Source organism: Strix aluco, chromosome 9 (assembly GCF_031877795.1).
Source record: "Strix aluco isolate bStrAlu1 chromosome 9, bStrAlu1.hap1, whole genome shotgun sequence".
NCBI classification, from domain to species: Eukaryota; Metazoa; Chordata; class Aves; order Strigiformes; family Strigidae; genus Strix; species Strix aluco.
The window spans coordinates 13,976,469-14,030,712 of NC_133939.1; the positions used below are offsets into that span (position 1 = coordinate 13,976,469).

General features: G+C 38.5%; 1 protein-coding gene and 2 long non-coding RNA genes across 13 annotated transcripts; 2 read left to right on the forward strand and 1 right to left on the reverse strand.

Moving 5' to 3' along the window:
* The first annotated feature begins 11,243 nt into the window (after window positions 1-11,243).
* LOC141927367 (uncharacterized) lies at window positions 11,244-18,217 on the forward strand. The gene is made up of 3 exons (XR_012624370.1): window positions 11,244-11,347; window positions 14,428-14,529; window positions 17,964-18,217. It is a non-coding gene; the product is annotated as an uncharacterized LOC141927367 (long non-coding RNA).
* Window positions 18,218-26,561: 8,344 nt separating this feature from the next.
* LOC141927069 (uncharacterized) lies at window positions 26,562-40,709 on the reverse strand. Of its 2 annotated transcripts, XR_012624285.1 has the most exons (3): window positions 40,459-40,707; window positions 27,727-27,902; window positions 26,562-26,790 (listed from the first exon to the last, which is right to left on the reverse strand). It is a non-coding gene; the product is annotated as an uncharacterized LOC141927069 (long non-coding RNA). The 2 variants fall into 2 exon arrangements; XR_012624286.1 differs by lacking the exons at window positions 26,562-26,790; window positions 27,727-27,902 and adding an exon at window positions 40,193-40,327 and having other exon boundaries at window positions 40,459-40,709.
* ZBTB38 (zinc finger and BTB domain containing 38) lies at window positions 27,208-53,733 on the forward strand. 10 transcript variants are annotated; one of them, XM_074833779.1, is made up of 3 exons: window positions 27,208-27,273; window positions 32,591-32,701; window positions 47,769-53,733. In XM_074833779.1, the coding sequence occupies exon 3, from the start codon at window positions 47,769-47,771 to the stop codon at window positions 51,345-51,347; it is 3,579 nt and encodes a 1,192-aa protein (XP_074689880.1). In that variant the 5' UTR covers window positions 27,208-27,273; window positions 32,591-32,701; the 3' UTR covers window positions 51,348-53,733. The 10 variants fall into 10 exon arrangements, with proteins under 10 accessions (XP_074689880.1, XP_074689879.1, XP_074689882.1 ...); XM_074833778.1 differs by having other exon boundaries at window positions 32,591-32,697; XM_074833780.1 differs by lacking the exon at window positions 27,208-27,273 and adding an exon at window positions 27,897-28,172 and having other exon boundaries at window positions 32,591-32,697.
* Window positions 53,734-54,244: the final 511 nt, after the last annotated feature.

Genomic DNA, 54,244 nt, shown 5'->3' on the forward strand with positions numbered 1-54,244 from the left:
CGGCCCCCCCGTGCCCCGCGCCCCGCGCCCCGCACCCCGCGGGACACGACGAGGGCGGCTGCGGTGGCGGCCTCCGGCCCGCCCGCCCGCCAGGGGGCGCTGCCGGCGCAGGCAGCCCAGCCCGGCCCGCCTCGGGGCCCGAGCGCGTGCGCCGCGCCGCGCGGGCGGGCGGTGGCGCGAGGCGGGCGGGCGGCCCGGCAGGGGGTTGGCGCGAGGGGCCTCCGCCCTCGCGGGTGCTCGCGTGGCGTGGTGCGGGGCAGCGTCCGGCACATCCTCAACCTTGTTGTGTCACGGAGAGAAACAGCGGCTCGGAAAGGTACGTCGCATGCAGGTGTGACATACCAGACTCTCCGGTGGGGTGTGAATCCGGCATAATGCCAGTTAAATCAGTGGAGTGACAGCAGGTCACGCCAGGCTCAGACACATTATGGCTTCTGAAAATGTTTAATTACTTGGTAAGGATACACTATTAATATTTATTTCAACCAAAATCCGTCTGAAAATGTTGCTACTTCGGATGTAGCAAAATAGATCAAAAATATATTTTAATTCCTATATTAATTTATCTTACAGTGTTGCCAATTTATTGGCGTTTTGATAGGTGATTTAAGTAAGGCCAATATAGAAAAAGGGGGTTTACTATTCAACAAATAATTGGTCTATATCCTTGGAATTTTATAAATGTTTGCTGCACTAAGCAACAGCTGTTAATGCTTGTTGAGTATCTTTAGTATGCACAATTCATAGTGCTTTGCAAATCATTATAAACGTTATATTGTTTCACAAACAATGCCATTTACGTCACAGAGAAGCCAAGAGACACCCTTGGAGCAGACTGCTGAGAAGACTGGAAATAATGAGCTCGTCCTCTGACCCCATTTTGATGACTCTTTGACACAAAAAGCGGGTAGGGCTTGATAGGCTGGTAAGGCTGATAATCCTGGGCCTCTAAGGAGGTTACAAATTGTGTGCAGCAAACCTTAGAATCTCTGGTGTTCGCATCAGGCTCAGAAAACTATCCATGGTTTCAGTATTTGTTGAAATTCACCTGACACCTGTTAGAAAGGAGGGTTCCGTGCTGTCAGCTGCAGTATTCTGAGAAATAGAATATAGTACAGAAAGTATATGTCTGACCTCTGTGTCAAAGTTCAATTACCCTAGTCTTTCTCCCTGCAGTTCTTCTGGGCAGGTGGGGAAGCTTCTGGATCCCACCATTGGCCTTATCCTCACTTTTTGAGAAAAAATGCTGTGGACCAACTAATAAGACTACTAAATGACGACGTCTCCATTTTCCATAGTTGCAGCAGCTTTACAGAACCAAATCTAATCTTACTCTGTCAGTAGCCAACTGTAAACCTTCATTACCTTTTGTAGAGTTAGCATCAAGTCCCTGGGCCTGATTCCGCCAGAGAGCTCCAGGCAGTTTTAGATAACTGTTCTCACAATATCATTTGTCATACCAAGGTTTTGACTTACACAAGATCTGAAAGGAGAACAGTCATCAACCTACTGCCAAGTTATGGTTTCAGTGGGAGAGCACAGGGAAAGAAAACTGTTACAAAACCTTTCAGATGTTAAATTGTTTTAACTAATTTTACCCTCACTTTCATTCGCCACTTTATTAAAGTTCATTTATAAACAGAAGAAAAAAAGTTTCAGCCATTGAGAAAAAATGTTTTATGAAATACTTTATTTATAGCAAATAATGGAATAAATTGGAAAGAAGCCTGGATTCTGTAAATGTGTACACTGACTATGAAAATTGCCAGTAAGTCTTTATATAGAGAGTCTCATGAAAGACATAAGTTTCATTATTGCCTATTATGCAGGACCAAGTCCATAACAAGTTAACATGTATGACACTAATCCTGCAAAGCTCACATCTGGGGCCTAAATGATACAGAATATTTTTCCAGATTTTTTTTTTTCCTTATTTTTAGAGAGCTATATTTGCATTTCAAGTTGCTGCCTATTTTAAGTCTCTTGTTTTGGGGGATTATTAGTTTTTTAATATTTTAGAAGTCTTATGTCCATCTGCTGAGTTCCTTCTGAACTTCTGCCCTCTTTAAGATATTTCAAATTTGATGCCTAAAAATTGAGATGCTAATGACTTCTGATTCTTTGATAGCAGTACAGTGTGTTGGATTGTTAAATGTATCTTGATTTATGTGTTTCTTAGTGCAGTTAATAACTTCTTTGCTTAGTTAGCTGGAGTGGCCTGCAGCTGCTCCACTGAAGTCTCTGAGTGTTTTTTAGCTTTGACACCAGTGTGAGCCTGGCTGTGTTCTAACCTAGAGGCTGTGCATCTGGTTTTTACCATACTTAGCTGGCTATGATAGCATCATATTAGTCAGAACAATGAGGAGGCAAAAGCAAAGCTAAAACTGAAGCTTTAAGTATCTGACTCATTCAGTTTTTGGCTCAGGGAGGTGCAAATTGCGCTTCCTGAGTTTGCAGCACACCTAGCAAACCTCAGTTACAGCACATGCGCTATGCTATGAAAAGGTCTGCTCGCTGCCTCAGCACATACTCATCTAATTTGCATGTTGTTGCTTCTCATTGCTAATTTAATGCTGGTAGCGGCTTCTTGTAGGATGTTTGCTGAAAGAAGGCTTTGTTTTTGCAATTCTCCTTACCAGTTTTGCAGTCTTTGCTCACTGTCACCCAGAGAGGACAGTTTGTAGTAACAGTCAGTAGGGCAGTAACTCGACAGACATAGGGCCCACATCCTCTCTGCCCTTACCCTTTGATATTGATAAGTGGAATACTAGTAATTGCAGTACCACTCATGGTGGTAATAAGCGGCATATTGCCTAGTGATTCCATTTCTCAGAAATAGCAATAAACCTGCTTCTCAGATGTGTTCCATCTGTTCCATCCACCAGAATAATTTTATGACCCCAATTCCATATAATTATACCCAAAAAAAGTCCAAAGCTGGCAAGTGTGCTGGCATCTTGCTGAAAGCATGTTGCAGCTCCTTTCAAGTCACAAGCCCTGTCTGAGAAATACCAACAAAATGAGTGCGTTGTAGTAATGTAAATCAGATTCAGCATATACTGTGCATGGAGATAGCCACAAGGTATGCTGAGCATGAGGAACCAGCAAAAGGAAATTATGTCTGCAAATCTGTGGTGGCCAGAGCAAAGGAGGAGCTTTTGAGGGCAAGTCAGCAAAGATGGTAGACATGTTTTACCCAGTGCCCTTGTCATTACACAAAATACTCTGGTGCAGGTACTCCTGCTTGCTGCTGTTTTCTACACAGGATACCAGCTTGCAGCTGGTAGTGAACACAAAGCAAGCAAGGCATGCTCCAGCTAACTTTTTAGGACTTTCATAAACGTCTGCTTTGGGGGAAAGGCTGTTTTCATTCTAAGGCTTGGAACCAATATTTGGATCAAAAATATGGAGATTTTGTGGTTGCTTCACCCACATTTTCCAGGCCACTTAGGTTTTTTCTTCCACAGTTAAAATTCACTGCGTACATTTGAGATTCTCAGAAGTGATGAAGAGAGTCCCAGGAAGGAATTTTCATTAAAGGTGAGTTAATTTTTCGGTTATAATGTTATTTATATATATTTATTTCTACAGCACTTAGAAGATGCTCTCTTGAACCACCCTGGACAAATGGAAGGCCACAGTACTCCATAAAGGCACAATGATCCAGTCTCCGATGCAGAACTGAGTAATAAGCTGTAAGAATGGGTAGTGCTGATATAGAAGGAGGTGTGCTTGCTCAATCACACCTTTCATCTTGCTTATCTGTATTTACCTTACTGAGTGCCATGACCTTGTAAGAATCACTCAACCTATTTCCCGTGGGCTATTCTTTTCCCTATTCCTTCTCATATTACTTTTAATATTTTGTTATTTAAGAGATTTAGTTCTAAAATAATTTTATGCATTTCTTAGAATATTTTGAAACAGCTTTGAAGGCTTGTCTTTGAGCTCTTTAAGCTAAAGGGACAGGTGAGGTGAACTACATGCAATTAAATAGTTTATATCATTCATGCCATAAGAAAATACCAAAAGCTCTTTTTTTTTTCCTATTCTACCTGGGTGGAAGAAGGATTTCTGTAAAATTTTCAGAGAGGAATCCTAGAAAACATTTTGGGAACCCAAAGAATATTAACAGAGTGATAGAATGTCCTCCGCAAATAACAAAAAAAAATTGGACAGTGAGTGCATGTGTTCCCTCTTTTGTGAAAGAGAATCAGAAATTATGTGAAAATCAGTGTGACCTGTGCACAAGTGGTGCCTTCCTAGCAACTCACATTGTAATCCACATTTCTTTCTTGTTTGAAGTCTGTCCCACATTAGGATTACAATTAGGCCAGAATCAGAACTGTTCATATGGTGCTATTTGGGATGAAATTCAGTCTTCTAAATAGAGGCTTCCAGTGCCTTTTAAACACCCTGACTTGCCTAAGACATCCCTACAGGGCTGTCAGGTAAGATGGGGCTGTCAGGTATGATGGGGCTGTCAGGTATAATGGGGCTGTCAGAATAAGGAGACCTGTATTCTTCTGGAGCACAAAGTGGTTGGAAGGTGGGACACTCTACAGCTACCTGTTTTTAGGGAGGTGAAATCTCCTTTGTACTATCAGTAGACAGTGTAGAGTCAGTACTGTCACAGCTACCACCGCTGTTGAAAGGGGAGCTCCTTCCACACAGCAGCGTCACTGACTGCAGGAAGGACCACATAGACTCCTTAGATACAGACACTTCACCGTGATACTGGCTAAGCAGTTAGTGAATCCTAGGTCCTGAATATCAGATTGGCCTGCCTCTCTTGAGGGGGCGGAGTTTCCTTCTGCTGGGATATACTCTTTTTGATTTGCATTACCAGACCACTTCAGCAGTTAAATATATAAGTATTATAAATCTTTTTATTTCCACTGTAACCAAACATTGATTTCAGATTTTCAGTTATTCAGATTATGAAAAATTTTCAAACATGTTTAGTCAAAATTAGCATGGAGTTTTGAGAGTTGGTAGATGTAATGATTATAAAAGATAGTATAAAACAGGTTAGAATGGTGATTTGATTTTAATTTCCTTTAAATCTTTCCTAATTTATTTGTCAGTGTAATATCAGTGTAATGCCATTAGTAGTGCCCGAAATAATACAGCTAACATACATCATGGGTTTATTATTTTGCATAAGTCCCAAAATGGAAGAGTTTTACTCCTATAGATAGTCTAATTAAAACCTCCAAATGAAATCTTTGATGCTTTTAAAATGAAGCTTTAGCTTCATGTATAAACATTGCTGATGCACAAACAGCTTTAATTTCTTATCAAACTCAGTGTTAACATTTTTTAAGCTTTTTTAATATTGGAAAATCTGCAAGATGAAGACTTCTATTCTATACCAGGAAGCTCCTTCACTTATGGCAGAGGGCTACAGAAAATTTCCTAGAATAACAGAAATATTCCTAGAATATCCTAGAAAAGTATCAGTGTGGCATTGAATGATACACAATCTAGACCTTACAAGATGTCCTGGAATTGTTATGGTGAAGCCCATGAAATGTTAGAGAAACTGCTAAATTAGGGTTATCTGGCTCTCAGTGTCTGCCAGGATGATCCCAATGCTGCTCTTGGTTATTTTGACAGTTGAATAGTCTACCAAATAAGAACAGCTCAAAGGTGGCTTGAAACTTCGGTGTCTCAGAAATCCTCTTTCTTCAGCCAGACAAGTAAAACCTGTGGGGCTTTGTTTCAGTATTTCTTACCCACACATAATTACTATTACGCTAATATAGTCACACTAGTGTAAAGCCAGTCCAATCTAAATAAGAGCAATAGACAGTGATTTCTTTTGTGGCAGATGAAAACAAAATCCTGTTTCCATCCCAGTGCCTCAACTCTCAAGTTCCCAGTGAAAATCCTGGGGAAGCTCTGATAGGTCTAACAAGTCAAACAAGTCTCTGCCATCCTGTTACTGATTTGTTATTAATTTGAGCTGATTTTAATGATTTTGGTGATTCTGATTTAAATAAGGAATGGTTAGGCCTAATCAATTAAATGGAATTTTACACGAGTATGGGTTTTATAATAGTTTGAAAAAAAATAGTAGTGTAATGTTTTAAGAAGCCGTAGAAATACTGTATTTAGTTTAGAGTAACCATACAACTAGTCATGCTGCTACAAAGTTCTTTGTAAAGTCCTAGGCTAAGGCTGCGTGGGCTGGTAATAATCATTAACTAGATTTCTATTCAAAGAATAAGATTCATGACCAGGTACTATTGTTAGGCTGTTTGGTACAGACGATTTATTGCCCTGTTGACCAGGATGTTCTAAAGGATACATTGTGAAGGGACCTTGAAGCATGTTGAAATTGTAATCTGAGCCAAAGTCCTTGAGACAAGGACATTGGAGGGTCTTTCTTTTGAGTTGGTGGTCCGTGGTGGTCATAAAAGCAGCCCTTTGACTCAATTTAAAGACAAAATGTGCATGACTGGAAAGGGGTGGGATTAGGAAAATTATTCACAAGAACTGATATGACTATGTATGAGAATCTGTTTACTATGCATCATTCTATCCCATATAATCAGCATGCTACATGAGTTAGGTGTGCGTTGTTGATGAGACGACTCCCCTGCACACCCAGCCATTAATAAAGAAGTGTCTGCTTATCTACATCACATTGGTGTCAATAAGGTCTTTTATCCCGTTTGGTGACAATCCCAGACCATGCATTTAATCTTGCATTTTTTAAACAAAAGAATTTTTCACTTTTGCAAAGAGTGGCATAAATACGGTAGGTGAAAACACTCTAAGAATTTCTAACCATACAGGTAGTATAAGGATATGTAGTGTGTGAAAGTTTTGCTGTAGTGTGGTAATGCTGAGTGTCTGTATTGAATCAGTTTGTATTGTTCTCAGAAGATTCGGTGCGGTAAGACACATTGATATTAATCATTCCCTGTTAACGATCCTTCTGACTTTGCAGACTACATCCTAATAGCCATCTTACATCTAAGCACAGACCTGAGGTTCCTGTTAAATGCCAACTAGGCACACTGCAGGCAGCATGGAGCTGCTGCCCACACTGGGTGTGAAGCCATGCTTCACTGTGTTGTGGGTAAAGACTTGCATGAGCAGGCCTCATGACTCCATTACAAGAGCTGTGAAAATTCATAAATTGAAATTTTACAATATGCCTGCGTACTGATCTAAATCAGCATACAGATCTAAACTGCAGATAAGACCCTTAAGCTACTGTTTCCTTTTGCCCATACATAGATACACTGATAGATGAATGACTAAGCAAAGCGTTAGTTATTTATGCACATATAAAGCTGACTTTCTAGGGCCCCTGACAACACGGGAGATAGTGGTTTAATTTTACTATGTCTATTCTGCATATTCTAGCAAAAACAATAGCAGTTTTCTGCTTATTAAGTGAATACTTTCAGTGAGGTCATCCTTCTATACAATAAATGGAAGATAGAGTGCCTACCATGTGTGTATATATATATATACAGTAGGCACTCTATGTACATAAATATATATATTTTTTTTTATGGCTGAAGTAGCTAAATGCTCCACTTGCTAAACAGATTATTCTGGGAGACCAGAAGGCTGGTTTGTGGTAATGCAGAGCATTTTAAAAATAGCTCCAGATGCCAGTATTGACACTGTTGAACTGAAGCTGTACAATTGCACGGAGCCCCAGTAAAAGCAGAAGCTGGCCTGTCTGGAGCAGTTTGAAGCTTTGGAGCCATGACTCTGAAGTGAGGCATTAGTGTTAACAGGTTGACAGGAAGGGATGACTCTGCCTCCTGAGGGAAGCTGCAGTCACTGGCCACTGCTTTCCCTTTTGCTTAAATAAAATAAAAAATGTTAATGTTTCTCTTTTTGTGAAAAGCAAGTACACATACAATGTCTGTCCCCGATATATTCATAAAAATAAACTTCCTATACTCTGTGTTTTTCTCAAAACTTTTTGCAACGTGTAGATCATTTTAAAGCATGCTTCTCTCTTCTCCATGTGCTCAAAGGCCACATCTGTCTATGGAGACTAAATGTAATTTTCTTGAACCACGCAAACTCAGTAAGGAGATGCCAACCATGCCCCATCCATATACTGTCTGCATTCAGAAGTATTCTCGAAGAAGATAATTATAGGTAAACTATGTAAAATCTAGCTTTACTGTTTTGTCAAGTCAGAAACTCTATGTAGTACCTGTGTTATGGCTTACTGTTACCTAACAATCAACCACAGGCTGATCCTAGATGTAATAAAAATTAGGCTGCTGTGTCCTCAGAAGCAGCCATATTAGGTGGGAAACCTGCTTGTCTGTAGTAAGCCTCTGGCTAATGGCTGAGCGACAACAAGCCATGAGCAAAATGAAAGCTTGCATCAAAGTTATTATATGACTTTTGAAAACAGGACTTATGCTCTGAAATTACCTGCCTGCTTCCGAAATGCTTAAACTGTAGTATCTGCATACGTGCATACTTCCTTAACTGATCATCACACAGAAAAAATCTGAGACTCCTCAGATCATTTACAGTGTCCTTCTTGCCTCTGAAATACCTGTTTTTGAGTGCTTGTCTCTGTTCTCAGGTATCAAATTCAGTCTTCTCAGTGATGTATACTTTGGTTAAATGCAGGGAGCATCTATTAAAGATGCCTGAAAATCAAACACAAAATAAATTACAAGTTACCTCAAGGAAACCTAGCATTTAAGACTGCATTGCAAAGATTCTGCAGTTACATAAAATTAAGAAAATGTTAGAGGTTGGGGAGGCATTCATATATCAGAAATACAAGACCCTGAGACAGCTAGGTTTCAGTGGAGGACCAATGCTTACAACAGAATAGTTTCAAAGGCTCTGTACACGTAACATTTATATTTATGGATTTTTTGTATGTGAGGTTTTTGTTAAGTTGCTAGGTAAAGCCAATTGCTAGTGACAATTGGCAAAGCCAATTTGTCTTTAAATGAAAAATCATATCCTGCTGACTAAAACTTTATCTCAAATACTGTTCAGAACTGTCATCTGTTTGGATATTTGAAAGCAAACATTCAGAGCACATTATGTCATACTAAGTGCCAGATAGATACTACCATGAATGTACCTTATTTTTCTGGTAAATGTAGTACTTGTGAAATATTCTAGAGTCATGGTTTTGGATGCTGCAGTATTTTAGCCATTAGGGTTATTGCATTGCAGGTTTATTTCCCTGCACTACCCATCTGACAATTGAGGGACCATCAAGAAGGCTCATTGAGCAGCTTACTCTCTTTGTTTGTTCCTTGCTTTGCCCTATGAAATATATCAAATTAATCAATTTAGCTATCAAAAATGGTGCTTTTTATGATGAGGATACTTTTCATTTCCATGCTCTCTATATTTTTCTTTCTGCTAAATGGCCATCAAAAGGAGACAGTTAAGGATATGCTTTACAGGTTCTGGTATGATATTCTTTCAACCATGAAAACCAATATATCACACATAAAAGTTGCAGTAAAATCAGCTAACAAACGCATTCAGACAAAGCTGTCTTAGTGTGAATGGCTGCTAACGGCACTTGTGGTTGTGGGGAAAAATAGCATCAAGCTCACTGTACAAATTATTACCTTCAGGTGTTTTATTGTGTTTTTTTGTTACAGGACCTGGGAGCTGGCTTTCAAGATCATGAACATTCTCAGTGTTGCTGCATATAGAAAATGTAGTAAAAAACATCCCTTTATACAGTTGATTTCAATTTTATTAATTCAGTTAAGTTGCTAATACCAAAGATAGTTTGAAAATGCTTTCAAATGAAGAAAGAAGTTCAGTATTTTCTCCTGTGACATCACCTCCTCTGTTGTTCCCTCTTCTGTGACCTTGGTGCTGACTGTTATACAGTACAAATACTTGATACGAGAACTCCACCATTTGTAATCTGGATAATCTTTGAAGTACAAGGAGCAAGTGGTAGAAGAACTTTTGCTCTGATGACATTTAACCAGTGTCTTGCTGCATGTGCTGACCTTTGCAATATTTACCACTGGTGCACTCAGTGAAACAAGTCACCATCAGTGCTTGGATTATAACAAAGCTTAAAGATATATGCCTGTTACTAATAGAAGGCATAAAAGAAAGGCCGGAAGATATATTCAAAACAGAACCTCCTTGGCCAACTGTGCTTGGAGCTACTTTTGCCAGGACAGCTGGAATTGTTTTAATTGTAGTTCTTATAATCATCATTGTAATTAGCTACTGCCTCTTCTGCAGAGAAGGAAAACATGCTGGCCATTTAAATAGCTCAAATAAAAAGGCCAGAAAAACTATCATTATTCATGGGCTGCAGATGAGTTTGCATCTTCTGCTACTTCTGATAACAGCTATGGGAAGACACCCTGATAACACTATTTTACATTTATCAGCCTTTCTTGTTTTGTTGTTTGCACTATGCTTTAACCCTGTGGTTTATGGTCAGCGAAACACAGAGCTGCAAACCAAGCTATTCAACAGGCAAAGACTTGGTGCACTTACTCACCGCATGGCAAACAGTAATGACATCGCAGCTATTTAGCTTACTGAGTTAGGTGGCTGTTCCTAGACGTAAAACTCTAGCTCTTGCACCTTCTAAGAAACTATGATCATCAGCACTGTAAAATAAAGAAAAAAGCCTGGGATGCTCCTGCACAAAGTGTTTTTATGACACTGGCTGGTACTTAAAGGAAGTTGAACTGTTTGACTTTAACAATTTTCATATCCTTATGGCCATACTACTATGAAGCTTACGATGAAACAAGATCAAGCAGAAGACTGCATATGAGTTGGCATGTGAAAATGCTACAGGTTTGCAAAAGGAGATCTAAGACAGGATTTATTTTAAAAGAAATTAAAACCTACTTTCACTGGGCTGTAGTAAAAATGATGATTATAGAGAATACAGTGGAATCTAGCTGCGGGTACCTATTGTTAGCTAGGAAAACAAAAGCGGTGAAGTTGGGACCACAGCCTTTCCAAATACAAAATCAACTTGCAGAATCAAGTATCGGAATTGTTTTTAATATTTGAAAAGATGTACACTGTTTTGTCTTTACTCATTACATTTAGAACAATTAAGTTTTATTAAGATTTTAGTGAACTACCATTTTTTGGTGAATTTGTCCCCTTTACAGTTGAATGCTGAAATACATTAAAATTAGGAATACAAATCCTTATTTATTTATTTATTTAAAGCAGTAAGTTCTTGATCTAACAAGCCTGATACATTGTTCTTGTAGGACCTCTGCAAGTGCTGTACTTGAGGGAAGGACATGCATATTTTTCACCTCTTGCTTCCCCACAGTCACTGTATCCCCTGAAAAGTCTAGAGGTTGCCTTTTGGAGTAAGGTAAAGCTAATAAAATCTTCGGGTTTTTATTTTTAGAGAGACTATGTAGATGTAGAAATTTGAAAAACTAGACTAATTTTTGTTGAAAATTTTTCCAGCACTCTCAGCCCCAAGAGACACATTCATAAGTACGTACACCAGAAAATGAGTTGTCAGCTTCTGAATGATTATAAAACTAAAGGAAAGCTAATCTGGTGTTCACTTGCCTTTTAATGTTTACCCTTTTAGGGTATGCTTGCTTTAGCTTTGATATACATTTGTGAAACTAAAAATTATTTTTAAATTTAAAAAAATAATAAAATAAAAGCTAATATTCTTTCTGCTAATAGGATCCCAGAATCCTATCCCATGATGCTGTGATGAGGAAAAAAGTTACACTGTACTTCAGGATAAAATTTCAGTAACTGCTGCATTACTGTATGATTCACTACGTATTTATATGCTTATCTTGTGACATTTAAATTTGAAAGCAGTGGCCTTCTGTATGTGATCTTACTTCTGCAGATCTAACAAGCAGATGAAAATGCGAAGAAGAAAACTGCTTATTTAGCAGTGAGTTTAGAAGAGCCAATGAGATCCTCCACTGAAACCTAAAATACAAAAAAAAAAAAAAAAGAGGAAGTATGAGCCCAGCCACTTGCCAATTTCTTCCGTGATCAGGCAGCAGATAAGCTGTTTTCAGCTTGGCATTTATTTTAGCTTAATGTCATTGTAAGTACAGCACAATTTGCACAGGAACTGAAAACTAAAGCCAGCTGATAATGAGCTACACTTTGCCAGTTGAAATGAGTTGTGAATTTTAGGTGTGATGGGGAAAAAACATTTCCTGCCTCACAGTATAGCGTAAACAGAGAGAATGGGATCCAAGTAATGACTTGGGAAGAAGTGACCTGAGGTTTGTGGGTAAGCTGAGCCCTGCTTGGAGGCTACTGCTGCCTGGTGCCTGGCGGGCCCCTGCCCAGAGCTGCCAGCCCAGTGCTGCTCACTAGTGCCCTGGACAGCCCCGCGAGGGCCGTGGGCTGCACTGCTCTGCGGGGCCTTCCAGACTGCGGTGGGACTGCACGTTCCCGAGTGCTTGGTTAAACCTAGTGTTCGGTGAAGAAAACATCACAGGATGTCAGAAACAACAGATGAACCCTGAACTGTATGGTCATGTTGCCGTAAAGCCGGTATTAGAAAACCCTCTCAGACTCAATGTGAGTTTTAGAAAGCAGGCACTCTTTATTGCGGCGCCGGGCGCACAGGGGATAGCTCTTCCTCAAGTGTGTGCCCGCCAATTGTCTCAAAAGTCCAAACTTGTATAGTAACCAATCATACATATTCAGCATTATTCCGAGAAATGATTAACATATTCAACACTTTTCCTGGAACTCATTAGTATATGTAAATGTCCTTCTCACATGTGCACTTAAGTTTCTGAGTAACCTTCGGGGATCCTCTGGTGGTCTCCAGTAGTCTCCATCACGATGTTCGCTGGTTGACCCTTATCCTTGCTCATGCTCTATTTCTACTTGGCTGATTCCCATCTTCTTGCTTAACTTGTACCACTTCTGTCCAGAACAGTTCTTTCTTCTCGCAGGTTACCTTAGCCAGTACCTATCATTAAGATTTATTTTTCTGTTTTCTTCTTAATCACCAAGTTAATCTATTGCAAGTATTTCATAATTTAAATTTTCCACTAACCACTACATATAGAAGATTATTAAGTTACAATTTTTACTTTAACTAAATACCTTTTATTTTACTATATTGATCAGTCTGATTTAATTATGTATTTATCAATACTTATCTTCATTACTACCATTAATCACTTTTATTCATTCGATTTCTTGATCCTTAAATCAAGATGGTAAAGGTCAGGGGATTTCAAGCAGCATTGTTGGTGCATAACAAGTTTCCTTAGTTTCATAAGACCTAACAAAATATTATAACCAACAAATATGATTCCTAAAGTTCATCTAGTTTCTACAATTGAATTTCACAACACACAGCCTTCTAACATGCTACTTCTACTACATTTAAATCTAGTGCTTTTTGTAACATTCACACCTACAAAACATGTCTTCTAGAGATGTACACATTTCAGCATGAAATGCCATGGAAAAATATGAAAACCAACTATATAATGATACCAAAGGTCCATATTAGCAACGGAAGTTAAAAATTATTTCAGACAAATACTAGAAAATAAAACAACAAAGATGCAGTCTTTGATTATTAATTTTGTTTTCACCATAAATAAATTTAATTCCTGCTGCTTTTCTTATTTCATCCTGTTATGCACAGTGTTGAAACAGGGGAGGAGAGAGCGGGTGAGAAGAGTCCTGCTCTAGGGGGGTGGGGAAAGTCCAACCTGATGGAAAAAAGTGGTGTCTGTTTGAAGACTGGCGTAACACAGTGTGAAGCGGACCGTTCTGAGTATCGCTTAACTGCACTGCAAATACAGTACCAGATTTAGAATAACCACAAATTGAAACCTGAATAGTGGTGGAAACTGTCATCTCTACAGAATTTTGGTAACATGGGTAGAGTGATTGAGGGGATCTCTCTTCTGAGTGTCTTGTTCAAAAGCACTTGCTGCCCTTGATACCAGGAAGCAGATCTCAGTTTTCCCCTTCTGTGGCTTCTTTGGGGTTATAGCCCTAGGAGCAGATGGCCCTAAGTTCAGTCACTAGTGCAGATTTATGGTGGCTGTTATAACCATAGTAATTTCAGTATCTTTTAAAGGCAGACTTTACAGTTAAATTCAATTCCAGTTGATAAACCTTTAGGTAATACCAGATTTTCACATAGTTTAATCATTAGTGAGGTGATTATAGACCACAAGCTAAGGCAACCACAGACCTTTTCAAACAAATATGGTCAGCAAGTTATATTTAACTAGATGCTAAACATTCCAGAAGCATCAAATCCTTTTTTCCAATAGAGCTCCTCATGAAAGTAAGGGGTAATGCCAGTGGAATTTTTGTCAAGTAGGCAAAAGCTAATGAGGGATGTAACTAATTTCTGACTTTTTCCCCTTATCCCATATGAGAGTTCTAAAATTGCTACTTTTGCTTTGTTGTGTTTTTATGTTTTAGCTGTTTTGTTCCTGCTCTTCCGCTGTATTTGTCCAGACATTGGTCCATTTTATAGCAGCAGAGAAGCTCAAACAGCAGAAGCAGCCAACCTTCTTTCCCATGGTGAGTAACCACAGGCTTGCAATGGCTGAGAACTATATGCCATGTAGAAAAAAGACATAGAGACTGATTGTCCTTGTTCTGATCCTTTTCCCTTCGGTGGATTATGATTGTTATTGCTGGTTATGATATTCATATATTTTTCATTGTTAATGGAGAGGATATCTTCTGATGATTTATACAGAGGATTTCAGAGTGACGGCAGCTGTTGATGGGTTATCATTTCGGGAAATGCAGATAGAAACACCTCGGGGTGTATCTTCAAGCTAGCCTTCACTACAGATGTTCTACTGTCCTGCAAAGCTTTTCAGCACTAGTTCCAGGAAGCTCTCTCAGGCAGTGCTGTTTTGCCCACATGTAAAGATAGGTTCGGAGATTTCACACATGCTGATGGAAACCAGTCCTTGGGTCTAAATAGAGTGGAGGCTAGACAGCAGTTTAATAGACCAGAAATAGACTCCTCTTCCACAGGAGCTAACATCTGCCGGCAGTAACTGCAATCATAGGATTAGCTTTCCAAATTTTAGGTATTTCAGGAGAAAGCATGCTTTTATATATATTTTTACCTTTTAGTGTTTCTACTCTGAAGGAAAGCTGGCATCATGTATATCATGATTATTCTCTTTCAGTGTCTTCAAATCAAAAAGTGATAGGTTTTGGTGATATGTCTTGTTTTCTGTATTCGCAAGCACAGTGAGTAGTGTGGTCTCTGACAATGAAGCACTGTGCTTTTCAGTGCATTTTTCACTGATAACAGAGATCCTGGAAAAGCAAGTTATGGCCTTACTGGTATATGTTCAGCCTGGCTTCCTAGGCCTAGAGCTTCAGTAGCACTTATAGCAGGACCATAGTGACTTCACTGAATTTGCAGTGATGTGACAGATTGAAATTCAGCTTGAGAAAGAAGTAAATGGATTCTCAGCTGAGTGAAGAGAAGTTGAACTTACATGATTACTTTCCAAAACAGATTCACTCACAGCATTAGATGTTTCCAACAAAGCTGGCTAGCACATTGCTGGCAAAAGATTTTGTGAGCAAGTTTTGCTTGGATTGTTCTGCTTTGTCAGTGTGGTTTGGAACACAAAGGCTATTGTTTAAAAAGACATGGATGTTAATTTGCATTCCATTGCTGGGTTATTACACAGGGTGTGGAAAGAAAAAGCAAGCTCTGATTTTTTTAAAAAAAAATACATTGTTTCCTTTTTCCTTTCTTCTTCCTCGTGCCTGGTTCTCCTTTATTTTAATGTTTCTTCTCCATACTATGCTCTTTGAGATGGTGAGTGTCCTCTAGCACTTTCACGCAAATGTAAGTACATCCACAGCTGTGTCTGTAAAATAGAATAGAACAGAATAGAATAGAATATTTCAGTTGGAAGGCACCTACAGCAATCATCTAGTCCAGCTGCGTATAGATCATCTAGCAGAGCTATATAAACTAAAAAAAGAACTTAACTTACAGAATCAATTCTATAATGATGTCTATGAGCAGTGACACTTGCAATATTCCTGCTCTGAAATTGGAAGGTAATTGCAGTATGAAAATCCATGTCCAAGGTATTCCAGAAAACTCTGGGTGTAGTTTCAGAAGTGGCATAGACCCCGCTTAGACCACACTGCCACCACCTCTGCCACCATCCATTGATTCTCAAACCCAAGCCACATGCTCCAGCTGCCTCCATAGCCCTGGTTCTAGTGGTCATACAGCAGTGTGGTGAGATGGATGAGCTCACTAATATAACCAGAAATAACCTTAACAAAAGACTGTTAGTTTTCAGTTGAACTGGTGAGCTGGTCTGAGCACAAAGGCTAGCATAAGGAGGGTGGGAGGAACTGGACACGGGAAAGGGGAAAGAGTAGAACTGTCAGGGCCCTGAAGGCACTAATAAGCCTTTTTTGGCCCCACCTGGGGCCTCCTCCCACACTCCCGCCTATGGGCCCAGGGCCTCTATTTCGGTTTGGATGTACCTATTTCTACCACAGCCACGCCTGTGCCTGTCTGTAGGTCCTGTTGATCTGGGTTACTGTGGACTGTCTCAACCTCAGACCTGTGGACTGACTTCCTAGCCTGACCTTGGCTCTCTTCTGTCACTATGGTCCTGCCTGGTGATTACGAGGTTGGGTCTCATCCTGACCTGTAGACTGGCTTCCTGGATTGACCTCAGCCCTGCTCTGGCACCATGGACCTGCTTGGCAATCACAGGGCTGTGTCTGCCCCTGACCTGCAGACTGACTTCTCAGCCTGACCCTGGACCTGCCTCATTGCCATGAACATGCCTGATGATCTGGTTTGACCCTGGCTACTATCCCTAGCCTGCCCTGCTCCCTTATTTTAGGACAGTAGGACAGTGTCTGGTGATGCCTCTGCTTTACTTGCTGTGATACATCTCGCTGTCCCTTAGGGAGCTGCCAGCCCTCGCTGTTCCCTGGCAAGGACCAGGCACTGGTAGCAGTGTGGTCTCTGACTGGCTCCTACCAGTCTAAATTAATTACAAGACTGTGTTAAGAGGTGGCAGTAACAATGAAGATGTTGTCACCTCTTCCAGGAGCTGCTTCCCAAAAGAAGCAGTCTTGCCTCTTCCTCAATGGCAGGTACTTGTTCTCACCCCTCTTCCTTGTGCCAGCACAAGCCTTTGTGCAGCAAGGCAGTGAACCAAAACAAATGTAATGAAGTTGGTTCTTGAAGAAAACAAGGCGTGGATTTACGTGGGGCAGGAACAAGCACCTAGTGTTGAGAAGAGTGGCTGACACAGCTTCAGCCTCAAGTGTTTGTGGAAGTCTGGCTGAAAGATCACCAGGGTTAGGGGTGTTCTGGTGATCACACCAGGTCTGTCTGGGATCCTGGGAAAGTGTGAGATTGGCCTAGGCTGAAGTGAGCGATGGCATGTCTTCCTTTCTGTCGCTACCCAGACTAGCTCAGGCATGAAGGTGCTGCTGCAGTTACATCCTGCAACTGGCAATGTAGATATAGCTGTGGTTGTTTAGGCCTTTCTTGCATAAGTAGACGAAGCAGCAAGCATATTCATCTAGACCCAGAGGTGCTGGGCACAGGGTTTACTTTCAGTTCATACTGAATGAGGAGAAGGTCAAAACCTAAGTGTCCTGTGCTTGACTTTGCAAATGTATTTATGTGAGGATCAGCCCATTTAGTACTGATTGGTTGTTTTGGGTTTTTGTACTGCCTAGTATTTCTGTTGTTCTTTTCAAATGTCGTCTTCTATCAGAATCAGCATGCAAGTAATGTCATGACTGGTATGTGTCTGAACCAGCTGTGTTCAGAAGACACTAACTTCTGAAATCTTTAACCCACTAACTGAGATCTCCAAGAAAAAGCTCTCACCATTGACCATAATTGTAGCAGGGAAGATAGTGATTAGATGGAAATGGAGATTAAGCTATGCTCTTGATCATTAAGGTGTTCTCTCTGGATCTGGCTTTAGGCATGCTGAGGAAGCTTGCGCTGCAGTTGATTACTCGGGATCTGCTCCATATCTTCGGTATCCAGCTCTTGTGTTACGCTAACTTAATTTTTGGTAAATGAGGAAGGAGGGAAAGTTTTCATAAGAACTGATAAAGCCAGAACTGCCCAGCAAATAAAATGTATCATCTTCAACATAAGCAGGTAAGAAACCTCTAAGAAGATTAATGAAGAGAGAAAACGGTAATCAACAAGAATTTATCCAGTATGTTGTAGGGGAAAAACACATTTCATAAATTACTTATTACTAATGGTTGGATATTCATAAGAGAACATTTGCTTTCTGCCATTAATATTGAGGAATCTGTTAAGGACTTAATTAAAATTATTTGCTTTGGGACTAACAAGATACATTCACATAAAGATTATGGTATTCTAGAAAATTCTGAAGTTCCAGAATTTATCAAATATTACGGACATATAAGGAATCATTGAAAAGACAGTCTAAAGGGTAGTAAAACCAAGCAGGCATGTGAAACAAACTGCCAGTATAAGTAAGGAGCAAATAATGAATGGTATCAAGGGTGGAAGAAACAAAGATTATTTTTGTCTGGAATAGAGTCCCTGATGCTTGGTAAAGATTAAACGGTTGTACATCTTGTTGTGAGCTATATTAAATCAGATTAAGGTTAATGAGTGCCAGATTAAGTGTTTTCCAGGATATTCAGTAAGGAAAGGAATCTGAAAAGCTGTTTTTTTTTTTTTTTCCAAGAGCGGAAAGTGTTGAAGGAGATTGGAATGGTACTTGGAGAGACATATTATTATTTTAATTGTTTTGCCCTTCTTTCTATATGCAGCTTGATGTTTTAAAGAAAAGTGGATACAGTCATGCTGTCCTCCTTTGAAGTCATAAATAATGTGAATAACACAGATGATTGATTCACGCCTAATGGCCGTTACTAAAAATATCCTCCACTTTTAGATTTGCACCTCAGTAAATCAACATAACCAGTAAAAAATTCTTGGTGCTTATGAATGATCCTGCAAAGGTCCAGTGAAAATTACAAAATAAAAGAACAAATGAAAGAAACTTACCTGCTGTTAGTCCACAGCAACACTCTTTCCTTGTCTGGTGAGCACTTCCTCAGACTAATTATATCATGGTTTTGGAAGCCTTTTATAATGTTCGTCTCTGACATCCCACTTCAATTTGTCTGACAACAATTCTTCTTGGTTGGGATAACCCACTTGTGCACGTAGTTCTGGGTTCTGTTCCTGAGTGAATCACTTAACCTCTCTGTCTTTTTCTCTTTCCATCCATAAAATTAGCATAATAATGCTAATTTATTGCAGGCTATAGTTAGGCTCAATTAATGTTTGTAATGATCTCTGAGATTGTTGGATAAAACATTCTGTAAAAGTGTATTATTATTGTTAATAGAGCCTTTTGTACAACTGCACTCTAACAAAGCACTACCATTGCTCTGTAGCTTTAGTCCTAAAATTTCACTGAAATTCCTAAGGACTTAATGGGATAAAACTTTCTGTTAGTGTTTCTATTTCTCTTCCTGACTCATTCATACCATCAGGAGAACAGTTTCAGTTCTGAAACATGGAAGAGCTGCAGAGTTTGTACGAAGAGAAATGATGTAATTTCGTAAGTGATTTAGGTCTGAAAGCTTTTCAAACAGGGCCTCATTTACACTGACCTCGGTTCCAGCTGAACTAATTCAGACTTCAAAGAGCTGCGATGTGTAGAACAGCTTTCTTAAATTGAGGTACCTGTCTAGTTGGGAATATAAATAGTCCTTAACCGTGGAAATGATGGCAGTGTAAGAGAGTGGTAGTAGACAAAACTCAATCTGTACCATTGGAGGAAAAGTAGTCTGAGGTTCATAGTTAATACTCTTGGGTTTTGGTTACATATACCAGGTTAACAGCTGGAAGACAAAGGCTTAGAACTCCCCTCCCATTTGTCAGGAGCAGATGAAAAGCAAAGGAACAAGCCTCACAACTGAACTGGGTGGGAGAAATGGTTTGAGCAGCCCACACTTAGCAGCGTAAGGGATAGCTAAGCTTGAGCAAGTAAGCTTGAAATGGAGTTTTTGTTGCTTTGGTTCTACATTTGTTAGACTGTTTGGAGTTGTGAGACAGTCATCTATACCCATGGGTTTTAGGAAGTGAGACTTCTCCATCCTATTATGTGACATTTGATTTTATCAAATGCTAAACAGGTTTTTTGGAACTTCCAAAACATTTTCTTTTCTGCTGACATACTTCAGCTTCCTACCCCTGCTTGTTCTTGCACTTGTATTACTCAAAATTGATTTCTTACTCTTTTTAATAATGAGAAATGTGTGTTATTCTCATCCTGTCTGTTCTTCAAAATAGCTGAATGTCCCTACTGAAACTTTATGGAAAAAAACTCTCCAACAATAACTGAGAAAGACCATGTCCACAAAACTGATCCTGCTTAAATTCATATGTTTCAGAAGTAACTCTAATCAGGAGTTTATAAAAGGAAATTTTCTGGTGATTTGAAGATGTAAAATGGCTGAACTTTCTTTTGCAAAGAATAGATTTTATGTTGACTGCTCTGAGAAACTTCTTTTTTTTTAACCTAATTCTTATTGCTCTCCTTGTCTACTGTCTGGTATTAATGATTTTGCTAAAATGACTGTATCTCTCTCCAGGCTGTTATGTGACTAAGCGAAGCCTCTTTCCATATCAAATCTTTGAGTCCGTTACTCTAAATGAAAACTCTGCCCCTTAAAACTGGAGGAAAAGAAGCAGGTGATGTGAACATGGAAATGCTGATCAACACAAGGGAAGCACAGGAAGAGTGTAGGTATGGCATCAAGCACGTTGTGCCATTTAGTACAGAGAAGAATAAAATTGATAGGAACACATTAAAAATACAATACCTAAATCCACTAATCAGGTAAATTAGCCAGGAGTGATAGGAGATAGAAATTTGAAACCTTTGGCATTGTGTCTGGCAGCAGTTTAGAAAGCAAATAGGGCCTTAGGAGGTATAATTAGAGGGAGAGACCATGCTCATCAGTAATTAAAGACTCTTCAGGAAAAAAGCAAGACAAAGCCACTTTTTATTGCTATTTTGAGTGTCACGTTACACAGAAAATACAGAAATACAACCTGTAAAGGTAAGTGCAAATATCTATAAAGGCATCGCTTTCTTCATATTCTATGGATGGATTTACAGTTTTTAAAGAAATTCTCTTCACCATTTGTTTACAGTGAATCCCAGGTGTTCTAATCCTTAAAGATTTTATAGTTTATAGAGTACTAGACTGTAAGTGGCTGTTAGAAGTGTTTCACAAAAAGCATATACAGCACTTCAATATACCTTAATACATGACTTCTCTGTGATTCTTCCGTTTAGGCAAGCCCATACTTTTTCACCATGCAGATTCATAACACATTGATACAATGCAGTATATCAGAATACATTTCATAATATTCAGATATTTGCTATTTTTGTAGAATCTCAGTATTTGCCTTTTATAAGTGGAATTGCCTTTAAATGCTGCTCTGCTTTTAATTCAGTAGTGCTGAAAAACATCCCCATCTAACAGGAACAGCAGGAGTTTGAACTTGCGTCTTAGACCACTTCGGTATTAGTTTTGATGGCTTGTTCATGTGAGTGTGGCAATTAAGAATGAAGGTGTGTAAACCATGTATAGGAATAACCAAGAACAACTGTTTCCTGTCCCAACAAATAATGGAAGAATTTGCTTAGCCATACAGAGACACAGAAGGAATTGCGGGAAAGCCTGGGAAAACGGTCAGCACTCAACTGATTTAGTCTGTATCCTTGGGTCAACTTGAGCTAGATGTGTGCACAAATGGAAGCCCAGGGCATGTTAGCTGGGTTAGGTATAAAAGTGCTTTACTTTGGCTCTAGAAAGGCAAACTGTTGAGGTTCTATCATCAGTCCTTTCTTCTCCTTCCCCCCCTGCCTTGTTGTCCAACAACAACTAGTTGAGGTTTCAGTACTGAAGAAAGTAGTAAGCAGTAGGATTTGGGACAGAAGGCATTTGACCAGTGAGTTCATTGCTAGCCTGAATGTCTGGGCATATGGATGCTTTGCTGAACGTGAGTGTTAGGTCAGAGAATTTAGTTCATGATCAAGGGTGTGTTTTGTCTTTTCCAAAATAATTCTAATTTCAAACTGAGTATTCATCAACAATGTATTTTTTGCAATGGCACTAGTGGAATGAGACAAATATAATTGATGTAGCTAAATTCAGAGGCTGAAACTGTTGTTCCAAGAGCAGGTTTGTTGAAAGGCTGTAGCCAGTTTTGGTATGCACTTTTGGAAACACCCACCCTGGATTCCCAGCTGTGCTTCATGTCCCCTTGTCACTGCTTTGTGAGGATGGTTTCACAGTACAGTTGACTACAGTTTCTTGAGGGCTGGGATTGATTCTATCCTTCATTTTCTGTATGTTTCTTGTTTACTTGACAAACAGTTAAAAAAACCCGAAACATAAGTACCGAGGTGAGAATGAACCTAAGCATAGTATGTCTGTTCATTCATTTATATATTATTAAGAATAACTTCCATGTCCACGGTGTCTTCTGTAGCTAGAGGGACAATTTATTCTGTTGGTCCAGCTTGGGCCCATGTTGAATCAAGACAGAAGTGAGCTGATCCATACAAAATTGAAAGTGTTTGTCACTTTTTTCTCAACGTCTGCTAGTCTTCTTCCAGATATTTACTGCTACAAGGTTGGTCCTTGGCAGAGCTCCCAGTCTATCAGACTGCCCTCATGTATTTACTTCTAAGGATGACAAGATGTGGTAATACTTTCAGACAAAAATCAGTAGAGTTTTAGGGACTTTAAGTGAGTCTCTCTTTCCACAGCCTATCTCCTTTTGCTTCGGCTCTCCAAATGATCAACCTGGAGGACTAGGACTTTTCCTCTAAGAAGCCATATACCACAAGGTGGAGGCTGCAATGCAATGTGACTTTGGGACTTCTCATTCCTCACCAATTTTGATAAGCTATAGTATGTGCGGAGAGATTAAATGTTGTTGCCCTCGAGTGGTGATAAACAGAGGAAGAGGAAGCACGTTTACAAGTAGGAAGCTTGAAAAGTGGGAAAGATTATGGCACAAATGGCCTTTGAGATCCAGTGAGAATACTTGAAATGGCCTCACTTTAAGCTGATTGAATAAAGAACTGACACAAGCTAAAAGCATGGGCTGAGCTAGTCCTGACCCAGCAGAGGCAGGGAATTTTGAAGTCAAGAATCAAGAGAGCCAGTGCCTTGGGATTATAACAGTTTGGGCACAAATCAGGTTAGAGCTTAAGTCCCAAGTTTCTGACTGAGGAATAACATACAATATTAATGTATCTCTACCTTGAAAATTTGGGCCTAATTTGTGCAACCTACAAGTGCAGTTTTTTGAATATATTTATTTACTGTGCCACGTATCATGCAGCTGTAGAAGGCCCTGGAATATGATTTCTGAACTGAAATTATGTTGACTATGAGGCAAAATCATTGCAAATCTAAGCCTGGAAAATTATTACTAAGCACTGAAAATGGTCCATTAAAGCAAGAGGTATGCATAAAGACTTAGACAAGCTCACTCCCCTGTTCACTGAGATGTTTATTCCTCTGCTGCGTTCACTGCCAGCAGGCTTTTATTATTTCCTAAATCACACAACCGAAAACACCTTGCTGTGTCTCTCCCAGATAAGTACTTCTCTGGGAGAATGAGAATGGCGACCTCAAGAATGCAGAATGGATGTATTTGTTGTGACACTCTGCTGAAATCTGTCTTTTGCTGAAAATCATTGTCTTTAAACAAACCTTTCACTTGATTCTGAAATTGTAGTATCATACATTCTCATAAACCTGAAAGACTGCTACATAAGGCCCAAATCTTCCCTTCTTGAAATCTATAGGAGCTTTGCCGTGGTTTTAAACAGGGCATGACTAGCTTGATAGTATACATTTGTAGTGCTAGGACCTGAATAATAGGCCTTGAAACAAAGTTGACCTCTAGATGAACCTCACAACCAAACACTATCCATTATTAATATCTGCTGATTAGTGAAATCTGTATTACCATTAGCGTTTAATATTGGTATCTGATCATTAAAGAAATATGTATGCTCATTAGTGAAAGATGTAGCTTAGACAAAATATAATCAGTTGTAAGGATGAAATGTCATGAGAATGTATCCAACTTTCCTTGTATGGCCTTGTTCAGGGCTGAGAAACCAGGTGTCTGACCTTGTTGGAAACTTTATGGGAACAGAACCAAGTAGATAAAGAGACTCTCTTGGTTCTGTCTGGCCTTGTTCAAGGCTGAGAACCCAAGTGTTTGGCCTTGTTGGAAACTCCCTTGGTTCTCCCGTCCGAGCCCTGGCCAGGCTTGGGTAGAATCCAACAGGAGGATGAAACCAGATGTTTCTGCTCAAAGGAAGGTGCCAGTCATTTTGACTTGCTGATTTTTGACATATAAGGCTGGACCCTCTTGTTGCGACTTTGGAAGCCTCACCTACGGATGGAGGCACCGCGTAGGACTTCCCACTTGCAGGGAAAGGGACTTCAAATCCTCACTGCAACTGGGGCTCCCCAGCGACTGCGGATCTGGATGATGGTGATGTATGCAAGTGGTGATGTATCTTTCTTAATCACTATTCTCCCCATTGTGTAGTAATGATTAGGTGCATTACCTTGCTTATTCTTATTTTCTATAATTAACTATATGTAGTAATAATTAAGTGTACTATTCTGTATTTTTCTTACTGCTTATTCTCTGTATTACTTGGTTATATCCTTTAATTATTAACAGTAAAATAAGCCTACTCTTTTCACTCTGATGTCTGAGTTTAATTGGCATCCTCGATCAGCAAAACAACAGTTGACTAAGCGATGAACATTAAAAACCCCTCAAAATTAAGCCATATTTAAATTTTTAATTTTAAGTTGATATATGGTGGCATGTGTATAATCAGACAGCTCTTAGTTTAAAAAGCTCAAAACAAACAAAAAAATCCAAATAAAGGGTTGCTAAAATCCTAACTTATTTTGTAATCATGTATTGGAATAGCAGTTGTTTTTGCTGGTCTGGTCTGCCTTTCTGCTGGCTGGGTTCCCTTTCTGTGTGACAGATGTGCTATTTATGGAAGGGGATTCTGAATATTTTAAAGCACTGACTGTTAGGATCATCTCATTCCCAGCCTTTAAAATGAAAGGGAACAAAATGCCAAATAAATTCCCAAAGAAAAACCTCCAAATTAAATAGATAACTATTTAATCATTAAAAAACAAAGAAGAGGAAAAAAGGCAAAATCAGATTGTCTATTTTTTACAAGAAGTGAATACGTACATACAGCCGTCTAGTTGTTGCTGTGCAACATTTTCTGATTTAACACACCACTTGGTGGTAGTTTTCACCCTTAAAAACAGGTGCTCTTTTAGGAAAAAAAAATGATAGGGTACATAGGCTCCTCGAGAAAGAATATGTGGCTGAAAATTTGGCTGCTTTCTTTCTCAGCTATATTGGCAGGTCGAATTAAAGATAGCGCTTCTCTGTACAAATCTGGCCTCACAAGGATCTATTTATTTCAGCACTTGGCCAGAAACCATTTATATTCACTTATAGATACGGTAAATAATATTTACCTAATGAAATCTTTCAGTGAACTATTTTCAGAGCTAACATGTTAATCTTCACAATTCTGTTGATGTGTTGCGTATCAGCTTGCGGTATTTGCAGGTAGAGAGAAAGGAAGCTGGGAGAAGTCACTGAAATAGTGTGGAGGGGATTCTGCTCTCTAAACAGGTAGATCTTATGGTTTATTTTACCTCACCTGATGGTTTAGCCTTCTAGGAAGGTAATTCAGGTTATAGTAGACTGCGGCACGGGTCTCTTATTCTCCCTTTGGAGACACGGTGAAAATAAAATCAGTTTTGCTTAATAGGCATTTAAAAACCCCTCAGATTAGCAGTTTTTAATGCTTTTTTCTCTGCATATTTTTCATTATACATGCAAAATATTATTGCATTTTGAAGTTTTCCAGAAAATAAGCCTTTTTTAACATTTATAAAAATCTACTTCCCACAATTACTCTTGCAGTCTCTGCAGAGGGTGATACCAATTTAACGTATGCGGCTGAACAATGTGCATGCTATTCATCTGGGAAGGTAACAAAAAGATGTTAAGTAGGTGATGTACATTTTTTTATTATTATTATTATTATTTTTGCAGCTGTGGTTTAATATTTCAAAATTATTTTTTTCTTAAAGACGACAGCACTTTAGTATCTGCATTGACCTCCATGATGTCAGAATGTCATTGTGCAACCGTAGCTAAGAAAAGCCTCTGAGAAAAAAAAACAAAGGAGCTTTGCATCTTCCAATAACATGAGATGTGCATATACAGTACGTAGCATTTTGGAATTCATACTGTGGTAGTGAGTTGTTGCTTTCAGTTTGATTAGACAATCATTGTTTCGTTTTCCTTGCTTTGACAGTGAGTATGCTTGCACGCTGCTTAAGTCTTCTTAGTGCTATCTAGGTCAGTATACTTAGGACAGCTTTTACGTTCTGTAAGTCTGACAGATACCGTGCCTGATGGAGATCAGCACCAAATTTTCTTTTATTTATTGTATCTGAGGGTAGAAAAATATTTTATAATTAATCAGAATTGTATACCACATAGCACCTACTGTTTCTGCATTGCAGATATATTTAGCTCTAACACTGCTTGTGGTTAACAGGGTGTAGCGTAGACACAGACAGCTGATCATGCAGTCAGACCCTGTGTTCGTGTGGTTTGTCAATACTGCTCAGGATTTTGATGGACTGTAAAAGAGAGAAAACAGAAAGGAAAGAAAAAGAAATGGTTTATTTTTGTGAACATTAGACCTTTAGTTATGCTATTTTTGCTATCATTGTCTTTTTATTTTATTTTTTAATTGTGAGACTTAAAAAATAGGAAGGCACAGCAAATGCATCCAGGATTTAATATGTGCGACGTGAAAGCCTTCTGCATCAAGAGGATGTTACTGTAGTCACTCCAGCGTTTCTCCAATAAGCAAGAAGATTGTTTTGTTTTCCCCGGCAGGCGGACTCAGCCATTGCACAGACAGATTTTGATAAGAGTTTGAAATGCCTACTACTGTATCATTGTAGAATTTGGAGTTTGCTAACAGTGTTAGTGACTGGAGCTCATCTTGCATCACCAGTTGATGACAATTTTCTTTGTTCCCTCCCACCCAGTTGAACCAAGACTCTGTAGCTGATACGCAATGTCACTTACAACATTAATCAGATACTGCATTTAAGGTGAGCTGTCCCTTGCCTCCTCCCTTACCAGAGCTGTGCTGCAGTATGTATCTTACTCCTGCAAGCCTAAAATGGCAGGCAGGATTAACGTTGCTTGTGCTGTGTGCATGCTGTGTATTGAATTCATTATACTGTGCCTAGTATCTCAAATGTGAGTATGTAAATGGTCTGTGTGCCATGTCATGCAGTAGTGAAGACTGGTTTGTGCTTCATTACAGGCTTAGATATTTGAGCATCACCTTAAGAATTCTTTTTTCATTTGCAATGTGGTGAGCTGTTAGCTTGTCATCACGTTCAAACTACATTATTAGCCCTTGGAAAGGGGGAAAAAAAAAAGCAAACTGTGCTTCCAGATGGTGTCACCCTTTTTCTTCTTGCGTTTACTGTAGTTTAAATAATGTATATTGTATTGTTAATTAATGTGAATATCGAATTAAAGCACTTGAAACTTACATATTTATTATGCAGGTAGGAGGCACGTCGAATCTATTTTTAACTCTTACGCAGTCCACGTTGTGCAATGGGCTTTGGTTGTCGAGTTTATATTTTCAGCTGTGATATCAATAGGCTGATTTTCAGTAAATGTGACAAGTGGCCTTTGCAGTGGTCAGCTTCAAGCTTTGAACCCTCTGAGGAGGAGAAAAAAAAAAAAACAACCTTGTGTTGCAGTTTCGGAAAACCTTGGATGAGGACATTTTTTTTTTCCCCACTCCTGCTTTCCCTATTGATAAACTCGGTTCTCCTGATCACGGTCTATTCAAGCTGCTTCCCATCTGATTTTTGACAACTGCTTCTAAAAAATTATCAAGAAGACCAAGAATAGAACTTATCTCCATCGCTTTACATAAAAATGGCTGGGTGCATTGCCATGCTAACACTGCACTAAGTGGTACACGCAGGTAGGTTGAGATTTGCATGTTTTACTGATTTCTCGGTCAGTGTTGCAAGAACATGAAATGGGCTTTGGAATGTAGCTTTCAGTTAAAAAATGTATTAAACTGTTAATGAAAACAACATAATATTAAATTGTTGGCTTCACATACTGGCATGACAATTATTCTTATCTGTTTTTAAAAAATCTATTGTGAAAGTAGAGCAATCATGTCTGTTAAAATAATCATATGTACTAAGGGCGTGGCAACGCTTATGCAACAAAAGAATTTTTGAAAACCCTATTGATTCGATTACATTTTAAATCTGACTATAAGCATTACTAAGCTTGCAGTTAAAATGCAAAAGTAAAAATTGAGGTAGATAAGGAAAATGAAAAATATTTAAATTCTGTCGTAAGCGGTTTTGTGTTTTGTGCGAAATCTTAAATAAAGATTAATATGCTTTAATGCTTATTTTTTCAATATTAGCTACAAACATAAACCTGCAGTATTTCTTTTGATTTTAAGGTAGAAGGACTTTAAAGAGAGAGATTGATATAAATGGCCCTGTCAGCTTAAACTGAGTATCAGTTTACTGAAGTGTGTTTTACTTCACACAAAAAAGGTTATGAAATAAAAACTTAACAGCCTTAGGTACAAAAACCTGAATTTGAGCATTAAGAATAAAAAGAATTATGAGTATTGCATTACTTACACCAACTTTTGTAATATATTTGTTTCAGATTAATACTGGGCCAGAATCAGTTTCCTTGGCAACCAAATCCTTTTAAAAGGTGCAATAGTATAGATGTAGAAGATGTTATTCTCTTTAATAGCAATATCACAATGCAAATGGAAATTTTGCAGTTGTTTCCTTTCAGTTCCAAATGAGAATCTGATCTCATTTTATGTTTCCATGCGGCTATCATTTCTTAAACGATGCCATGTTTATAAAGCTGTACACAACAAAAAACTGTTTTATTCCTGTTTTGCATTGGTTGTTTCCAGAAATGTACCCCAGTTTCTTTTTTTAATTTAGCCTAGTCTTGCATGTAGGTCAAGGTTTGTACTGTATGTATATAAAGTGATAGTTTCATTATCACAAGTATAAAAGTATCACTGAAATATTTAGCAGCTGAGAAATGTAGAGGATCAGAAGTATGTTTAAATCTTCTTTCACTTTTGCTGAATTCAGCCACAGTAATGTTAATAAACCTTTCTTTAAATAGTGGACCCATTCTGAAGTTCAGGTAAAGAACTGTGTTTAAGCATGCTGGAAAAGAACTTGCTGTCGGATCTTAAACAAGCCTTCATAGAATAAACTCTCTTGTGGTCTGCGGTAATTTGCAGACCTTATAGATTTTGCAAATTTTAAGTATTATAATTCCTTATTTTATTTCTAGCTAATATTTTTAACAGCATCAGTAAAGTTAAATCTTATGTGTACCACAGGTAACTGCTTGTACAGAATCAGATGTTACTAAACGTCTGCACTGAGCTTATAACGTAGTGTATCTCCTTATGAATCTCCTTTGTACATGACTTGAGAAATTCTCACTACTGCAATGAGACTTTTGCAGCAGGGTAGCCATTTTCCTTTCATGTCCTTGACTTTAAAATGACTAAGTATATTTTGTGTGGATGAGGACCCAGCACTGAAAATTAATGCAGAAGAGGTATTTAGAAGCACAGCCAATTATCAATAATAGCCTTGACAGTGTCAGTAATATCAAGCTATTTCTCATTTATTTCTAAATATATCAGTTCAGTGCATTCCAAATAAACAGAGTATAACTGTTCAGGAATATGACTTATCATCTGTCTCGATAGGCCAATGCTTCATAATGATAATAAAACCATTTGATTCATAATTATGAGATTAGCTTGACATGGTGCAATATTCCCCTGTTCCACCTAAAGAAGCAGAACTGAAAACGTAATAAACAGCATCTCTCAAGTAACATATTAGAGTTTGCATTTCTTTGCAATTTGATTTATCTCCAGTAGCTTGCTTCTGCTGATTATTTTCCTGTCTGAAATGTTAATATGGAGTGCGCCATTACATGTAGTTATCAAAATTGCATTTCTTTGTTTATTTCTTCTGTGGTTATTTTTAAAGGAAGTTGCTGAGCAAACGCTATGTAGAAGCAATCTATTTATTGCTGCTGATATTTATCTTTAGAAGAGATGGAGCACTTAGCGATAAACTGTTTTTATTACGTCTTTGTGTTCAAACATACCCACTTGAGACATTTTAAAAAAGTGTAGCTCCGTTACATGAGCATGTTTCGCTATGGTTGTTTTAAATCCATTTGCAAATTTGCTCTTTTGTTAGGGGGTGCAAGTCCTCTTGTAATTAATATGACTGAACTCAAGTGCTTTCATGAGTCTGGAAAAACTCATTGGCAGCCTGTGAAGGGTAATTTCTTCTAGCTAAAGAAACTGATTTATTTATTACAGAGCAGTCTAGTAATTAGCAATTTGTTTCCAGTTTGACTATTATACGTGGGTTGCTGTATGTATTTTAATGGTAGTTACATCTAGCTAACGCAGAGTGTCAGAATGTTATAGCCAGAGGTGCCATAAGAAATCTCTTGTAAACTTCATCCATTTTATTCTCTCTGGCCAAGGGGGCTAACGGGGGCACGTAAGAGCAGGTGCAGTTTTTCACACCTCCAGCTCAGCCTGCAAATGTTATTGTTAGGGGGGCTTGGGGTTTTTTTTTCAGTTTTATCATATAAGTCTAATTGTTGATATAAGTCCTCCTTTTATAATTGAAATGTGTTCTTTTATCTGTGCAAATTCCATTTCTGCGTAACAGAATATCTTGCTTTTCAATGACCTTTCTGATTAAGGTTACTTCTGCCTCTAAACTTCATTTTGATTTGAAACTGCAGGGCTCTCAGTGTGAAACTATCTGTGTTCGGATAATATTTGTCAGACTATTAGGCAGACTCTGGTAGTAATGAACAGGTACCAATTAACCCTTTGGAGGCATCTAGTGTCTGTTGTACTTTATCATGTGAATTGCTTTATTATGTCTTTAAAGGGCTTTATTATATCTAATATTTGAATTCTAGTATTATCAAATTTGGGAATTCTTTAGCTTTGATATTTTACTGTCAGATTCCTCCAAATGTGATGCTTAAGCTTCCCATTCACTGTAATATTTCACAGTCATTTGTGAATATGACTTTATTGGTATTTGAAGTAATAATAACAGCTTAATGCAATTTTCTTTATTCTAGCCTTTGTTACGGGTAGATGTGAGCTATGGAATACTTATTCAAATCAAGATATAGTAAAAATGTACTCAGCTAAATCAACAAAAAAAATTAGCTCACGTTCTTACCTTTTAAAGCCGAGGTAATGGATCCTGTATTTCCTAATGTTATTTATAAAAGTATACAGTATATTTGTAAATGGAAGATGGATCTATGTATTCTTAATTACTGCAATATAAATAAATGACTATCAGCTGAGTCATAAGGCCTTATCCTTAAGGTTTTGCATTTGCTTTATGGAAGAATTTTATTTTGTTTAGTATTTTTGAACCAAAGCCCTGTTCTGAATAATTTTTACACTATTACATGATAACTTTATTAGGATGTTTGATATAGAACATAAAATCAGGATGTTTGACAACAATGAATAATCAAGTGGAGAGATACAGGAAGTGTATTCCAGAGAACAAGAGTTGCCTAGAAATGTCATTATCACAGATACTGTGATGATATCTGTGACAAAAGAGACCAAAAGAAAAAGTGGCAGAATGGAAAGAAGAGAAAGGACCTTTTGAAAGACTGAAAAAAAAAATAGAGGCTTTTAAGATAAAGAATAACTTGTAATTGGTTTCAGCAGTTTATGTGGAGTCAAGGAAGTTGGCTAGTAATGATGACTGTTTCTCCCTGTACCATGATTTGTTTTCTAAACTGGGAAACTGTGAAGCTAATCTTAAAATACACTTGTTTTCCACTGACTCTGCCCTGTGAAACTCAGGACCAGACTAACTGAGGAAGCTGTGAAGCCTCCATTATTTGATGTCTTATTAGGTAAATGTCCAAGCAATAATTTGGATATAGTTGAGATGGGGGAAGGAAGTAGAGCCAAGGATTAGTTTTAGTCTAATTTTTCCATCGACCCCAATGAAAAATCATTTTAAACTTGAAAACGTCCTTACATTTCTGTCTAGAACATATTATGAAATATTATGTCCAGTTTGCACTACACAGGTTAAACTATAATAAAACAGTGCAGACAGAAGCAGTATTTGCAATAGTTTGGTTAACAGTACTGTTTTATTGCTGGTGTGTTGTAAGCCTCCCCGATGTAGATTTGGAGTCCTACAGCGCTCCAGGGAAAATTTTGATGAATTCCACAATGTATCTCAAAATTAGTAGTTGTCTAATAATTTAGTCATTAAATTTGGATTTTCCCCTTTGCAGGCTGATACACAGTAGCCACAGAGTTCACAAAATTACTGAGATGGTTTTGCCGAAAATACCTGTCGATACCACTTTTAAAAGACTCTAACAGAAGAACCTCATTTTAGGTGGGTAAGTTTATGGGGTGATTATAGCAAGCCGAAATCTCTTTAAAACTCATATAGAAACAATGCTAAAGTATTTAACACTTTTAAACCACTGCATTACATGATTTTTTTTTTCAGTTAAAGTTCTACCTTTTTTAAATAATAATTTAAGAGTTGTTCTCACTATAGTACCACATTGCTCTATTCTCATGTCAGTACTGTTGGATTTTTCCAGCTCCCTCTGGATTTTCATTGCCATAGAGGTTGGACAAACAAAATCAGGCAGAACAGATCTTTGAAACAGGTTGTTACAGCCTCCAGTGATCTGTACAAATCAAACATATTGGCAGGCAAGCAAACCTCCTGAGCTTGCCAGAATGTTAACTCTGGATCCCAGTCGCTAGTGTTCATTACAAATCTGTGCCATACAGTAAAAGCAGAGGAACTCCTTTAGTGCCAATGCCCACTTCTGATGTTGTTTTGGTTAAGCTGTATGTAGTTCATCTGATCTGTACCTTTATACATGACTGTAATCGTGGTAGTAAAAACCTCTTGAATTCATGAGCTGCAAAGAGCACTTTGTAAATTCAAGTATAATATTGTGATAAATGATCAGGATATTTCAAAATAAGAGATTCACATTTTGCATGGCTTCTTCAAGTATTAGCAATTTCCTTTCTTCTTACTGCGAATGTGCAATAATCATCTTGGTTAAAATAAATTGTCTGGTACCTGTGCTTTATATTTGAGATATGTATGTACTGAATGAAAGAATCATTGAAATCCTGATTAATTCATTAGTTTTGAACATGGTTCTTTGTATCATAGAGTATGATTTGCGTTATAGAAAGGGAGTAGTTTCATTGATTTCAGTGGCACTATTTGCACAAATTTCTGCAGGAAATGGTTTGCTGCATCATAGTCATTAATGCTGTGATATCTTAAGTAGAAATAAGTAATTAAGGCTACCAGGCAGGATGTAAGATAAGGAAGCAAATTTAAAAACAAATCAAAAGATTCTTCAATTCCTAAAGTATCTCAGAATGTTTTCTGTATTTAAGTTTACTTTTAATATACAATGTTGTATGATGTAGAAAATGGTAATGGATTTCCAGAGACAATAGGATGGCATTGGTGGTTTAAACTAATCACAGAAACATTAAAATTAGATAAATTCAGGTTACCTGGACTTAGAGAGCAATGGGCTACAAAATCTAAGTTGTACCTATTTTAAGTAAATTATCATAGAACACTTGCTCAGTATATTTTAGGTAGAATACTGGGCCATAACCTGTTTCCTTGGCAACCACATACGAATAAAAGGTACATTAGCAAAGCTGCAGATGTGTGTCAGTGAATGCTTATTAAGCAGCCCAATGCATTTACATACCATGTGCTCGCAATAATGCATGCATCTTGAAAATCACCATATAAAAAGATTTTTGGGCATGGCCCAATGTGGATTCTTAATACTCAAAGGTTTTAACCTAAAAACATCATGTTTTCAACGGAAATATCTCTTCTGATTTTTTCATCGTGCTTTAAATTGGACTTGCAATAACTGGACAAAATTGGCATGGTAGGCTTGCTCTGCAAATGGAAACCTTTCTCCAAGATTCGGAATACTTATAGCACTGCTTTAAGACAACAAAATATGGAAACGAAGGTTTACGGTATCTTCCAGAAATGCTCAGGCATTCTAAATGAGAATCTTGTACCAGGGTTCTGAAGTAAGTATAATTATACTGGTGTACACAGTGACAAACTAAAGCCACTTCATAAAAACGAAACTGATGTTGCTTGTAGCACTCTCATTCTATCCAGCATTTCCAGGCAGAGATATGACCAAGTGTTGTCTCCTAACACCGAAGAAGGTGGGGGGGAGAAAAAGCTTAGAAAAAGTCAAAATGGCAGTTGTTCAAGGACTTTCAAAATAACATTTGGATGTAGCATTTAGGCAGTAGTCACGCTTTCCATGCAGGTGTTTGTATGGTACTATTTTGGTTTATATTCCTGGATTTAAAAGAAGCTCAGATATATATGATCAGTTTTGACAAATATGTTTACTGACTTCAGCAAGTTTACGTACAGGTTATTTTTGGCCTTTCTTGAAGTATTAATTTGTACATAGAATGGAAAGCGTATACAACCCTTTGGGTTCACTATGTTATCCCAAGATGACAGATCTTTAAGAAATAAGTCTAAAATGCTTATCATTAAAAAGACAGGAAAAATGGGAATCTGCAAATCCAGAGTTTAAATTCAGTTGTGTAATCTGAGAAGTTGTTTATGTGACCAGTAGCCTAATTAAAACCCCCTTGAAATCAATGAAAAGATTCCCATTGACTTTTTTTGAAGTGTGCAGCAAGAGAGAAGGCTTCATACATAACAATGAGCTTTAGCAAATAAAGATTATCGTGACAGTGTTAAACATGTCCATAACTCTCAACGGTCAAGTGTACCAGAATCTAGTATTAATTCCAGATAGTTTGAACACTCTTACATGAATGTTTCATGATCCTGAACCATAAACAATGTTATAATATACCATCACGTGCTACAATACTATTAAGGTTTTTGAACAAATAAGAGTTTGAGAAATTATTAGGGAGACACAAGTCAGCTGTTTTTTTCTTTTTATTATTTGTTGCTCCCCATCTGAGCTGAGCTCACTGTCAGGCCAGGACTTGTGCCTGGGGCAATTCACGTTGGTGGCAGTGCAGGCAGCACAAACCAGAGCTGGAGCCATCAAGATTTTCTTCTTCCTGCCAGCTGCTACCTGCTTTTGCTACAGTCCTCCTCCACTGCATGAGCAGAGGCCCCAGTACAGCTTTTAGTTTGGAAACATGCAGCAGGATGGAGGAGAAGGAGTAGGGCTTGGGCTGGGCTCCTTAGGTCAGCACAAAATGGAGCATAAGAATATTTAAGAGCCAAAGTTCTTGTGTCCAATAAATTGTCATAATAAATGGCCATACTAAAGTGATAATTCAGAGTAACTGCTATCACTTGTGCCTTGTTTTTGGCATGCTAAAGTTTACCACTATAACAGCAAAAACATAAAAATATTTTGCAATATTTTAAGGAATATTGGAGATCAGTGGTGGCCAGTTAACAGCTTGAAGACCAGTTCTAGCTTTCAAAATGGCTGTGTCCAGCCATCTAGCAGACCAACTAAATGAGGTGTTTCCAGGGGAAAGGATTCAGCTCTGTTTGCAGTCTAGCATGATTTGCTGCATCAGCTGTAGTAAAGGGCACGAATGGCCACGTTGGCCTGGCCCCCAGCACACCTGACTGAGAGTGACAGTGGCCCCGGAGAACGCAGCCTGGCTGCTGCTCTTGTGGATGTTGGTTCGGATAGTCAAAGGATGTTTCCTCTGAAAACTGGAAAATTAGAGGCTGGGTTCGACTACTTTTATTTTGTCTTTCTGATAACTGAATGAGCAACAGAATACCACACAGTAATTGTCCAAATTTGTACTTTTGTTTCAAGCTATTCAAATATATATATAAATTACTACATTTGACAACAGTCAACAACAGAAAAATGTGTTGTCTTGTTACTCTGTCTGTAAACATAACTTCATGATTGCAACTGATCTATGCTAGCTAAGGACTGTGATACGTCCCAGAAGTGTAGGAGGCTAGAAAGTGGCTTGTCAGCAGCACATAAAAAATGAAAGACTGTCGTGGTTCAGGCCTAGCCAGCAACTAAGCACCACGCAGCCCAGTGGGATGGGAGGGGAATCAGGAAAAAAAAGTAAAACTTGTGGGTTGAGATAAGAACGGTTTAATAACTAAAATTTAAAAAATACAATAACAATAATAATAAAAAATATTATAATAATTGTAATGAAAAGGGATATAACAGAAAGAGCGAGAAATAAAACCAAAGGGGGAAAAGGAAAAAAACTAACCAACACAAAAACCGAAATCAAGTGATGCACAATGCAGTTGCTCACCACCTGCTGACCGATACCCAGACAGTCCCGGAGCAGCGATCTGCCCTCCCGGCCAACTCCCCCCAGTTTCTACGCTGAGCATGACGTCCCGTGGTGTGGAATAGCCCTTTGGCTAGTTCAGGTCAGCTGTACTGGCCGTGCTCCCTCCCAGCTTCTTGTGCACCCGCTCGCTGGCAGAGCACGGGAAACTGAAAAATCCTGAACTTAGGATAAGCACTACTGAGCAACAACTAAAACATCAGTGTGTTATCAGCATTATTCCCACACTTAATCCAAAACACACTGTACCAGCTACTAAAATAAAATTAACTCTATCCCAGCCAAAACCAGCACAAAGACTTAAATAGAACATAATACTGAGATTGTTCAGAGAAAGCAAGATGTAAAGTCAGCTGATTCTTAGTAGCACTACAACATAAGTTTTTGTATTTTGTGCAAAAGAAGAATTTGGATTAATGTCAGTTATTGCTGTTGCTTTTCTTTTTTAGACTGGTGGAGAGACAAAGGTATAGTTACACCTTTAAAAGTTGCTTGCATGTGTTCTGCTTAGTGCTAATGGGACTCAGATTAGGCCATGCCTAAATTTTAAGAAGGCGACATACCTTGGAGAAAGGCTGGCTTTGGTGCACATCAGAGCTCACGCAGTTTGAGAGCCAAGTGAGTTCTGCCAGTCTCCTGTCCTCTCAACCAGACTTGGAGGAGCAGGCAGCTGCTGCAGGTCTCCATGACTGCACTCCTTCTCCCTTCCTCTCCCTCCATTTGATGCTCGAGAAGAGGAGAAGGGTTACACAAAGGAACTCTTTCCCTTGCTCATGTAAGAGAAAGGGGAGTGAAGCCACTTTGGGCTGCTGGGTCCTTCTTGCACCCCACTTCTGAGTGAAATGTTGGCCTGCCCAAGAGGAGCTGTGTTCTCCTCCTCAACAGCATCACTGGCTGCTTTGACCTCAGCAGTGAGCGCAATGAAGAGTCCATCCAAGCGCTTTTCTCATGGATAGGCTGGCCTGCTCAGGGCACTGAGAAGGAAATCAGTCAAGCCCTGGCCAAAATCTTGTCACTCATGAGGAATTTGCAAGAGTTGGTAATGCTATATATGTTGTTTCCTGCTGTTGTTTAAGAACTGAAACTGCTTGACTAGAAAGGAACATTGGAACATTTTTTTCCTAAGCAGTCTGAAATACTCTTAAGGAAAGAATACCACGTGCCATGAGTTGCAGAAGTGAGATTATCAGACTTCGGCAAAGCATCCAAACACCACCACTTCAGTAACACTGGAACTGTTTTATACATTTTAGAGAAGTAAAAGTTTGCTGACAATTTTCTCTATACCTTGTAATTTTACCACGTAAGAAGTAAAGAGCTGCTAAACTGCTTGGACTTCTATTTAAAAATAACATATTCGTGTGATGGTATGTGCAACCATTTATATGTTTAATGTGAATTAGTACACATTAATACACATACACTAGCAAAATTTCTATTTTTAAAGTATATAATTTGTATTGTGTCTTACACCCTGAAATCAGGACTGCAGATGCAGATAAATCTTGTCTGACTTCTCACAGATGTCAGGGTAGTCCATTCACATAGGTCCGACTGCAGCACCTGTTCCTCCATTTTCTTTACATGCAATTGGTTTTACATGAAACATTATAATGAGAATGTAAAATCTTGGGTGCAGCCAAGATGGCCTTATAAAGAATTTTTTTACTCTAAAGAATATTTTTAATACATAAGGAGATGCTGGGACTGTGAATTCCAGATAGCTCAAATTATATATATATGGAAATTAGTACCTTCAATTACAGTACTAGTCACAGAAAAGGTGATTCTTTTTTTAGTGGATGAGCTGAAATTGCCTTAAAAAACACTCTATCAATAAAAAAAGGTTAGTTTTCTCACAGAATCGTCTAGGTTGGAAAAGACCTTGAAGCTCATCTAGTCCAACCATTAGCCTAACATAAATCTCCAAATCTGTTACATTGTCTATAGATATTAAGACTGTCAGAGCATCGAATTGTCAAGTACAAATAAATTAATCTCTCTAAATTGGGGGTACTTGCTATAGAAATGATGGTTATGCATTTGATTTTCAAAAAAATTTAAAATAATCGATTTTAATTAAGATTTAGGGGGAATGCATAACCTAATCTTCCTTAAATTTGTTTCATGTGTCAGTAATGCATTTCTTTCTTTTAAAGGACTACAACAGGTTTAATTTAATCCATATTACTTTATTGTTATTGACAACACATTTGTCACAAACACTTCTTATAGCACTTGTGTCGGAAATCTTCATTAATACATATTAATATGTATATGTGCACCTAAAATTATAATAAAGAAACAATAGTAAATAAGCAATAGACAAAGTCCAAGATTAAAAGTAACCTACATTTGAGTTATGAAACTTTGCTTCTCATTTATGTAGGTTGGAATAAAAAAGAAGGTTGTGAAAACTTTGGGACGCACTTTGCTTTTGCAATCAATACTGCTGTGTTCTTCAACTATTTGTTCCATCTCTCATAGCTGCTGGTAAACAGCTACTGACACGAACAGCTCAGCTTGTCATGAGATGAAAGAAACCATTTTGTGGTAGCAGAGTCCTAAGGTAAAAAGATACTAATTTCTTCAGCAGGTGAACTTACTTACAAAAATCCCAGTAATCCAGAAGCAGTCATTAAGCTCTCCACAGAGATGTTCAGCATTTCTAAAATGATCTTTTAATGTGGATTGTGTAAAATAGTGAAAGAAGAGGGATGTACAGATCAGTTTATGAAATTATGACAATTTCCTGACAAGAACAACTTTCCTTCTGTATCTTTTAAACAACCAGGAAAGCATATGATAACTCCAAGGCAGAATACCGGGAAAAAGACCTCCCCTCCTTACAATAGATTGTATATCTTATGTTGATATTAAATAGTTTTCTCAAATAAGCAGTGTTTATCATGAAGGGGCTCTAGCTAAGTTCTTACGTCCAGGCTCATCAAGGGTGACAATGATAAAATATGCTTCTGGATTTTGTTTGTTTAAGTGAATCAGTTCCTACTATTCAGTGCTTCTAATGCATAAGCTTAAGATTTGAAAACAAAGTAACTGTCCAGTAAATCTCATACAAAATAGCATGTAAAAATAAACACAGGTTAGTCTTGGGCAAAATTATTATTTTCAAGCAATCTTTAAGACAAAAGCAAATTGTCCCATTTTTCCAACAGTGTTTTCCACCTGTCTCAAAGCCCAGTTTTTCTCTAAACTTCATGATTCTGAGAACTGGGAAAACAGATTTTGCTGTCTATTTAACATGAGAGGCAAAGAGAGAATATATAAGACTGTACCAAACATATCAGAGCATCTGGCTAAATGAAATCAAGCTAAGCATTTGTTAGTGCTTATGATGCACTAATAGTATTGTAGTGCTTGTTTCCTGAGGCAGTAAATAATGAGAAGAACACAAAATTAAAGAATAAGACTACTACTTTAAAATAAACATTCTCATGAGTTTCTATATATGCTTAAAAGATACTATAATCACATAAGGAAAATAAACGTGGCTGTAGTTCAGTAACCAAATGTAATTTATTTCAGATGTTTTTTCAAGGAAGTATTTCATCTGTCCCTTTTAGTGGGAAGTTGCAGAAGTTATGCACGAGGCTATGAATCTCCAGAAATGCTTTCTTTCTCCCTGAGACAGCCTTTGAAGGAGAGAGAGTAAGGCAATCAAAACGCTTTGTGAGGTTTAAGATGAATTCTAAATTACATGGGCAAAACTGCATCGACAACCAAGAAGCAAGGGGTTAGATATAGAAACACTGCATTTCCTCACCTTTCTAAATTCACAGTCCTTGCATATAAACAGCTCGTCTGATACGCTCAGTATCCCAGCTGGCTGCGCTAATTACGCACCAAGCATTTGCTGTAAAACAGGCACGTGAAAAATAACGCAGCAGTTAGCAGAGGAGGAAGGGGAGCCGGGGCGCTGGAGCCAGCCCGTATTTCACAAGCCACAGGCAAATCTGATTACCGGGATTATCAGAGCAAAATGGCTGCTGCGCCCTGCTGCCGCCGCGCGCGGGCCGCGCGCCCCGGCGGGGCTGGCGGGCGCCGGGGGCCCCGCGCCGCCGCCAAGATGGCACCTGCCGCCGCGCCCCGCGCCCGCGCACCCGGCGCGCCCGCCCGCTGAGCTGTTGCTGCTGCCGCCGCCGCCGCCGCCGTCCTCCCGGCTAGAGAAAGCCCCAAAGACATGGTTTATAATCGCCAGGTAGCTCAACAACAGTGAGTTGCTCTACATTCGAGCGTGAAGTTGCGTAAGCGTTTCTGGTACTGCTAGGAAAAACCCTACTGCGCGTGAATGTGCATTGCTTCCTCGGCTCGAGATTTCGCTGAGCCCGAGCGCAGTTGTGCCCCATAAACAGGAAGTGTCTTCAAGTGATCTGCAGCTGACGGGCTGCCAAACGTTTGATGTCTCGAGAGGGCCCGCTCTGAGAGAGACAAACATCCTGGCGTTAACATGCCGCACCGGGAGCTCGCGTTTTAGCTGATTCGGGCAGGATTAAGAGACAATCGCGCTTGAACTCTGCAGCAGCAGTTCACGTCTCGTGTACCCGAAAAAGCCTTTATTTCGTATCTCGCTTTAGTGAGGCTGGGGGACGGGGGCTGGCGGCGCGCGGCCGGCTCCCCCGTGTGGGCGAACGGCGCCAGGGACCTCGCGCCAAGGGCGGCGCCGCCTCCGCCCGCGCGGCCCCGCGGGGGGAAGCTCGCGGGAAGCGCCGCGGCGGAAGGGTGAAGCCTCCCGGTAGCGGAGAGGGCCGGGCGTGCCGCGGGAACGGCGGGGGTTTGGGGGGGGGGGGGGGGCGTCGGGGGGGGGGGGCATGTGTTTGCAGTTATTTTTATAGACAGGTCAGTGAGAGAGAGCCCTCTTACAGAGACAGGCCGCGCTTGGGTTTCCGAAGTGAGAAACACCCCTAATAAAAAGCGCAAGCCTGCGCCGAGCGCTGGTAAGGTCTTCAAGGGTGTTTTCCATGCGGCCAGAAAAGATCATAGAAAGTGTAAAGTAGGAAGTGAGAGATTGAGTTAAGGATGCTGATAATAGGAAGGAATTACAACTCTGAAAGAACGGTTCAGCTGGGGGCCTCAGAGATCTGCTAATACCAACATCATATTCTTATGCTAAATTCCACCCACCCCCCAGCTGTCTGAATTAGAAGTTTGAGAAAACGGTGCAAGGCTGGAAAAATTAAAGTCTATCATGCTTATGAAGCTGTAACATAGAAAAGGTATGTTAATAGGGCAAGATGCAAGCAGTGAGAGTCTAAAAGAGAAAATACAAATGTAGAAATAATGTGTAGCTATGTAGATTGGAGCACTAAGCTATACACCACTGCAGCTAGTAAACATAATTAGACATCATTAAAACTTCCCAGCATGCCTGAGGCTGCAAGGAGACTGAAGGGACCCTGGTTGGGGCAGCCCTGTGTAGCTGTACTGCCCAGACAGGACTGGGAAGCGATTCCATATAAAAACTGAGCTGCCATCATAAAAGCGATGTTGGACAGTAGGTTTCCAGGTGGGCAAGAATCAGGATAGTAGAGCTGGGGGGCAGGTGGTGTGTATGTGCTTGGTTTTGTTTGGGTTTTGTTTTGTTTGTTTGTGATGTGTAGCCCTATTTCTGCTTTAGAACAAAATGGTGCCCTTTAGGAGAGCTAGATACAGATGAATGTTTGTCTTAGCTGGGGAAACAGGCCGGAAACAAAGCTGAGAGAGCCTTCAAAGTATGGTAATAGAGTGGAATGAAACTGAACATAAGAAAATTGTGGAGTGAACATGTTTCCATAGTGTCATGTTGGTAAGTACCAGAAAATATTAGCTCCTTTAAAATCCTGGTAAAAATTCATGAAATAAGAAAACAGAGGGACAACTGTTACTACACTTTATCAAGTATCTTGCTGGTTTTTATTTTGCCTGGATACTAGCAACTGACCCTAATGGTTTTTTTTGTTGATGCCACTAGTTTGTCTTTCAAATTTAGGTGACCGAAGTGGAATAAAAGAATCTTTTTCACTTATGTAATGGGGTACACTTGCCTGGCAGTGGGCTGCAGAAGTGAAAAAAAAAACATGCCTAGGTTGCAGCAGGTAGTAAAAAAAATTATTTTTGTTATAGTTTGTATTCATTGGCCAGTAAAACTCATGGTGATATCTTTGTTTAATTCAGAGTACTATTAATGTAAAAACAGTAGTTTCTTCCCTCTGCAGTATCTGTGTACAGCTAGCTGCTCTAATATTTATAATTAGCAGTGTCATCTGTGAGGCATAAGTAATCAAATTTGTGTTTGGATGCATCAATCTCTGATCTTTCCATTAACTTTTAGTATTATTTATTTTCACTTATGACTATTGTCCTGGAGTGGCATTTTGTTGATGTCGGAAAAGGTAACGTTATAGTTTAATCAACCTATTGACTGTTACACTAAGTTTCAGATGAATAATTAAATCTTATTTCTCAAAGTGATTTAATAATTGTTAATGATAGGTTAAGTTTGTTACTGTCTTCGCAGAAAATCTGCAAGTAGTAAGGTAAATCCCAATCAAAAATTCTGCTCTTCAGAAGCTGAAATTACCTATAGGTACACCAAAGACTATTAAGTTATACTACAAAGGTACTGTTTAGATTCCTAAGAAATTATTTATGTTTGAACTGAGAGTAAAAAGTATCAAAATAACACACACATTTGTGTCAAAAAAAAGATGATTTAGTAGGCTGAAGAGTTTTCTTGACCTTTAATAGGTCAAATGGTATTTATATGTTTTGGGCAACACAAATAATACAGGAATTTCTTATATAGTTCTATAATAAAAATCATACAGAAGAATAGTAACATTCCAAATTGATTTTCCGTTGTTTTAATTGAAAATATTTAATAATGCATCTGAAAAGTTTGATCTCAGTGTGTTCTTGGTCTCAGTAGAGCTCCCTTGGAAACTGAAGAGTAGGTTTTCCTTTTGCAGTATGAACTGCAAATGGAATGTAAAATATTCCTAAAATATTCCGTTTATGTGTGTGCTAGGTAGAGCATTCTGATTTTATAGCATTTCAGACACATTTCTCACAAATGCAAGAAGCAAAGGCAGTAGAGAATCATTACACACACGAATAAATGGACTATTTGGGGAATGCATAGGTTGAGACAGAGAAGCAAAAAGTGTTGGCTCTGAAAATCAGTTTGCTCTGCAATTTTTCTGTATGACTTTAATACATAGCAGACAGTTTAGCACATAGCAAAAAAATTAAACCTCCAAATAGCAAATGATAGTTTCTACTGTCTTTACACAAGGAATCTAGTTTGATATTTTACGGAACATACCAAAATATCCAGGACTACAGAAACTGGCAATCTATGTACATGCAGGTAGAAGCTGAAAATACTCACTTTTCTCCTTAGGAGTATAAATTTTGAAATAGCTACTTGAATAAGAAAACTTCTACTGAAAACACTTGGGTTTGTAGGCCTTGTTTATAAGTGCCTCTCAGTATATGTGGTGGTGCACCCCCCCTATGCTGGGCTGCTCGGTGCTTGGTGCGATTCCCCCCTCCTGGCCACATACCAACCCAAGATGGATTGCGAAAGGCAGCGGACCAGAGCATTAAGGCACCCCCTTAATGTACCTGGCTCCTGCTTCCCCTATCACTTGGGAACGATAATGACAGTCAATCACCTCCTGACAGCCCAGTGCATCTGTACGTGGGTCGTGGCCTAAAGGGGGTGATACCAGAACTTCAAAATCTAGCAAGTTCTGGGCCTGCACAGCTGGTGGAAAGTACCAGAGTATTTCCTCATCTGAGTTGAGCTGAAATGGAAAATTACCTGACAGGAGTCAGTTATCTTGGACCCTATAAATAGCGATTCTAAGCGAGACCCTTTGAGCTCTCCTGGATCACAGTGGGCTGCGACCACCATCACCCCTGAGCTGGGACACCTCTCAGGCTCAGACTTCTCGAAGTTTGAAGATCATCTGCCCTCAAAGCCAACGGAAGGCCAGGGTGAAGACAAACTTACTCCTGACTCTCGATTATCGCCCGTTGAGAAATACCAATGCATTGTGAGTATTTGCTCCAGACTTGAGAAGAGGGAAATTTTAAGTACAGGCTAGCCTCTTCCGTCGACCTCCGAATCTATCCATGTTTAACTACGCACATCTGCCTTCACAGGTGTGGGTATTTATATATACTTCACTGGACAGCCAAATATTTTTGTGCTGTTTGTGTGTGTATGTCTTCTGTTTTACATATATAGATGTACACTTTGGTTCAGAATACCTTGTAGTAAGTTAGTGTGAATCTTGTCATTCCTGAATCTGTAATCACGTCACTATTTTAATCGACATATTTTACCAGATCACTTTGCTAATCTTTAAATCAATCAACCATTAAGTGCTGCTAAAATTTAGCCTTTGATCTACCTCACACCATTAACCTTAAATTGCTATTAAATCATAACTGTGTGAGATACCTTCATCCGCAACAGTACAGAAGTAGCAGTCTGATATATTTAGCTAACAGTATGTCAGATGATGTGTCTTTGAACTAAAACCATCTGTCTCCAATAAAGAAACAGAAAAAACACAGGCAAGTTCCTATGGGGCAGTTCACTGGGAGGTAGAGTTGACATCATTTATTTCCTATACTCCGGAAATAACTCTATCAATAGCTCCTGTTGTGAAATGTTTTTGATGTCTGACAGTTGGTTTCTAATACCACATCACATGAGCAAGTCAGATGTAATCTCAGACATTGTCAATGAGAAAAAAGAATCAATTATGGGATAGTAGCTGCTTGCTTGAAGAAAAGTGTTCTTGTCAGTATTCTTTCTGTAGAGGACTCTATACTAGAAACCATCTACAATTATATATGGGTTTTCAGATACCAAACCAAAGCAGATAACCATACCTAACTACTGTGAATGTCAGGTTATCACTCCAAAGGAATAAATATCTCTTATTTTAAGCCAAATATCAACACATAATAAACTATGATTTTAAGATTTACAGGCACAAAATAATGCCTCTAGTTTTACAGCTGTTGTGAGCGACCAGATAAGCAAAATAATATATGTCTACATTTCTATCAGAGTTGTACTGATGAATTAATTTCTTGACATCCGTGGCATATGTAAGCATCAGAAGTATTTTTTGTGAATCACAATTTTGATTTTTCTGAATTCTGTTCATTGAAAATTCTCAGCCATTAAACTGTGTTAGAAGTTTGGGCCATTTACATAGACAATACCTTTCTGATGGAAACAGTGGCCACGCTGCAGAGCACGAATTTTACTTTTAGGCTTCATCCACAATGTACCAAATTATGATCTTTTTCATATTCGTTGTGTTTGTCTTCACAGTAAGGTGGTCACTGTTTTTTGTATAATTTGATTTGCAGTGAAGTAGGTGGTGGATTTGTGATAAAGTGTCCCAAGTGTAACTAGATTAGCTAGAGCAAGGGTGTCTGTCCCATATTACTTTGTGATAAAGACCCTAATTTCAAGACAGGATTACTTCTGAATAGCTTGGGTGAGAGAGCCAATGCGTTCTAAATGGCCATTGCTTAGTGAATATGGGTTAAACCTTTATGTCACCATTTGGATCAAACCCATCTTAATAAATATATTGACGTTTTTAATGTAAACTATTAGAGGGTAAGGGTCATAATAAAAATTTTCAAGCTTAACGTTTAAGTTTGGAGCAGTAGATGGAATGTTTAGAAAGTATTCCTAACTTAATAGAGCACTGCAGTGTGGCACTATTTTAACGTATCTTACAAAATATCTGTAGTTGGTCATTTTCTTTAAGGTGCTTTTTGATTCCACAAGTTGAAAGGAAAGTGTCTTTAATAAATACACGTTGTTGGTTTTTTTTTACTGTAGTGATTGGTAAGTGCCAGTAGGACTACTCTTTCTTCATGACTTGATATCAGAAATGGGCAGTAGTAGAAAACAGTACTCAGAGATGGAAAAAAGGAACAAAACTCATTATATGGTACAGATCTGAATTTGGACAAAACAAAATCATCTGATTTAAGTCGGATTTTCTCCAGATAGCTACTGTCAAATTAATCCATTTTTTCAGTCTATTTATCATTCATATTTTGGATCTTTTATCTCAATTAAATAAACTACTGTATTCGTACAGGAACAGCCTGGCTAATCTAAACATTTTTTTGTCAGCATTAAACCTTATTATTATAAATTTACAGTTATTTAATGGTATTTACTATTGCAACTAAATATTAGTGGAATTTAAGAACGGACTATCAAATTACAAAGTGTGAACTCTATAAATCTAAACTATAACTGAAGAAAAAACATTCTATTACTCTCGTTCACTGAATTTATGAATTCAGTTATTTATAAATTTTCAGTTATTTTAAAGTGTAAACTATTTAGTAAAATGTAATCACTATTTAAAAAATACTGTTTGTGTAAATAGTGTTATACATACTCCACTATTGTTTCAAAATTGTGTTGCTTGTGCATCAGTTTGTTTATGAAGCCTTATCCTGTAACTGAAACTTTACTGCATGGGGTCTCTGATCCTTGTTTTAAATATCAGCTTAATAAGGGGGTTTACAATGGTTGTGTTGTAAAATCATTGTCTGACAAACCGCCCCAGAAAACAAAGTCCCCAGTATCCACAGAACCACAGCAATTCAGCCTTCCCCTTAATGTCTATCAAATACCTCAACCGCATGCTGGGGGAATTACCTCAAGGGTTCAGTGAGTCGTTCAGTGTGAACCTGAGCAGATGCACCTGCTGGCACAACAGAAAGCTGGCGGCTGTGGTCCCCAATGAAAGGCACGAGGTGGGTGACAGACCCATCCGGGGACACGGAAGATCCTCTGTCTCCTGCTGAGGGGCTACGGATGTTCCTGCATCCTTGATCTGTACATAGATTACCCTCAGTATTGATGTGAGTCAACCTCAGATGACTTCAACCTAAAATGCTATGGCAAAATTATTCTTAAAATTTAAAAGTTAATAAATTTTAAAAACATATAAAAGAAATATAGAACTATAAACTTGATCTGTAGCTGAAATGGATGAAAAACGCCTTCTAAATATATTCTTTTTTTTTCTCTTGTAGATGACAGTCATGTCCCATTCAAAGGATCTCAAGGATGACTTCCACAGTGACACTGTACTTTCCATTTTAAATGAACAGCGCATTCGGGGTATTTTATGTGATGTCACCATAATTGTGGAAGATACCAAATTTAAGGCCCATAGTAATGTGCTGGCAGCTTCAAGCCTTTACTTTAAAAACATTTTTTGGAGTCGTACTATCTGTATTTCAGGTCATGTACTGGAGTTAGATGATCTCAAAGCTGAAGTGTTTACAGAAATACTGAATTATATCTACAGTTCCACAGTAGTTGTTAAGAGGCAGGAGACTGTAACAGACCTTGCAGCTGCAGGGAAAAAACTGGGAATATCATTTCTAGAAGATCTTACAGATATTAATTTTTCAAGTTCCCCCTGCCCATATGCATACTGTATTAATGAAAAAGGGACTGTCAAAGAGGAAAAGCATGAAAAGAGACATGAAGACTCTGCTGTGACAAATGGACCACGAATCACGAATGCATTCTCAATTTTTGAAACGGAAAACAGTTTGTTTTCTCCACTTGATTTGAGGGCAAGCTTTAAAAAGGTATCTGAGACAGTACAAGCTCCCAACATCAGCCTCGACAGAAGCGACGTTTGCAAGGATGCTGAGCCAGCCAGTACGCTGGCTGAACACTCTTATGCAGTGTCGTCTGGGGGAGATACTTTTCAAGGAACACCTTTTCTTGAACAGGATAGCAGTCCTTCATACAAGATGGGTGAAGACCACTATGAAAATCTCCAAGCCACACCCCTCAGTCAGCCAGGAAAACAAGCGTGTAGTACTGCTAAGACTGCCTTTAAGCCCCAGGGAACTGGTTTGCCTATAGCAAAAGTACCAGCCTCTACAGTAACCACTACAGAAGCCCAACATGAAGCAGTTACTGATCAGACAATTATTTCCTTTCCAAAACCTCAAAATAAAGCAGGAGATTTCCATTTATCTAGAGAAGAGGAAAACAATTCTGCTAGTGTCTCTGGATCCGTGGCAACTGTCGTTCCACCTGTTTACAATTGTAACTGTTGTGCACAGTCGTTCAATGACAGTGCATTACTCAGTACTCATCTTCAGCTCCATTCAGAGCATCAGGAGACTTTCGTATGCAAATACTGCAGCAAACAATTTGCAAATCTAAATATACTGGAAAGTCATGAAAAAGTCTGCGTGAGATCAAGTAGTTTATCGGTTCACAAGGGAAATGAACAAAATTTTGCAGATAACTATACTGCTACAGATGGAAGGAATGGAAGTTCATATGCAAACACAGAGTCTCTGTTGTCTGAAAACAGCATTGCTGATTATTCTAATGCAAACTGCACTTTACCAGAGACAGATCATTTGGTTAAAGTAGTTGATGGGCAGATATTATATACTTGCATTGTTTGCAAGCGCAGTTATGTAACGCTGTCTAGCCTTCGAAGACATGCAAACGTGCATTCATGGAGAAGAACATACCCTTGTCACTACTGCAATAAAGTATTTGCATTAGCTGAGTATCGCACCAGGCATGAGATCTGGCACACTGGAGAAAGACGGTATCAGTGCATTTTCTGTCTGGAGACTTTCATGACTTACTATATACTAAAAAATCATCAGAAGTCTTTCCATGCAATTGACCATCGTCTCTCAGTAAATAAAAAGACAGCAAATGGAGGCTTAAAACCAAGTATGTACCCATACAAACTTTATCGACTTTTACCTATGAAATGCAGGCGACTACCTTACAAGTCCTACCGAAATTCTTCATATGAAAATGTTCAAACAAGTAGCCAGGTTAGTGAAACTGCTTCTACTAACTGCTTCATTCCGAGTTCTCTTAGCTCTGAGCTACCACCCCTGAATTTTCAAAGTAATATAATAGCAAACAACAGAACTCTTGCCTTGGATACATCTTCATGTAATGATACAGCATCTTCCACGAATCCTCAGAATTCTTCCTCTTGGGGAGTAGGTATCTTAAATTCTGATTTGCAGAGGGACTTTTTCACAGCTGAAAAAAGAGTTTCCACTGCTGCAAATGACTCTGGTTCTCAGGAGTGTGATTCCTCAGTTGTATCTTTAACTAATGTGAATGAAAATTCAACCTCTGTCATCAGTTACAGCAGTTCTGCACCCTCTGTTATAATGCACAGTAGCAGAGTTTCATCAGTAATAATGCACAGTAAAACAGTCACTTCTGTAGAAAACAGTAAGACAGAATCTTCAAATAATGTACCTAGTCAATCTGTAAATGATGATTGTAAATATGGGTCAGATAATTATGGGAAGTGCATTACAAAATCAAAAACTATTAAGGAGAAAAAGAAAACACTGCTGTACAACAGAGCAGAAACAGCTGAGGATACGCAGCAAGTTACAGGATCTGGAGGTTCATCTAGCAAAACAACAACTACTGTCCAAGAATCAAGTAAAACTGAAACGTACATTGCAAAGCCTGCCTTACCTGGAACATCTACTGACAGCAATGTTGCACCTCTTTGTCAAATAACAGTAAAAATTGGTAATGAGGCTATTGTAAAAAGACATATATTGGGATCGAAGTTGTTTTGTAAAAGGGGCCGAAAATCTAAACACGAGTCCAAGCAGGACAACTTAATCGAGGAATCAGAAATGGAAATAAAAGAAAGAAGCCCATCTAGGCTCTATAGCTCAGAATGCCTGGAGCTGACAGAAATGTGTGATGACGTAAGTGATCAGGACTCCAGTGATAAACCCTGGAGACCCTATTATAATTACAAACCAAAAAAGAAATCCAAACAGTTAAGAAAAATGAAAAAGACCAAATGGAGGAAAAAGCATGGAAGCAAGAACACCGTTATGGAAAGCCCCAACACATGCAGTCGAGAGTATGCGCTCAGGAATGCTCCTGAGGAAAAGGCGATCAGTCAGGAAGAGAACACGGAAATGCCTAATCTTCATTGTGAGCTCTGTGAAAGAGATCAGTCTTCCACTGGAGAAAATCAAGAACACGTGCACTGGCATGTAGCTCCTTCAAAGCCTTACATTTGTGAATTATGCCAAAAACAATTTCAAAGTCCATCCACTTTAAAAATGCATATGAGGTGTCACACTGGGGAAAAGCCCTACACTTGTAAAACCTGTGGTAAATGTTTCTCAATTCCTGGAAATCTACAGAAACATGAACGTATTCACCTGGGTGTCAAAGACTTTGTCTGCCAATACTGTAATAAGGCGTTCACTTTAAATGAAACACTCAAAATACATGAAAGAATTCATACTGGAGAAAAACGCTACCACTGTCAGTTCTGCTTTCAGAGCTTCTTGTATCTTTCTACCAAGAGGAACCATGAGCAAAGGCATGTACGTGAGCATAATGGAAAAGGATACGCTTGCTTTCAGTGCCCCAAAATTTGCAAGACAGCAGCTGCTCTGGGAATGCACCAGAAGAAACATCTATTCAAAAGTTCAGGTCCACAAGATAGAAAAGAACAGTTTTGCAATGAAAGCACTAAACTTTTGGAAAATCCACGTTTCCTCGGGTCAGAAGGAAGTGAAGTAAACAGTATACAAAATGTCACTCCAGAAGTTATCCTCTGAGTGACAGTTGTGCAAAAGAGAAGAAAAATCTAAAACTATATAGGTGAGAAAACATAGATGCATTAAATGGGGAAATATCTCCACTCAAATTAGTATCATTTACTAAGATCAAATATATTTCATCTAAATGCGTGTCGATATATGCAAAAGAAGTAAAAATAACACAGAAAAGAAAAACTAGTATTTGCAATAATACAAACTTAATGTGAAAGACCCAAAACACTTTTGCCACAGTAGACTTCTAACATATAGAGAGGGAGAAAGAAAAAAGAAAAAAAAAAATGACCAACCAAAACCCTTCTACTTAGCATTACAGGAAACTAGTCACTGAACTATTTTACAGTGCTGTTCTTGAGTTAGAATCGTTCTAGGCAAAATAAGTATGTAGGTTCACAGTGTACTCTGTAGAAGGAATTTTTGCTGCAGAAACCATATATTGCATTTTTTTAACAAGAAGTAATGTGTTTATAAACAATTGTAATCTAGTGTATTCTAAAGTGAAGGTGGGAAATGTTTAATGAACTTGGGTATGCTGAAGTACAGTTGAGTTCTGGTGTGCTTTTCTGTAACTCAACATTTACAAAACATATTCAGGACTTTAAACTTCTTTTCCTTTTCATACTCAGTTTTGTAGTTACCATAATAACCGTTAAGTCTGAGTGCTTGTGTGGAAAGTATTCCAGATTTATGATATCTCTGAGACATTTAATAAAGATTCAGTGGAACTCACGTTAGCCAGTCTTCCAAACTGCATCAATCCCAATGTTGATGGCCTGGTAGAGCTGTTCAGGTGCATTTGTCTAAAGAAAATTGTTCTCATGAAACAGTCTAGCTTAAAGAAATCCTGCATATAAACGTCCACCTCCTGGTGGGTCTGTAACTCCTGTCTTTTAGAAATATCATTCTTCTCAGCAGAAGAATAGATTTAGACAGAGTCTTCCTCCTCATCCTGGAATAATGCCTGGACAACAAACAACAGAGCCACTCCCCATAAATACTTTGATTTTGGGAGGAGTAGGTAAATACTCAGATTCTTGCTTCCGTATGTATCCCTGAGGCAACTGCTGTGTAAAAACAGGGATAGGGCCAGTTTGTGGGGTTCCCTGTCATCCCCATGCCTTAAATACAACATCTAACCTTCGATTGTCCCTTCTCAGTGATCCCCCTAACCATGCCAGCATCTGGCCCCAGGCAGGTGGCAGTACAGTGTCCCTTGGCCCAGCACCGTGGGCCCATAGCAGAGAAGTGTCTGGAACGAGTTGCTGGAGGAAGGAGTGTTGGCTTTTCTGCCTCTGTTGTCCTGCTGCACCAAAGGGTTATGGTGACCCTTATGGCTTCACAGTTTGCTAAGAATTGGGAGAACAGGCTTCTGAAAGACATCACCAAAACATTACAATTAATATTATTTTGTGAAAACATTAATTTTAACTGAGATGAAGAAATTTTAGAAAGTCAAAGAGGGTGTATGTCTACAAGTTGCATTTTGTATGATAGGGCTCTGTTTTACTGTATCTGCATTTCCAGTTAGTCATGTCCGTTCATCTCTGTGAAGTGTTAAAAAATTAAGTCAGGACAAAGGTTAGTGATCCTCAACTTCATTCTATGTGCAAATATGGTACACAGGTTGTTTACTTACTTCGTCTTATTGAATATTTTTAAAAGAAACTATAGCTTGGGTACAATAAAACTACAATTGAAATGATAATACTGTATTGATTGAAGTAATAATATAGTCCACTTATTCTATCATTGGTGAATGCTGTGAACCCCTTGAGAAATTTTGGTTTCATGGCAGCTTTGGTTCCATTTAAATAAGGATAATAGAAGAATAAACACAGGAAATTATGATGATGTTTCAAAGAAAGTACACAAAGATATCTTCTAAGTGGACTTGTATGATGATAATTATAGACCAAAGCAAATAAGGTAGAATATTTATAAATATAAAGATAATTTTACAAATATTTTATATAACTGTATAGTTCATAAGAAAAATACTGATAGCTTGTGTTAGGTTTGGGGGGGTTTGTATATTTTGATAAAAACGCAATGACTTTGTAACTCTGTATATTCTCTACAGTTTATAGCAAAGCAGTTTTAAGATGGCAATGTCATGTTTATAGTTCAATTGTGGCACTTTTACTACAAGTAACACGTTGCAGTAATGAGTCAAGTATTAATGACCAAATTAGAATTAAAGTAAATGTAAGAGAAGGTAAATACTATACGTTGTCAAAGACTGTAATTTGCTACACAATGGCATCTGTATTTTTGTTCAGAAGAAAATATTAAATGCAGATGTTAAGGATTGATAAAGAGTCTAATTTTATTTTTAGAAAGAGTGATTATAACTCTGGTTTTGCTTAATTAAAATAACATCTTCCTATTTTTCTGTAAGTCTCTCCATTTTTTAAATTAGGTCAATACTTACATAATCTGTAAGATCCAGAGATACATATCTTCTAATAGTTATTTCATTAGAAGATTAAGCAACACCATTACCAAACATTCCCTTCGTTAAGGTCAAAACAGTGAATTGAGAACACGTCAGAGCTCAAGGAAAGTGATGGTATCTCCTGGCATCATACCATTAAGGGTGAACACAGTGCTGAGGTGAACAGACTCTATCTGCTCAGTATCTTAAAGGACTGGGAAGACAGGTGAACTGTGTTTAATACTTTGTGACATTTTAAACATGTTTTCATGAGGACCTGAAACTTTAAAAATTCTCTTCAATTTTGATAGTAACCTTGCAGTGTAGATTGTGTGTTTTACACACTGTACTTTAAATCTTTTGGGACTACTGTCAGAAAACATAGTTCAGAATGCAAATATCTAATTGCATAGGGAAATATGAATATACATACAAAATAGGTTACACACATTCAAAGTACTTC

Coding starts and splice junctions, on each gene's coding strand:
- ZBTB38 (XM_074833775.1), top strand. CDS start 46,604: ATGGGCAGTAGTAGAAAACAGTACTCAGAGATGGAAAAAAGGAACAAA. Junction 46,664..47,768: donor GGAACAAAACTCATTATATG/GTACAGATCTGA, acceptor TTTCTCTTGTAG/ATGACAGTCATGTCCCATTC.